At 40.7% G+C, this 72,089-nt stretch overlaps 2 protein-coding genes across 2 annotated transcripts; both read right to left on the bottom strand.

Moving 5' to 3' along the window:
- Positions 1-2,648: 2,648 nt before the first annotated feature.
- Positions 2,649-8,956, bottom strand: LOC139583774 (neuritin-like). The gene is made up of 3 exons (XM_071415222.1): positions 8,766-8,956; positions 5,613-5,757; positions 2,649-4,018 (listed from the first exon to the last, which is right to left on the bottom strand). Exons 1-3 carry the CDS (start codon positions 8,818-8,820, stop codon positions 3,790-3,792), a joined length of 429 nt encoding a protein of 142 aa, XP_071271323.1. The 5' UTR covers positions 8,821-8,956; the 3' UTR covers positions 2,649-3,789.
- An 11,792-nt stretch (positions 8,957-20,748) lies between these two features.
- On the bottom strand, positions 20,749-52,636 carry LOC139583775 (coagulation factor XIII A chain-like). Its single transcript, XM_071415223.1, has 14 exons — positions 52,462-52,636; positions 49,256-49,438; positions 45,903-46,151; positions 38,530-38,642; positions 38,269-38,376; positions 37,326-37,497; positions 30,559-30,706; positions 30,121-30,230; positions 25,033-25,121; positions 24,688-24,847; positions 23,695-23,973; positions 23,094-23,254; positions 22,484-22,620; positions 20,749-22,349 (listed from the first exon to the last, which is right to left on the bottom strand). The coding sequence occupies exons 1-14, from the start codon at positions 52,613-52,615 to the stop codon at positions 22,208-22,210; spliced, it is 2,205 nt and encodes a 734-aa protein (XP_071271324.1). The 5' UTR covers positions 52,616-52,636; the 3' UTR covers positions 20,749-22,207.
- Positions 52,637-72,089: the final 19,453 nt, after the last annotated feature.

Consider the following 72,089-nt stretch of genomic DNA (forward strand, 5'->3'; position numbering starts at 1 on the left):
GTATATTGAAAAACTGTCTAAATGTTGTATTTTGTGAGGATTCTACTGTTTTGGAAAAGAGTATTGGGATCCCTTTCTGGGCAAAGACCCAGCTTAGCAGAGATTCTCATGCAGTTGTTGATGTTAGGGATAAGTGTCTACTGTGTGAGGACTCTTTCATTCTCTATCAGGCCTTATTGACGTATCTACTGCAGGAGACTGATGGCGTTGTGAGCTCAGGTTGAGCTGTAGTCTGTTCTGCACTAAACTTGGCAAGCAAGGCTAGGAACTGTCTAGCTAATGTGGAAGCTCTCCGTGGTCCTGACTGACTGGCTTAGACCTATATGGTGCTGAATGAACTGCATGGGAGTTAGGAGTTGTCCATGGTCCTGAAAGACTTGTGGCACTAAAGGAAAGCAGGGTTTTGACCACATTCTCTCCAATGTTCAATAGTTTGGCAGCCACAACCTGCCACACATCTACCAAATAGAAACAAAGGTCAGATATTCTTCAGAGAAACACTCTTGAACAGTACACTCTAGAGGAATCGTTTACTGAGTACATCAATATAACTCATAGCAATCAAGCAAGATCCTAGGCCAATTTGACCTCAATACCATACCTTGATACAGTAAGAGGGCTCTCTTTGTAAGAGGAGTCCTTGAAAGGTGAAAAACCAACTTGAAATATGAAATCGTTTGCTGAAGTGTCCAAAAGGGCAATTTGTCCTCTTGCTCTTCAAAATGCCTAACTCTGCATTCTATTCTGATACTGTTACTTTGGAAAACATAAATAGCTTATTTTGTATCTTTTTTTGGCATGCCTTGACATTTTTCCCTTGTTAATCTTTCATGTCTTTTTGGCAGGTTTTCTTTTTGAGCTTGTGTGTGGAACGCAGCAGCTATCTTCAGTTTCTTTTGCAGGAAATCCCAGGGTTCAAATAGGAATAGCTGGTTACTTAGTATCCTGATTTCACATGGCTCACAACCTGATATGAAATAGCTAAAGAGACAACAGTATCATTAAACACTTGAATAGAAACATGTTTAGAGAAGTATGTGCTTTGATAAAATCATATCGGCCTATAGGCTAATTCTGTTATGTACATATCATATGCCATGTACTGTAAGATAGGCTAATCACAGTTGGACATTATTTTTGTATAGTTTTTTACATTTTGATCAGTCTACTGTAGTTTGAATTTATATAGTATGTATGTATAGTCACACTTTCTGTCACGCTGTTAAAAACTTTAATAACGAAAACGTGTCAGAGTGATATTAGCCTACTTCAATTATTCTATGCAAAAACAATGCCATCTTTCTTTTAAACCAAATAAGGTATCATGCTTCGTTTGAAGAAAGATATGAGGCTATGATTATTGTAGCATTCAAATTGTGATTGTTCGCATTTATAATTTATCTAAGGTTTTCGTTATTATAGTAATATTACTATCACAGGAAATGGCAAAACGTAGGGCTCGTTATAGGTCACAGTATAGGCTATAACAGGTGGCGCCTTAATTAACCCCTTCGAGATTATGCTTTGAATAGAACTAGCTGGAACCTCCGGAGTAGCATACATTTTTAATGAGGAGTTCAAGAGGATATCTCACGGAGGCGATAAAAGCTGGTCAAATATTTCTGTTAAAGCTTGAATTTTTATAATTATGCTAATCTCCTGTAGAAAAAATGGAAATAGGCTAAACGCATTTTCTGTTATTTCGAGGGGGGGGGGGGGGGGGATATATGACGTAATAGGCGTGTAGTTATAGGCCCTACCGATAAAAAATATATAATCTACAAAAACTGCATGCAAATTCATAATTTTGCTAAAATAAAATAAATGAAAATTAGAGGCAGGTTTGTAGGTTTCTTTCTCTTCTTGGAAGGAGAGACAGTCATTCATACAGCTTTCATCCATATTAATGCATGCTTTTGAAATCAAATGTGTATTCCATTGGGGAAAGGAAATACCAATGAGCTTCTGATTGACGAAATGTGTGAGCAATATTAGTAAAAAAAAATATATATATATTTCATATTGCTTTACCACATTTTAACATAGACCTAAATATAAAAATAATCACGTGCTGAAGCCCACAACGTTCATTCCTTAGGGACATATTTTTTATTGATCGTTAAGGTTCATGCAACGCAAACGCCTGTCGCCTGCCACTCCTAATCTCGATTTCAATTAATCTTTTGCACATTAGGATACTTTATTGGACATATTTAAATAAGTTTTTAAATAAGTTTTCTTCTAAATACTGTAGCCTGTTTCAATGTTTCTATTTTTCCTAGACAGTTTCTGTTTTTCATAGCCACATTAGCCAGTCGCTTTGAGATTTTACGTTTTTGCCCAGAAAGACAAACAGCAATATGGCCTTCTGCTTTCTCTCCCTAAATCAATGAAGTGACTCAGTGTGTGTGTTCGAGTGAATAGTAAATGATTGACTGCTTCATCTCGTTTGCTTCAAAGCCATGAATGAACCCAACATCCAAATATCTTGTTGCCAAAAACACCTGTCAACATCATTGAGCTAGGTCAAAATCAGCTATGCTGTTTTACACAGTACCAATGTACACATTTTGGCAGCATAATGTAGGCTACACATTTTGGAACAAAACTACAAATAGTAACATGTTAAAATCTGAACCACACACTTATTTTCAAACATGAACTGTTTTATTTAATATTCTTCGTACTTTTAGCAATCAGATTTTTTATATAATAATCTATCTATTTTTTTAAATGTTTGGGATAAAGTATTAGTATATATCTTTTCAAAATTCCTTTGATATACATAGTCTCTTATTTACTTACATGATTTGAAATAGTCAGGTATTATATGCAACATCCCCAAAAACAAACAAACATAATACACATATTTTGAAGGCAGTAAAAAGTGGTCTATGCAACATCAAATAAAGCTAGCTTAATTTCCTTTCGTCCAGCTATTGATTTCGCGTTCTGTGTTCTCGTGCTACTGTAGCCTACTTTGGGGAAGTATGGTTTCTTTTACACTATACCCCACGGGTAACTTATATTTGTTCGTAAATTGATGAGTAAAGCGCCAACATAATGGCAACAGTCATATCACTCTCCAGCCACTGTTTTCGTTCTCTACATTGACCAACTTTGTCATCGTATTGGCATACGCTACTTTTCACGTAATAACCAAACTACCATTGAATGCTTGTAGTCGTTCCGGAGTACTCTTTTTTTCATTCGTATTACTATGCTATTTTACATGTATTTTTTTCTAGGGTGATAGTTAGGCTATTAGCATCGTGTGAAAGTAGAAACATCATATCCTCAAACAACCCTTTCCATTTATACTTGGCTCGACATGATACATTTCGCAAAGTAAAGTAAATAACATATCTAAATGGTGAATATTGGAGACCGATCTGGAGATTTCGTTGGGCTAAGCGCGCCTCGCATTAGCCTACAGAGTATGAGCAGCTTGCAATCACCTGAAATAACAGATGTCAAAACCTAGGCTACTAATATTAATAATTCATCGTCGACTTTAATAGTAACCGGGCGAGGATCCATCTAAATGTCATCATAATTTAAACTCAATACCTGCTAAATATGTAATGTAATTGACCCCAGGTCAGACAAATATGGTGCACCAGTCCCGGAAGACGACCCGCCAATGTCTCTAGCAAAATCAGGTCGCCTTCCCCGGATGAAGTATAATCCATTTGGGTGTAAATGAATTCAAACGTCTCTTTTGTTTTGTATTTTTGTGTCAATAGCTAGCATTTTTTTTCCTTTTATCTTCTTCTTTGTTTGTTTTTGCTAAAATGCAAGCCAAGTCACTAAGGCGGAAAGTGCCGTTAGAAGTATGATGAGACCTAAAGCGACTGTGGATTTGGAGGCCCCGTTCCCCCCGCCACAGAGTTCAAACAAGCTCCCTCGGAACTCTAAGTTTCTGGACTCCTTTTTGAGCTTCTCCCATAGGTCTGTGGCTCCCTCTTGGCAATCCACCAGCGCAGTGGTCGCACATGAGTGGAAGTCATCCCAATATCTGAAAATCAATTGCAAAATAAACAAGACAGGCGTTAGAATATTATTTTACTGTTATAATACTGTTCTCTCTCTTCATCAATTGTCCATGCTGTATTCAAATAGAGTAAAGAGTTTTCTTTTAACACTGTTTTAATAACAATAGAACGCCAAAAATGATTCCAGTAATAAATGCATAGGCCTAAAGTCGATAGTCTAGTATTAACACCTCCCTAGTAGGCCAAACAAAATCTACATTGGTTGTAATCCACAAGCTCTGAAAAAGATTCCCTGAAGTCACGTGATTTTATCCAACCCCTACACACACACACACACACACACACACACACACACACACACACACACACACACACACACACACACACACACACACACACACACACACACACACACACACACACACACACACACACACACACAACCTATTCCGTCTTCAGGGCCGGCCTTAGCCCTTGGGGGCTTTAACCTGACAATTGCTTATGACATTTGCTTGTGTCCCCCACCTCATGGGCAAAACCTTTTAAAGGCCCACCTCTTGAAGGTAGAGCAAAACATTTAAGTTTTAAAGATCATTTTTGCCAATTTTGCCTTTGGGTGGAGAGACATTTTTGCAGTTTTAAAGCTAATTTCCTTCAGTTCTACACAATTTGCCAAAACTTATGCCATGTTAAAGGGATATTTCGAGATTTTGAAAATGAAGCCCTTTGTCTACTTCCCCAGAGTCAGATGAACTCGTGGATACCATGTTTGTTTCTGCATTCAGTATGAAGGAAGTTAGAGATAGTAGTTAGCATTGACATGCAAAACTAACTGCTAACTACTAGCATGCTAGCAGTTACCATAGACTACTCATTGTGCTAATGCTAGTTAGCAATAGCAACTTCCTTCAAAGAGCATGCAGAGACATAAAAATGATATCCATGAGTTCATCTGACTCTGGGAATGTAGATAAAGGGCTTCAGGTGCCTGGCCACATGGCTGGTACATATTCGGCCATGATTATTCCAAGTTTAGATAGCTGGCTAGACTAATTTACCAAACAAAAAATTGTTAGCTGAAATGGCTAATTGAGTGACTGTCAGTGACTGACATAACAAGAGAAAAACTGCTGATGCACAATTTTGTTGTTGCGGAATAGCACTTTGTATATTCTACTATTCTGAGTGTATTCTACTCTTTTTTGGGGGGGCCCTAACGGCCCGGGGGCCCTCAACGACCACTTATGTCACTTACGCCTGGAGCCGGCGAACTAGCTAGCCAAAGACAGATCATCAGCACCCATGCTTGTCGATCCCCCATTCTCACACCCCTAACGTCCAATCACATGTAGAGTTTTTGGGCTATAATTTCCACATTGGTTGTTCATTTCAAAGAAGCCACTACTCCATTTTTCCCCCATATTGAGCCTGCACGTGGCTCCCCCCTGAACCCGACTCTGTATCTAATCCAATGGAGCTGTCGAGTTAAACTGGGCCCTCATGCCATTTTGCACCAACCGGTTTGGAATACGGGGTGGGGTATGCCTGCTTGATCCTTTTTGGAGTTGATGAAATGCTGCATGTTTTTTTTCCTTTCCTTTTTTAAATTCAACTTACGTGCAGATGGTCTGTAGATTTTCCTTCTCATCCAGCTCCTGTGGATAGTTAGCCATATTCTCCCCCAGTCTCAGCAAGCAATTGGAGAACCCTTTGAATACTGTATCACATTTCCCCGTTGCTCTCACCGCATGTAGCAGATAAACTGGAATTGGGGGGGAAATAATTTATTCACTTTTGTACAGGGCTGTCAGAGTTATTAATCAGGTAAAGCAAGTTCACTTTTTGTCATTTTAGTGCACTCTTTTTTTATCATGATTAATTGCAATGTCTGAAAAGATCAACATTTTATAATCCATACAGCTAAAAAACAATGCAAGGTCAAAACAAGTTAACAAGGTTAAAGAAAGTATGCTTTATCAATTGACCAGATTTTGCTTACTGTTACATTGGACAAAATCAAAACCTCAATATTCTTGTAATGCTTTTTAAATGACAAAAATCTTAAATTAGGCCTACAGCTAAATTTGAGCAAAGGACATAGAGGAAAGCCAACCAATAAAAGCCCTCTTCATTATCGACGCATTGTGACACCAAATAGTCAGGAGGACTTAAAGAGTCAGGTGTTAGCCAGACTATGTTTCATATACTAATAGTTCAAAATTAGCAATATAACTTATTATCAAGAAATATCGGAATGTTTTCCCATAACATAATGTTCGTTTCCTTGCACTTGAACATACACTAATATTTGGAGAATACATCGGGAGATCCCAGCCCATAGCATTGAACGCCGCGAAAACAGCAACAAAGGAGGATGAGGTAATGCACCGCCGAGCTACAGTGAGAAAAGGGGGGGGGGGGATACTCTATGCTATCATAGTAATATCTGTGTCTGTGTTTATTCAACCAGATTATGGGTTGTTCTACGTCTTTTATAATTCGTTTAATAGAGAAAATGACAATGTTGTTGCCAAACGTGCACACCTTCAATCCAACCCGTTTACCCCCTCGAACTACATGTTTCGTTTGCCAATGGTGGGACGCACCGAGCATCTCTGGTTCGTTACGCGGGAGAATCGCTCGATTGACCATTTGTTACAATGGTGTCCCAGGTCGATTGGTTGCAGAATAATGCACAACCTCTGTTATAGGCCTTTAGGTTTAGGTCATATGTTGACAATATAGGCATCACGTTTTCGTTAAATAGCGTTGTAAAACACGTGAGGCTACTCTTATTGCCATCATGCCCTTTAGTAAATCGGGCTGTAACCTACAAGCAATCCAATGTCACCAAATACGTTATGCGGATTTTGTAATAGACTGTCGAGGTCAGATTAATGCGTAAATTCGAAAGGCAATAATTAATGTCGCTGCAACTCGAGGAGCAACCTTACACATTTTGCAGGGTTTATTTATAAAGTGGCAACGAGCGCGATTATATGATCATTAGCATTGTAAAATTACACATAACCCCCATATAGCCTAGCAGTTCGCCGCGCGCCGCTCACCCTTGGCACAAACTCTGTCTCTATATTCGACTTCGAAATGCAATAATCATTATGGTCAGAAATTATATGATGCAAGATGGCACGTTTACAGCAATGTACTACATGCCACCTTCGAATTACAGAATGTTAACATTCGATCCGATACAGTCTATAATGCAGAACTGCATCTATCAAGACAACCTAGTTTCAATCGTTTTAGTAGCCTGAGTATAATATTCTCTTGTAAATGGGGTGATTATTTTGACAAGTGCAAAAACAGGTTTGAAATGGATATGCCCTCTGATAAAAATTTTAGGGACCCTTTATTTTAATGTGTGAAATGAGGACAGTGTCTTAGAGAATCCATCACACGTGTTTCTCGCACTCAGCATAGACTCAGCATAGACTCAGGTCTTAGCTCTGTAGCTAGCTACAGTAGCCTTCATGCTACTATTAGTCACTCCTTCACACCCACACTATAGATTTAGCTAAAGCAAACACGACACATCAACGTAGAATAACCCTCTAAATGCGACCGTTGCGGACGACCCTGCAGTCACAGACAAAACACCAGGTAATATCCAAGTGATAAAAACGACTATTCATAGCTTACCAGTTCCCGTTTTCCAGGTTAATGCTAGGTGTTAGCCGATACCACATCTCAAATAGGCTACACGATGCAACAAATGGATATGGCAAGCCTACATTCTTAGATATATTCGAAATTATAGCCTCAAAATGGAATAGGCCAAATAGCCCATATACATATAATAAACACGTAATATCTATACAGTTGGCTACATTTGTTGATTTTTTAAATTTTTTAAATGATGTTATCGTCGTAGACTAAATTTAGTTTAATAGTCATATTCGTTAATGAAAAATGATCTCACATTTTTCGAAATCCTACTATACATTAGACAGTTCGATATAGCCTACTCAATGCATTTCGTTTGAAAAAAGAAACGACGCACCTGCTAGACTCTCATATCTTAAACGAGCGTCATTGCCTTTCGATGTATTTTTGTAAAATGTTTCATTCACAAAGCATGTCAAGTCAAATCATTTCTGTTTTTCCAAAAATGGCTCGGCTGCTATGGCATGAATTATTTATAATTAATTCCCTTGCCACTACAGGATTCTAAGGAGCAGCGTCTTCCACTGACAGCGTTATGCAATGCAAACGAAACACTGGCCTACTTGTGCGAACCACAGGCGGCTGGTGGCACCTTAATTCGGGAGGTCGGGCTCTTAGTAATGGCTGGAATGTTATCAATGGAATGGTATCAAGCACATCAAACGCATGTGTTTGATACCATTCCATTCACTCCATTCCAGCGATTATTATTTGCCGTCCTCCCCTCACCAGGCTCCTGTGGTGCGAACGTCCCCATACACGTTTCCAATCGAATGTACATATGCATTCGCATAGAATAATACAAAATAAATAAAAATTGGTTTCAAATTGTTTCATTATAACTATTAAAACGTGGAATGTGACAGCATTTGGTTTGTTGTGGCTATGTTTGCATGCATCCCATTGCAACCCGAAAATAAACTGATTTCATGCATTCCTTGAAATAAAAAATCTAGATTTTTTTCCCTGAAATTATCGAATAGTTTACATTCCAAATAGTTTGGCTATAATTCTTACAATTCGCTATTCATCAACTCAAATATAAAAACAAGACAATAACGAATCGACCGTGACAGAGTCACTCACCTAACTGAACAGCAAGAAACAGTGAGATATATTTGCCGGACCAAGTTAATCCCATTCTACGTGTGGTAAAACCATTGGCATAAGCAGATCTTAAAAACTCTGATTGAAAAACGATGTTGAGGTCTGAGCATCTCACATAGCCATCAACTTCCAGCAGCACTCGGGGAGCTTTTTCTCCCGTTGCCTGTTACACAGTGTGGCGAAGAGGAGTGAAATGGTTTACCCCTTGTAAAGCGAGGGCGTCTCTCTCGCTCTCTCTCTATCTCTCTGCTTCACGCCCACATCGCATGCTTGATGTAAAAGTCACTATTGGACTCCCGCTTTCTACGTTTTTTTCATTTGCTAGGCAAGGGTAGTCTTTTCCCCTTTTCCCACCGTACAGTCATTAAAAGAGCTGTGGTGATATCCGCATCTATGTCACGGGCACACGTGCGCGCCAAGGACCACATTGCTGGTGTCTAGAGAGCGTGGAGCGTCCAGAGAGAAAAAAATAACGAACGTTTGTGGTGTATTATTTATTATAATACTTTATGTTCATAATCATTTTACCAAAGACGAAAAGACTCCGCTTCTGACAAAAAAACCCTGTTGTTTAGCTATTATAAAATTGTCCACAGGCCAATATGCTATAGATTCTACATGGGCCAAATCGCGTTTAGCTTTTAGCCTATAATCTAGCTAACTAAGTGAAACTCCATATTTAACTTATTTCTCACAACAGTTTAGGGGACAAGACAAGCAGAGGAGGTAGGACAACCCTCATATGTGAGATATTGTAGCCCAGATGTAGCTCATTGCACGCCATGGGAATGCAATTCTTTATTCATTCAACAACGCTTTCCTGTCTGGTCTCTGGAAACGAATGCTGTTATAACATACTTTCAATCCAAGTCCGGGACCTCATTTTCCCAGAGCCTTCGTTACGTTAAGATCATCATTAGAACCATTTTACGACGTATCTTTAGTAGCCAGGCTGTTTTCCAAAAAACATCGTTACAAAAGTAGCATTTGAAAACGCTCGTCATTTACCGAGAGCCTCAGACCACTCAGAACAGCTAAGTGAGTCTTTAGATGCTTTTTGCCCTTCCACGTCACTTTATATACAGAAGATCTCCGCTAAACACAGAATCAAGGGGTGTATCTGTCTCTATGTGACCTCTGATAACTTCAGAACGAAGTTGACTACACCACAAATCCTTCAATGTTTAATCTACACTGACAGTGTGAACACTGTTCCAGTGTAAAGCCTTATTTGCATATTTCTCAGATAATCTTGCTTTTTGAGTGAATTGTACAGTTTACCAGCCGTGACTGTATTTGTTATACGTTTGTTCCATTCATCCCGTGGCCTTCCCAAATTGTAATATTTTGAGGACATAGTTCTTCTACCTTAATACTTTGGCCTGAAAGTCATGTTTTTTTAGGCTTGCAAGTCACATTATGATGGCTTGCAAAGTGATGTGTAATTCCTATAAGAATCTAGCCAAAGTGGGGATATCCAACATTTAGAATGACTGCCGGGTTAAGAAGGTTAAGGTATGAGACTACCTAATAACACTCGTTATTAACACCCACACTGGGGTTATTTTACACTAATGAGTGTAAATTTAACACTTACAGTTAATTATAACACCTGAACCAACACTAGAAATGTTAGTGAAAAATCAACACTAGGTAACACTAGCCAGTTTGCTGTGTACACTTACAAAGTTGCCAATGCAAAGAATTAAACGATACTTCAAATGAAAACCGAGATGACTGCAAGTGGTAAATACATTCTAGACTATGTAGAGCTAATTATTTCAATCACATTGAAATACATTTTACATTCATTCAATTTAATTATATTTAGCTAATACTAGGGTCTGTAATTTGTGTCTCAATATATTTCAACATGAATTATTCGTAACATGTGTGCAATGATGTGCGAATTCTTTATTAAGTGCATTTTTATAGGGTAGCCTAACTTTTTAAAATGTAACCTTTATTTAACTAGGCAAGTCAGTTAAGAACAAATTCTTATTTACAATGACGGCCAACCTGGGAACAGTGGGTTAACTGCCTTGTTCAGGGGCAGAACGACAGATTTTGACCTTGTCAGCTCGGAAATTCGATCCAGCAACCTTTCGGTTACTGGCCCAACGCTCTAACCTAAGCATTTAGAATAAGCCGCCTCAATATTTGCAGACATAGGTGGTATTGTCAGTGTTGTGGAATAATTATAATGCTATGGTAAGATTTGAATGGAGAAAGCTGATCCGAGAGCAGCGCTGCTTTTCTTTCGATCTTATCATTATTGACACATGGTCTAACGACGCACTTAGCGAACGTTTTCTATGTGCTGGTTTGACAACACTAATAACTGGGAAAACGAGGCCCAGACACATTCTCATATTTGACCAATTTGTTTAATCATACGATATTCTGAAAATGTCTAATGGAGTAATTGCATGCCTGCCTTTGAAGGCACACAAACGAGATAGCCTAATCGGCGCCAAGACTAAAACAATAATATTCACATTAGTGACAAGGAAAAGGGAACCTCCCCCCTTTCCTCCACATTAAAACGGATGTGAATGAGTTACCCACTCACCCAGTAAATTCAGATTCAGTGCCAGTCGCAAGGTGTTTTATGTGAAGCTGTGTGTGTGTGTGTGTGTGTGTGTGTGTGTGTATGCGTGGGCGCACTGTTTGTAGGTGCGTACGTGTGTCTAGGTAGGTAGCTAGTAATTTCAGATTCACTTGAAGGTGTCATGGAAAGCTGTGCGTGTGTGTGTTTCTGCGTGTGTATGTATGCGTGTGTGTGTGAGGAAGTCATACAAATTGTTTGCATAATGAAAAAAATAGGGAGGATAAAATAATTCTCTCCCTCGCTGACGTCAGCAGAATTTATAGCGAGCCAATGAGTTTCACTTTTTTAGTGCCAGACCCGGGGGCACTCACCAGAATACTAAAACGTTTCCGTCAGGCAAATTGCTAAAGGAGAATCCTCACACAGTGAGAACGGCGGACTGCAAGCCCCCTCTGCCTCGGCGGGTTACTAGCCCCCCAACAGTTAATTTAGAACAGAGACCGCGCTGCAATAAGCCTTTAGTGAAGGGCTAGAAACGGTAATATTGGCTGGAGCACAGAAGACTACCCCCTCTCTCCCTCACTCCTCCCCGTTCTGATAGGTTGACTATGTTAAGAACCTTGACATTTTTGATGAGATATGGTTCTTGAACTTGTCCTTAAGAAGCTTTTCTCTCCCCGTTGATCAATTAACCAGCATAGTTGTTAAACAGCCTTGCATAAGTTTATAGCCTAACTTCCAATGGATCCTTCATTGTGCAAAATATCATAAGCAAATGGACGCATAGGAATATCAGTGTAGTCTGATGAGCTATAAGGGTCTTCAGAGTCTTTTGTCGCAACTGTCTGATAACGACCCATGTTCTAGTATGATCATCTTGATCATCAACTACAGTAGTAGCCTAGTAGACGTCATCATCGGGTGTGTTCCCTTTTTCCATTGATAAACTGATATTTAGTCGCCCTCTGGTGGTGGATGCTTGTTTCTACAGTTAGAATGGTCATAATCTCACACACACAAATTAAGCTAATAGTGGAGATTTCAGAACCATGGACACCTGAGCTGAATTTCGAAGTTCCAACATTCAGCAGCATATGGCAGTGGATAGTGATAATAAGGCGTATCCCCTCCCCACTGCGCAGAACAGCTGGCAGGCATATTCATGGTCATTTTCAACCGCTACCTGTCCCAGTCTGTAATCCCCACATGTTTTAAAATGACCACAATCATCCCTTTTCTCAAGAACTTTAAGGCTTCATGCCACAATGATTACCGCCCTGTAGCACTCACTTCTGTAATCATGAAGTGCTTTGAGAGGCTGGTTATGGCACACATTAACTCCACCATCCCAGCCACCCTAGATGCACTCCAGTTTGCACCCCGCCCCAACAGATCCATAGATGACGCAATCTCAATTGCTCTCCACACTACCCTCACCCACCTAGATAAGAGGAATACCTATGTGAGAATGATGTTCATTGACTACAACTCAGCGTTCAACACCATTATCCCTTCCAAGCTCATCACCAAGTTCAGGACACTGGGTCTGAACACCACCCTCTCCAACTGGATTCTGGACTTTCTGACGGGCTGACCCCAGGGGGTGAGGGTAGGCAACATCACCTCCACCACGCTTACCCTTAACACAGGGCCCCCACAGGGATGTGTGCTTAGTCCCCTCCTGAATTCCCTGTTCACCCTTTGACTGTGTAGCCACGCACGACTCCATTATCAGGTTTACCAACAATGACGAGACAGCCTACAGGAAGGAAATGAGGGCCCTGGTGGAGTGGTGCCAGGAAAATAACCTCTCCCTTCACGTCAATAAAACGAAGGAGCTGATCGTGGACTTTAGAATGCAAGGTCAGTACAGGTGCATCAAAGCTGGGGCCGAGAGACTGAAAAACAGCTTCTATCTCAAGGACATCAGACTGTTAAATAGCCATCACTGGCCGACTACCACCAGGCTACTCAAGCCTACACCTTAGAGGCTGCTACCCTATATGCATAGACATGGAATCACTGGCCACTTTAATAATGGAATACTAGTCACTTTAATAATGTTTACATACTGCTTAACTCATCTCATATGTATATACTGGATTCTATTCTACTGTATTTTTTTGAAAATTGCACCCTTATGTAGACCTGGCCCCACCCACATCCGTTCTACACATCGAAGGGGATTGGAGGCAAAGGAAAAACAAATAAGTGCTACCAAATATAACAATATGCATTTCATAAATATTACAAAAGTGTATAAATAAGACGTATTGAACACGTCTGTAAAACCACAATGAGGACATAGCAAATTTTCACTAGTCATTGGGTACATCGTACGGAAAACGTCAGAGTAATCTACAATAGGCACATATTTCATGTTCAAATTCACAACATAACATACATAGGCATTTCATTATTAAGTCCTTTAGGAAATAATGTCTGGAGGGTGAAAATCCCAAAACATTCTCTTTTACTCAGAGTACTATTAATATCCCCTCCCCTGTCTGATATCTTAACTTTCTCTATGCCACAAAATCTAAAGGTGGAAATGTCATGCTTCAGGTCATTGAAATGTGCAGCGACTGGATAATCCCTGTCGTTACTCCTGATTGAACTTTTATGTTCACTAATTCTCTGTTTGAGAGAGCGGGTGGTTTTACCGACATAACAGATTCCACATGGACATTTTATAATGTAAATAACATGGGTGGTGGAACACGTAATGATGTCATTTATTTGGAACCGTTTTCCTGTGTGTGGGTGGCAGAAATATTCACTCTTCATCATATTGTTGCACTGTGCGCATCCTCTGCATTTATAGCTACCATTTGGTAGAGGGCGTAACTAGTAAAATCTCTAAAAAGACAAGGGTAAAATGTATTGGCATCCCTGTTTTTAGCAGCCTTCCCCTGCGAGGATAACGACACAGCCTTTTTCTGAAATGTTTTATGAGATTGGAGAACACATTGGGAGGGATCTTGACCATTCCTCCATACAGAATCTTTCCTGATCCGTGATATCCTTCATCTGCGCTTATGGACTGCCCTCTTCAATTCAAACCACAGGTTTTCAATGGGGTTCAAGTCTGGAGACAGATGGCCATTGCAAAATGTAGATTTTTGTGGTCAATTAACCCTTTGATTAGTGCTTGGGGTTATTGTCTTGCTGAAAGATCCACTTGCAGCCAAATGTCAGCCTCCTGCCAGAGGCAAACAGGTTTTTGCCTAAAATGTCCTGGTACTTGTGTCACAGTCGTGTGTATAGGTGGCAGGGAAGTCAGGCGCAGGAGAATCAAAACTTGGTGGAATGGAGTAGTTTAATAACTTAAAACGCATAACTCCAAAACCATGAAATATAATGAAACAAAGTGGGTACGAGGACCCGTCGCGCACCAAATACAAAACACAAATACTGAACATAAAACAATCTCTGACAAAGACATGAGGGGAAACCGAGGCTTAAATACACAACAGGTAATGAATGGAATTGAAACCAGGTGTGTAGGAAGACAAGCCAAAAGCAATGGAAAATGAAAAAGGGATCAATGATGGCTAGAAGACCGGTGACGTCGACCGCCGAGCACCGCCCGAACAAGGAGAGGCTTCGACTTCGGCAGAAGTCGTGACAACTTGTTTCATGAGGAATCCTCAGAGAGGAAGGAGGACACACGCAGGGAGCATATTTGTTGATGCGTAGTGAGCTAATTGCGGATTTAGCATATACATTGGCTTCACTCAGGTCACACAGGTAGGAAAGAAGAAGCACACGCATGTAGGAAGAAGGACGCATGCGCAGGGAGGAAGGAAGAATATATTGGAGACCTCCTTCCCTGTGTTGATGTATAATAAGCTACGTGCGGCCTTAGCAGCTGCATTGGCGTCTCTCAGGTTAGGCAGGAGGACGGCCGCGCAGAGATGACCTGGCCTCCACTATCCCCTGACCTCAACCAAATTGAGATGGTTTGGGATGTGTCAGACCGCAGAGTGAAGGAAAAGCAGCCAACAGGTGCTCAGCATATGTGGGAACTCCTTCAAGACTGTTGGAAAAGCATTCTAGGTGAAACTGGTTGAGAGAATGCCAAGAGTGTGCAAAGCTGTTATCAAGGCAAAGGGTGGCTATTTGAAGAATCTCAAATATGAATTATATAGAAAATAGTAAACATTTAAGAAAAACCCTTGAATGAGGTAGATGTTCTAAAACTTTTGACCGGTAGTGTAGATAAATACAATGACAGGTTAAAATCAGGCAAAGAGCCAAAAGGATAAAACAAGCATTAAAAGATAAAATAGCTAATAACACAAACTCTAGCAAACATGGTCTCCTTTATCCTCGCTTCCAATTGCGGTCATTGCTCTCCGGGATCCTTGGGACATCCCTATCCTATCTCTCGAAAACTCTAGGCGACCTTCTACCTTCTTACCTCCTTACAGTTTTCTGCAATTATCTTGGCCCACGACCTTCTCATGTGAACTACAATCCCGATGCTGTGTTTTAACATTTAAGAAGGTCAAAGTTTCTCTTGCGATATGTCTTTCGAAACAAATGGCTCGTATCTTTCATCAGCGAGAAAGAATACTTCCAATAAAAAAGTACACTTACTGTAGCAGTGTAGCACAGATCCATACAGCTATGGGTGCCTCCTTCCGAAGAAACTACACTTCCGCTACATTTCCCGAGTTACGCTTATGCACAGGTGTTCGGAACATGCTAGATAGCTAATTAGCACAGGTGGTCACCTCTGACTTCCGTAAAGAAGCGCTGTTATATGGAGATCGGCCGTGTGGGAACGCTAACCCTATCAAGGTGTGTATCAATTGAACCTTTTGTTTTTTGAAAATCATTTCTCACCGATATGAAAGAGGAGGTCCTTATGCTTGCATACCGCAAGTGACATGTGTTAATGTTCAGATTGAGCATCGGGGCTCTTAACAAAACTCCCGCGTACAAAAGACACCTTTGTCCAATGACCTTTCGAAAAAACACATGATCGTTATGGGTCAACAAAGCTTCGGGAAGCATTGAGCATTTCCAGCCAATTGTGTCGAAAATAGGTTCATTACTCAAGGCGTTGATCAACACAGTGTACACTGGTGGCAAGTGCTGGTCAAAAGCATTTAGAACAGCCAAATTCTTATATATTATGTCGCTGTAGTGCATGCGCAGGGCAGCCTTTTGTCTTCCACCGAAACCAATACCAAACCAATCAGGTAGTTGGTCGACAAGACAAAGCTTCGGACATCATTGGTCACGTGCTTCTGATAAAGCAAAACAAGCATGGGCCTCCCGAGTGGCACAGCGGTCTAAGGCACTGCATCGTAGTGCTAGAGGTGTCTCTACAGATCCGGGTTCAATCCCGGGCTGTGTCGCATGACCCATGAGGCGGTGCACAATTGGCCCAGCGTTGTCCGGGTTAGGGGAGGGTTTGGCCGGCTGGGATGTCCTTATCCCATCGCATTCTAGCGACTCCTTCAGTCGCCAGCTGTACGATGTTTCCTCTGACACATTGTTGCGGCTGGCTTCCAGGATAAGCGAGCAGTGTGTCAAGAAGCAATGCGGCTTGATGGGGTCGTGTTTCGGAGGCCGCATGGCTCTCGACTTTCGCCTCTCCCGAGTCCGTACAGGAGTTGCAGCGATGGGAAAATGACGAATCACCAATAGGATATCACGAAATTTGGGAGAAAAACAATACAAGCATCGGTCCCGGGGGAGGTTGCTAAGGGGAGGATGGATCATAATGTCTGGAACGGAGTCAATGGAATGGCTTCAAACACATGGAAACCTTGTGTTTGATGTATTTAATACCATTCAACTCATTTCACTCCAGCCATTACGAGTCTGTCCTCCCCAATTAAGACAATAATAACCCTAATACAGTGGCCTGAAATTCATAGTTTACAGTCCACATTAGACCTGCAAGTCACATTATGCTGGTTTGCATAGTGATGTGTAATTTCTACTGGAATCCGACCAGAGTGGGGATATGTCCTTGAGTGGAATTTTTATTCAACCGCAACATGCATTCAGAATGACTGCCAGGGTTGGGAAGACTAGGATATGAGACTACCATAAACATCTAAACTGAAACAACTACATAATTTACGGGTGCAGTAAGTCCAAGTAATGGATTGGAATAGTTTAATAAAAGGTATTTAGTTCATATTTTTGTAGCAAAAGATTAATTAATCAATCAATGTACAATAAGAAAAAACATATATTGAAACAAGCAATACAAAAATCCACCTGCAGTAGAGCATGCTTGTAAATATGATAATTATGGTTATGGTTTTGGTTCAACTTTGGTTATTAACCCCTAGAGTCGATTGACCCCCATCAAAATTGGTCAGTTTAACCTAGAGAAGCATTGGATGCGTCTCAATCCATCGCATTTGTCGATGTCTCACTTCTGCATATGCACTGAAAGGTGGCAGAGCTAGAGTGGTGTTTGTCAGACCATGAGACATCCCAAAAGTTGGTCTTCTTACGAAAAGGTCTGTAGCGTCCGAACCGTTTGAGACTCTCACGAACACGATGGTGGTCTCTGTTTTGCTCTATGACCACCACAAGTGTCATGGGACTCGTCTGAAGGTAACCGGTACCGGTTTAAAAAATGAATGGAAGCATCGAGGTAATTTTGTGCCTACCCCAAAACAGTGGTTCAATATGTGTATTATATATTATATTATATCTCCTAGATATCGGAGAGACACTTCAAAACCTTATTCCTTATGATTTATTTTGAGACTTTCTTTTTTTGCCATTCATGAATGTTATTCAGTGCATTTTTATGGGCTATAGTAGTAAAGGCCAACTTCAATATTTGATAAAAAAATGGGATACCTAAAGGGGTCCTAAAATTCAAGGTTGCTGGATCGAATCCCCGAGCTGACAAGGTAATAATCTGTTGTTCTGCCCCTGAGCAAGGCAGTTAACCCACTGTTCCCCGGGCGCCGAAGACGTGGATGTCGATTTAATGCAGCCCCCCGCACCTCTCTGATTCAGAGGGGTTGGGTAAATGCGGAAGACACATTTCAGTTGAAGGCATTCAGTTGTACAACTGACTAGTTTTCCCCTTTCCAACTCTTCACTACTTATATACAGTGCCTTCGGAAAGTATTCAGACCCCTTGACTTTTCCCACATTTTATTACGTTACAGCCTTATTCTAAAAATGATTAAAGATATTTTCTCCTCATCAATCTACACACAATACCCCACAATGACAAAGTCTAAACAGGTTTTTATACATTTTGGGAAATGTATAAAAAAAAACATACAGGAATACCTTATTTACATAAGTATTCAGACCTTTTGCTATGAGAATCGAAATTGAGCTCAGGTGCATCCTGTTTCCATTGGTAATCCGTGAGATGCTACTACAACTTGATTGGAGTCCACCTGTGGTAAATTAATTTTATTGGACATGACTTGGAATGGCACACACCTATATGCTGTATGGTCCCACAGTTGACAGTGCATGTCAGAGCAAAAACCAAGCCATGAGGTTGAAGAAATTTTCCATACAGCTCCGAGACAGAATTGTGTGGAAGCACAGATCTGGGAAAGGGCACAAAAACATTTCTGGAGCATTGAAGTTCCCCAAGAACACAGTGGCCTCCATCATTCTTAAATTGAAGAAGTTTGGACCCACCAAGACTTTTCCTAGAGCTGGCTGCCCGGCCAAACTGAGCAATCGGGGGAGAAGGGCCTTGGACAGGGCCCAGGAACCCGATAGTCACTCTGACAGAGCTCCAGAATTCATCTGTGGAGATGGGAGAACCTTCCAGAAGGACAACTATCTTGGCAGCACCACCAATCAGGCCTTTATGGTAGAGTGGCCAGACGGGAGCTACTCCTCAGTAAAAGGCACATGACAGCGTGCTTGGAGTTTGCTAAAAGGCGCCTAAAGACTCTCAGACCATGAGAAACAAGATTATCTGGTCTGATGAAACCAAGATGGAACTCCGGCCTGAATTCCAAGCGCCACTTCTGGAGGAAACCTGGCACCATACCTACGGTGAAGCATGCTGTTGGCAGCATCATGATGTGAAGATGTGGCAGGGACTGGGAGACTAGTCAGGATCAAGGCAAAGATGAACGGAGTGAAGTATAGAGTGATCCTTGATGAAAACCTGCTCTAGAGTGCTCAGGACCTCAGACTGGGGTTAAGCTTCAACTTCCTACAGGACAACGACCCTAACCACAAAGCCAAGACAACACAGGAGTTTCTGAATATCCTTGAGTGGTTCAGCCAGAGCCTGGACTTGAATCCAATCGAACATCTCTGGCGAGAGCTGAAAATAGCCGTGCAGCAACATTCCCCATCCAACCTGACAGAGCTTGAGAGGATCTGCAGAGAAGAATGGGAGAAACTCCCCAAATACAGGTGTGCCAAGATTGTAGGGTCATACCCAAGAAGACTCAAGGCTGTAGTCACTGCCAGAGGTGCTTCAACAAAGTACTGAGTAAAGGGTCTGAATACTTATGCAAGTGTGATATTACAGTTTTATTTTTTAAATATAAATTAGCAGCATTTTCTAAAAACCTGTTTTTACTTTGTCATTATGGGCTATTGTGTGTAGATTGATGAGATAAAAAAATCAATTTGATAATGTTTAGAAAAAGGCTGTGACGTAAAACAAAATGTTTAAAAAGTGAAGGGGTCTGAATACTTTCAGAATGCACTGTATTTATATTTTGTGTATAATGTGTTAAATTGGTGTTGTGGTTTGCAGAGCACATTTGAAACAGAGATTTAGGTCTCAATATGTCTTCCCTGGTAAAATAAAGGTATCTCCTGGAACCATAGATATAAAACCCGTTCCTGGAACATCAGAGACTGATGAACACTGTCTAATAGGATCTCATCCCAGCCTGCTATAATGTTACTGATTTAAGACTGAAGTAAAAGTTAGCTATTACTGCACTTATTTGAATGAATAGTTATATTTTTTTGCGCTTCCTCAAATTCATTTACAGTGGTTAATATGGAACTTGTGTCTAGTTGACGGTCTGAATGTTTTTTAGCACTATGTGCAAGCCCATTTTTTATTTTGGTCATAAAAAGGTTGGAGTGTTTGTAAGGTGTTTTAGAATTTTTTTATGAAATGGGACCAGTGAACATAACAAGGATATTGGCAGTTAAGGGTGGCCTGTTTACTTTATCCCACTCCATCTGGAAATGTTTTAAAATACTAAATGATTCCAAAAAATGTAATGGTGTGACAACAGCATTGATTTTGAAAATTATTTTATTGTTAATCAAAAGCAGTGCACAGCTGAAATGTTATAAACAGTTAATGGCAGTGAATTAAAATGTTTAGTTTGATACAAAGCCAAAATTTACGGTTTTCCAATATTACTGGTTATACAAAAACCTATCAAACAAAATAACTGAGGAATGGTGCCCAGATACGGCTTTACATTGTGATTTTTTATTTATTTTTACATTATACAATTAAACGACTTATCGAAGGTTAATAGTTGGGTGAAGTGCAATGTTTTGGCAACCACAATCCCAGTCCAAAGAAAAATGTTTCACGTTGTTTCCCAAATACACATAGCTTCTGTAAATGCAGTACCTTTTCTGCTTGATTAAAATCTACTGCAGATAGCACTGGACCGTTGACTAGATTGAAGGTCATGATTGTATGAGAAATTTACAGTCAGCAAAGGTTTGTAATATCGAAAATAACAGAAACCGAATCTGAGTCGGCTGATTCGAAACCAAATGAAATCCCTGAGATATAAATGTAATCTAATTAGAATGCATAAAAAACTCTATCCATCATATTCATATAGATCATAACTTTTTGAACGTTTTTCATCCATGAGAGTCTTTGGTAACACTAGTGAAGGGTTGACTTTTATGAAAACACTACGTCAACAACTGCAAGTTTACACAGGATGTTTAGAGTCGACATGCAGTTTAAGTGATGATAATGTGATTTTGCATGTATTTTTGTGCAAGGGAATCAAATGATATGTGGGTTTTAAAGTAAATGGTACACTATTCAGCTAAAATAGTGTACAAAATATTTAATCAATGACAACATGATTACATTTGACATGATCACTTAGTAGTGACTTTTCAATATGACTATCTGCACTTCTATTTTAGTTAATCCGATTATTCTCTCACCATATATTTCATACAGTTATTTCAGAATAAGTATAGTTTTCTGAATAGTTGTCTACTGTTTGTGGTGGATATTATTCTGTTTAATGTTACTCCTGAATCACTATGATAACTATAATGTTTTTTTATAATAGTGTATTTTTAACAAAGCTGATATTTACTTTACTTAAACCCAAAGTGGAGGAATACAGGTTCAATCGGTAATTGACACCGACTTGATGGTGTAGCAGGAAGGTCGGGATGCCGTGAACCAAGAGTTTGTGAGTTCAGAACCCAGCTGAGGACATGTTGAATAATAATTACTGTATAAATATACATACACAATGTAATCATGTGTGTCAAAAATGTGCGTTGAAAACACTGTATGTTAAAACCACTGTTTGTGTGTATCCTAACGACTCAATTTTGTTTGCAGGGCATCATCTGTGAAATCTCATTTGAAAAATATTCACGTGAAAGGTTATGTGATCACATGTAAAATCCACATGTAAACTTCAGTGTTCCAAAAAAACATGGTTTCACATGATTTCCCAGGTGGAAATTTCACCTGTGAATCATGTGTTTTTTCCGTAAGGGGTATGTTATTTGCTCGCCCTCACCCTCTCATAGGCTAGATGGAATTGCTTATCCAGCAATCAAATCCTTTAAAATCTACACAAGAGCCTCTATTCATCCGTGGTTCTCCGGTCGATGGCAGGCGTTTAGCAGGTGGGAAGGGCTTCCTGGGCAATGATCAGGCCTGGATGCTGATGGCCCAATTGCCTTGCACATTCCCAAGGACCGAGCAGTCCAGGACAGCATAGATCATTGTATTCCCAGACCTCGTAGGGACAATGGACTCCATCCAGGTGATGGAGGCGCCGGTAGCGATCTCACTACAAACACACACACACACACACACACAAAAATTGGCATACTAAACAGACTACATCTGTTTTTGTGAATGTGAGACTAATGTAAGTGTGAACATCATCATGATGTGAGTACTTGGAGTTGTAAATCCTCTTACCTGTACAACCTTTCCCGGTATGAGATGAAATTTTGCCCTTGCATGGCCATCCTCACGTCATGCAGGCTGAATGGGAACGGGTTGGTGAACTCCACCTTGACATATACCTCCTGGTTCACCTTCGCTGGTCCACTGATCTGTTCAATAGAGATAGTCCATTCACAACAATCTATGGTGATATAAGAAAATATAATAATCTAGAGATTATCAACTCCCCTGCGTTGGGAGCATGGATGTTTTCGGAATGGCTGCTTGATCAAAGGAGAGGAGAGATGCAGCACTCCAGCAGCACAAATAAGGCTTTAATTGGGTACACTACTACACTCTTGGGGAAAAATGAAATATGTTTCACATATACTTTTATGGAAAACTTTAATGGATAGTTCCCTCAAATTACAAAATGACAGTTTTCCTTACCATGTCAGCAGTCTATGGACAACGTAAGAGAGCAATCCATGATTTGGTTTTGTATACCTGGTCACTGTCACCAAATTACTGCTGACAGGGTAAAGAAACCAAGATGTTATTTTTTTATTTGGGTGAACTATCCCTTTAAAGGACTAAGGAAAAACATCCTAATAAAGAGGACTATTGAAAGTTCCAGACCCACCGCAAAGGCCAGCTCAGGGCCTTTCAGGTTCACTATCTGTATGGCCGTCATGTCCTGGTTGTTCTCCATGCTCTTGGCCGTCACCACAAAGCGGAGGTTGGATTGGCAACCCAGCTGGGGCATGTAGTTCTGGGCCAGCACGACCACCTGTACCCTCGACGCTGTTGGTTTTAGGGAGACAGAGTTTTGACAACGAAACAAATTCAATCAACAACAGGATTGTATGTTTGGCAGAACATAACTTTAATAATTATTACCTGATAATTAATATTGGGATTATTTGGGATTCACTGTTGCTTACCATTTGGTACCAGGTTGTTACCTGTAAAGTCTTTTGAGGTAAGTACTAGAGAGTATCCCATTGTTACCTCACAATCTCTTACAATACAATACATACACACATACCCGCTGAAACAAGACGGTGCCATGAAGCTGTAAAAGGACTGCAAAGCATTTTCTATAAGCAGTTGAGGATTTTATTTCAGAGGAGGGGTCTGAAAGCTTTACAGGACTATCATACAAAGTTGTGATACATGTAGACAAGCCCAAAAAGACCTACAGTACAGTACGTATGTAAAGGGTCACCCTGGTTTCTACTCACTCTCCATGGGGTGCAGAGTGACGTCAAAGGTTTCCTGCATGAACTGAGCCCTTTGGATGTTGGTGTAGTAGATGGTGGAGCCGACCAGGAAGCCATGGATGGTGCGTGTGTCTTCACTCAGGTTCCTGAAGACCACAGCCATCTGGAAGTTCTGGCCAATCTTCACACGCTCCTGCGGGATCTCCAGCGTCATCTGCACGCCCTGCTCGTCGTCATATTGCATATGCGTCTTGTAGGTTCTCTCTGCATTCTTCATGGTCTCCTTATCTTTACTACTGCCTGTGCATGTGTGGGGAGTTGGAGGGGAATAGAGTTAACATGGGACTGGTGGCCTCTGGTGGTCTAGTAATCTAAACCGCTCTCTTCGGAACACATATATCGCTACAGCAAGGGTTTGAATCCGGCCCACTGCTATTTTAGCAATTCTCTTCTTTCTTTTCTCTCTCTCTATCAAATACAACAGATTAAAAAATACGAGAGGAGTGGGATTGCCCCACTCCTTAAAAAAACAAACATGGGACTGATATGAAACTCATTGGCAATTTTATTTCACCTATAGGAATATACTGTATATACTGTACAGCCCAGGACCTCCACATCTGGCTTCTTCTGAGGCCAGCTACCCTGACAGCAGATGAAACTGAGGAGTATTTCTATCTGTAATAAAGCTCTTTAGTGGGGAAAACTCATTCTGATTGGCTGGGCCTGGCTCCCCATGGCTGCGCTCTTGCCCAGTCATTTGAAATACATAGATTAAGGCCTAATACATTTATTTAAATTGACTGATTTCCTTATATGAAATGTAACTCAGTAAAGTCGTGGAAATTGTTGCATTTTGCGTTTATATTTTTGCAAATTAATTTGAAAAGCAGTAATAGCAAAGTCATTCTTGTTGCATTAGTTTCATGTGACATTTTGCAAACTGCCAATAACAAACTTTAAACGTGCAGTTGCACCCTTGCCAGCCTACTCCATTGTCCAGGTGCCACATACCTTCTGGGTATTTGTACGTCTCTGTAATGTCCATTGGCTCATTGTTTCCACCAATGGACTTTGTCAGGAGTTTCTGTCCGACATAAGTTGTGTCTACGCTTAGTAACTCAGTTTTCCCAGTTTGTGTATTTAGCTTGTGTTTGTAAACGTCGCTATTCACCTGAGGTTAAAAGAAAGAGATAAATGTGAATATTACGATTGATTTTAATTAAATAAAATGTATTGCAAGTTATAAAACCTAACTGTGTTATGCTTCATAATGGCATAGAGTGACGATGAAGGCATTATGGCTGAACATTCAACAAAGTGTTACTGGTCAAACATAAAGAAGACGTATTGTTTTACCTCAGCAAACACAAAGGGGCCATCAAATTGAAAGCCGAGCATTCCTTCCTTGATGGCTTTGACAGAGCAAGGTCCACAGCGGTAATATCCTGCAAAAACAATATCAACAACCCATGACCCTGTATGTTTGACTTTACAAGGGATAGTTCACGTTTCAAAAATGTTTGCTTATTTTCGACTTCCCCAGTGTGCTGTTATTTCATCCAAACTGTTTTGATGTTTTGTTAGCTGGTTATTTAGTATTGTCTAGAATATAATGGCTAGCATTTTTGGAGAATACAGCAATGCAATTGGAAACGGATTGTATTAATTATCAGGGCATTGGGACATTTTCAAGATGCAATCAATTCTTTTCAGAGACATTTTATTAATTTTAAGAATTGCCTGTACAATATTGGCACCCTTGCACTTTTTATAAATAAATCACAATTTCTTCAAAAATTAGTTTAAAACTTCTTGTCAATAGGGGGGCGCTATTTTCACTTTGGAAAAAATTGTGCCCAAATGAAACGGCCTCGTACTCTTTTCTAGATCATACAATATGCATATTATTATTACTATTGGATAGAAAACACTCAGAAGTTTCTAAAACTGTTTGAATTATGTCTGTGAGTAAAACAGAACTCATTTTGCAGCAAACTTCCATGCAGGAAGTGAAAAATCTGAAAACGAGGCTCTGTTTCAGGGGCTGCCTATTCAATTGCCTTATATTTATCGATATGCATGCACTTCATACGCCTTCCACTAGATGTCAACAGGCAGTGGAAGGTGGAATGGGGTGTCTAGCTTGATTTGAGGTCGAATGAGAGCTTTTGGAGTGGCAGTTCAGGAATTTTCTTTGTCTACCAAGGCGCGCGAAGTACCTCGACATTGTCTTCTGATAAGCGTTCAGTCTACATGCCGAATATCTCCGGCTCTGATTTTATTTGATACATGTGATAATAACATCGTAAAGTAGGTTTTTTCAACCGAGTTTTATCAGATTATTCAACGTTTATTGGGACTTTTGGAGTTTTCCGTTCTTTGCGTCGAGAGAAGATGGGAACGTTATCAACCTTGGCTAGCATTGTGGCGCGAATTCGACAGAAGAAAAGGACATTCTAAAACCAAACAACGATTTATTCTGGACCAAGGACTCCTTGTACAACATTCTGATGGAAGCTCAGCAAAAGTAAGAACAATTTATGATGTTATTTCGTATTTCTCTGGAAAATGTTGATTCCTATTCTCCGCCGTTTTGGTGAGCGCTGTCTCGTAATAATGCAAGCTGTATGTTATGGTAAAGTTATTTAAAAAAATCTAACACAGCGGTTGCATTAAGAACCAGTGTATCTTTCATTTGCCATACAACAAGTATTTTTATGTAAAGTTTATGATGAGTTCTTTGGTCAGATTAGGTGAGTGTCCAAAATAGCTCCGGACATTTTGGGGAAATGTTGCTACATATTCACAATGTATAACCACGGTTTGCAGCTCTAAATATGCACATTTTCGAACAAAACATAAGTGTATTGTATAACCTGATGTTATAAGACTGTCCTCTGATGAAGTTGTTCAAGGTTAGTGATTAATTTTATATATTTTGCTGGTTTTTGCGAAAGCTATCCTTGCGGTGAAGAAATGCGTTTGTGTGTTTGGCTATTGTGGTAAGCTAATATAATTCTATATTGTGTTTTCGCTGTAAAACACTTTAAAAATCGGAAATATTGGCTGGATTCACAAGATGTTTATCTTTCATTTGCTGTACACCATGTATTTTTCATAAATGTTTTATGATGAGTATTTAAGTATTTCACGTTGCTCTCTGTAATTATTCTGTCTGCTTCGGTGCTATTTGTGATGGTAGCTGCAATGTAAAACAAGGATTTATACCTCAAATATGCACATTTTTCGAACAAAACATAAATGTATTGTATAACATGTTATAAGACTGTCATCTGATGAAGTTGTTTCTTGGTTAGTGACTAATTATATCTCTATTTGGTCGGTTTTGTGATAGCTACCTATGCGGTAGAAACATGGTGAAAATATGCGGTTGAGTCTTTGGCTATTGTGGTTAGTTAATATAAATACATATTGTGTTTTCGCTGTAAAACATTTTAAAAATCGGAAATGATGGCTGGATTAACAAGATGTTTATCTTTCATTTGCTGTATTGGACTTGTGATTTCATGAAAATTATATTATATGATATCCCTGTCCCGTTAGGCTAGGCTAGGCTATGCTAGTCAGCTTTTTTGATGAGGATGCTCCCGGATCCGGGATGGGTATTAAGTAAAGTTAAATTGAAAAAACTATTTGGTGAAATGACATGGACAAAATGAATATCACCCAAGAGCTAATACCTGGTTGCAGAGGGTTTGGCCAGATAACTGCCAACAAATGCTTCCTGTGGACATCAATTAGCTTGCTGCACCTTTTATTGGATCCCTAAAACTGCTGCAAACTGCTCCAATTCTACAATATTTTAGGGATGCCTTCCACCAACTGCTGTTTTCAGTTCTCGCCATAGATTTTTGATGGGATTCAGATCTGGACTCAACACTGGCCACCTCCAAATAGTCCAGCTTTTCTTCTTGAACCATTCATGGGTGCTTTCTGATGTGTGTTTTGGGTCATTGTCCTGCTGGATAACCCAAAACCTTTGACAGAGACTCCTTTTTTGGACACTGATGACTCACAAATGTCTCTAGCAAACAGAGGTGATGCTGTAATTCCATATTTATCTGCAATCTGTAGGGCTGATAATTTTAGTTATAATTTTGCATAGTAATGCATCTTAATCCCTTTTTTCCATCAGTCACAATTCCTGCAGCCCACAGACAAGTTTTTCCATTTCATGACTCATCTTTCACTGAGTCTGAAGCAGAGGGATCTGGCCCACAGATTCAACATCCACCAGCGGACTGTGAGCTGCATCGTGACAACATTGGGCAACTTTCTTAACACATTTCTTTGTTTCAGCCCTATATGGAGGCTCTGTCAGTGAGAAGGAGATCCTGAAGCAGTCTGACATCGTTTCTCTGCTGAAACCAGCGATGGTCACAATGGTGGACAAAGGTTTCCATGTGGACGACAGGGCGTAAGGGCGACAGGGCGTAAGGTCTACAGACCAGCTTTCCTCTGAAAGAGAGCACAGGCGCCAGCAGCAGAAGTCAGGGAGACGCAATACATCTCGGCTGATGGTCCCTGTGTAGCAGCTGATTTGCAGAGAGAAGGAGCACAAGCTGTTTGACACTGTCATCCCTCTCACCATCACTGGAAGCATCAACCACCTCTACACCTTTGCCTGCCTTGTCGTCAACTACCAGAATGGGCCCCTGGTCAAAGCATGGGCAAAGGACTAGCGATGCTGTCAATTTCAATACTATTAGACTGGTAACTGGTTTCCCGGTTTTTGTTTCTGCTTCAGTTTTTTTTCAAGTCTATAGCCTGTGTCAACAGCTACATTCAGACACTTTCTTGAATATAAATGCCATTATGTAGGCCTGCACTCTACTATTTTGTCCGGTGTTCTCAATAACAAACCAACATGTTTCCCCAAAACATTTGATATCACTATCATTTCAACTACATTGTTGGATTCAGAGGGATAAAACAGTTATCCACTGTTTCTGTGCAATCTTTCAAAATCTAAAGCCGTATACTTCATAACTTTAGGAAATAATAACATCTGTTGAAATAATCACAGATATGGTGAAGACGTACAAAATGTGTTTCATCTTTTAAGATTAAAAATCATTAGAGACAAACAAGAACTGGGACTATTACATAATGCTCATTTGGGAGCTAACATGGCTGCCATAGAATATTTGAGTGTTATGTGAAGGCATCATAATGCAGAAACCTCAATGTCCCAACTCTCTAAACACATGGCTCTGGATATAGTGTGTTTTGGTATGAAACAAGTGTGTTGGAGATCTTGTTTTGCAACAAAACACATTCTTAAGTAAATGTTTTAAAAGTATGAGAACAGAAAGGGCCCAAGACCATTAATTTCAGATGAAAAAATATACAGTGGGGTCCATAATTATTGGCAGCCTTAATAAAGATAAGCAAAAAATACTGAATAAAATAAATTAATCTAATGCAAATACTGAGCTACTATATAAAAAAAAAATATATATATATATATTATACTAATACAATTGCTCAGAGAAAGAGAAAAAACGAGCTCTATTTTCATGTCATCTGACCAAACAGTAGCACCACCTAGAGTTTAATAAATGGCATTGGCACATGGTTGGAAACAGCGCTGTGGTCAGATGACATGAAAATGAAGCTCTTTGGCCACGCACACCAGTGGTGGGCTTGGTGTTGAAAAACAGAAGCATATGCATAAAAGTACCTCATACCTACGGTAAAATGAGGTGGTGGATTTTAATGTTTTGGGGACTATTTTGCTTCCACTGGTCCTGGGGCCTTAAAGGTTAATGTCATCATGGACTTTACCAAGTACCAGGATATTTTATCCTAAAACCTGGTTGCTTCTGCCATGAGGCTGACACTTGGCTGCAAGTGGATCTTCCAGCAAGACAATAATCCCAAGCACTAATCAAAATCCACAAACAGATGGTTAATTGAGAACAAAATCAACCTGTGGTTTGATTTGAAGAGGGCAGACGAAAGATATCAAGGATCTGGAGAGATTCTTTATCGCGGAATGGTGGTCTAAGATCACTCCCAATGTGTTTGTTCTCCAATCTCATAAAACATTGAAGAAAAAGGCTCAGTGGCGTTATCCTCGCAATGGGAGGGTGCTGGAATATTGAAAACAGGGATGCCAATCATTTTGACCCCTATCTTTTTTAGATTGTTTTGTATTACTTGTTAAACAAAATCTCTTCTGCTGAGCAATTGTATTAGTATAAAATAATGTAATGTTTTTGCATATAATATAGCTCAGTATTTGTATTTATTTCGCCCAGCGGTTATCAAGGATGCAAATTATCATGGAACACAATGTATCTTAAATGGCTGTGTTTTCATTAATTTGATTATGCAATTTTGAATCCCATTCTAAGCATACAAAATGTGTAAACTGAAGTGAAAATTAGGTCTCTCCCATTATCCTAATTTCTCTCTTACCATCACTGGTTTCCTGGGGGGTGGAATCCACCACCTGCCAGCCACCTAAGTTCTGGTGTGCAGGGAGGTCAAGTCTGGACAAGTAAGCCTCGTTCCAGCAGTGGTAGTTCCTGTGGAGACAATGCACACCTTTCACAAACACTATCTGGCATCCTGCACTCACCAGGAACACTATCTGGCATCCTGCACCACTCAGGTACACTATCTGGCATCCTTCACCACTCAGATACACTGTCTGGGATCCTGCACAAACATTTTCTTCTTGGAGCACGAACCAATGATTTAAAGATAACAGGGACATCTAGTCCATTTCACCCCCAACCATGCTATGACTAAACTGTTTTTACAGTACATACAGTGAAAGATAGAATTATAGAAAACTACGTTCTGGGATTTCATTTTCATTCAGTACAAATGGAGAAGCAGATATATAACTACCAGATTGAGTCTCTGGTAAGGCGCTCGTTCAGTTCAAGTACATTTCCCACTGAGTTGAAGACGAGATCTGTGATTATGTTCCCTGTGTTGTCGTGGGCGGAGCTGAAGTTGGTGATCACCCTGGCAGGGATGCCCAGACACCGCAGGACTGGGGCAGGGGAGGGAACACCATTAAAGAGGCTAGGCAACACTTCAAAATAAGCATATATTAATTAACATGCAATTGTTAACATTAATAAATGTTTAACTAACTAGGATGATTTTTTTTTGATGAGCATGGCCTTATTTCTATTACAGCATACTGGATGACTCTCATTCATATTCTGTTCACCCAGCTCAATGTAACAGCGGTAGGTTTAGGCTACTACATGATACAAACATGTTCCCTGTACCCATCATGAGGTTCCTACAACCTAGTCTATGAATGAAAGTTTGCAATGTAGGTGCACAGGTCGGGAGAATTTTGAGTAATCAAGGTGACAGACTGTGACACATTCAATACCGCCTTGCACACTCAGCATCTAGCTGATCTAGGGTGTAATATGTTTTTCCCCATTTTGTTCCGTTTCCTTCAGTTTAAGAAATGTTTTAACAGAATCGCCGGAATGAATACACCTCTTATCACACGCAAACAGTTCACTTTCATAGCAGCCACATAAAAACAGCATGATCACTTTACTTGTTGTTTACAGTTGATGTCGGAAGTTTACATACACTTAGGTGGGAGTCATTAAAACTCGTTTTCAACCACTCCACAAATGTCTTGTTAACAAACTATAGTTTTGGCAAGTCGGTTAGGACATCTACTTTGTGCACGACACAAGTCATTTTTCCAACAATCTGTTTACAGACAGATTATTTCACTTATAATTCACTGTATCACAATTCCAGTGGGTCAGAAGTGTACATACACTAAGTTGGTTGTGCCTTTCAACAGCTTGGAAAATTCCTGAAAATGATGTCATGGCTTTAGAAGCTTCTGATAGGCTAATTGACATCATTTGAGTCAATTGGAGGTGTACCTGTGGATGTATTTCAAGGCCTACCTTCAAACTCAGTGCCTCTTTGCTTGACATCATGGGAAAATCAAAAGAAATCAGCCAAGACCTCAGAAAAACAATTGTAGACCTCCACAAGTCTGGTTCATCCTTGGGAGCAATTTCCAAATGCCTGATTTCCAAACGTACCACGTTCATCTGTACAAACAATAGTACGCAGGTATAAACACCATGGGACCACGCAGCTGTCATACCGCTCAGGAAGGAGACGCGTTCTGTCACCTAGAGATGAACGTACTTTGGTGCGAAAAGTGCAAATAAATCCCAGAACAACAGCAAAGGACCCTGTGAAGATGCTGGAGGAAACAGGTACAAAAGTGTCTATATCCACAGTAAAACGAGTCCTATATCGACATAACCTGAAAGGCCGTTTAGCAAGGAAGAAGCCACTGCTCCAAAACCGCCATAAAAGCCAGACTACGGTTTGCAACTGCACATGGGGACAAAGATCGTACTTTTTGGAGAAATGTTCTCTGATCTGATGAAACAAAAATAGTACTGTTTGGCCATAATGACCATATTTATGTTTGGAGGAAAAAGGGGGAGGCTTGCAAGCCGATGAACATCATCCCAACCTTGAAGCACAGGGGTGGCAGCATCATGTTGTGGGGCTGCTTTGCTGCAGGAGGGACTGGTGCACTTCACAAAATAGATGGCATCATGAGGGAGGAAAATTATGTGGATATATTGAAGCAACATATCAAGACATCAGTCAGGAAGTTAAAGCTTGGTCACAAATGGGTCTTCCAAATGGACAATGACCCCAAGCATACTTCCAAAGTTGTGGCAAAATGGCTTAAGAACAACAAAGTCAAGGTATTGGATTGGCCATCACAAAGCCCTGACCTCAATCCTATAGAAAATATGAGGGCAGAACTGAAAAAGCGTGTGCGAGCAAGGAGGCCTACAAACCTGACTCAGTTACACCAGCTCTGTCAAGAGGAATGGGCCAAAATTCACCCAACTTATTGTGGGAAGCATGTGGAAGGCTACCCAAAACATTTGACCCAAGTTAAATAATTTAAAGGCAATGCTACCAAATACTAATCAAGTGTCTGTAAACTTCTGACCCACCTGAAATGTGATGGAAAGAAATAAAAGCTGATATTAAATCATTCTCTCTATTATTCTGACATTTCACATTCTTAAAATAAAGTGGTGATCCTAACTGACCTAAGACAATGAATATTTACTAGGATTAAATTTCAGGAATTGTGAAAAACGGTGTTTAAATGTATTTGGCAAAGGTGTATGTAAACTTCCGACTTCAACTGTATATAATTCCTTCTCGTAACTATCTACACGCTCTCCTCCTCTCACCTTTTCCCTTCCATTGTGGACACCAGTGCACAACACAACAGCTGTCTGAACAGGCGAAAAAACCTTTCCAAGCCAAACCATATCACGACCGCTAACCGCTATACACAGCCTACATACTGTAGTTGTCATGTCATAATAGTCAACTGGACCTAATAGAACTAACGCATTAGTAAACCCGCTACAATCATGCAGTACAGTGTACAGTCAGAAAGCAGTTTAGCAGTTACACCAGTGGGCTCCGGTGGCAATAAATTAATTAAACCAAAAGAGTTCCATTGATGAAGTGTGTACAACCCTCTCAAAACTAAGCATGCCTTTGATGCAACTTTTTTCAAATCATCATTAGAGGTGCATCATGCAGCCTTACAATGTATTACAAATCAAAACATATAGCCGAACATTTGTATCACAACTAAAGTTGCATGAATAACTAAATTAAGCAACTAGAAGTATCTGTTTCTTTGTTAAGCGCTCAACAAAGAGGAGCAGCATGTGCGCATCCCTCAAATCTTGGAGAAAATAGCCTTTCTGTTTTATTCATCTATGTGCCTTTAGAGGCCATGCAATTCAATTACTCATCTTTAAAACAAAAGCAATTTAGGTCAAAATAATGAAATAGAGGGACAGATAAATAGCAATAAAAAGTTTCCCATAGAGGCACAGAATATGTTCGAGGAAAAACAAAAAGAAATGGAGGAACTTATTCAAGAAAGATCAAGTGTAATATATTATAAAAAGTAAAGCAAACTGGATGGAATATGAGGGAAAAATGCACCAAATCATTTCTTATCTTCAACATAGAAATGCTACCAAAAATAATTTACTGAAACTTGTTACAAATAACAGTCACCCATGATTCACTAAAGAATATTTTGAAAGAGGAGGCAAAGTACTTTAATCATACATTTTCGTTTCAGTCTCCTCCATCTCCACTAACCAACATTTTTTTTCTATTAATAATGTAAAATTAACAGCTGTACAGAAAGACTCATGAGAAGGCCAAATTACAGAGGAGGAACTTCTTGATGCAATTAAAACCTTTATAAAACCTTTACCTTCTTTTGATGTACCGTACTCAGAGGACCGTTTATTAGCATGTTTTAAAAACTCCTATTAAACTGGTAGATTATCAGATACTCAACAAGAAGGTCTGATTACATTATTACTGAGGCAGAACCCAAGTGGTAAATATATAAAGATCCAGTCCATAAAAAAATTGGAGGCCCCTTACACTTCAGTTTTGTGATGAAAAATACTAGCAAAATGCGTAGCGCACAGAATATTTTTTTTATTGTTGAATATTATTCATCCTAATCAGACAGATTTTTTACATGAATGATACATTGGACATACCAAACCTGCATACTGGACCCTATTCCAACTAAACTACTGAAAGAGCTGCTTCCTGTGCTTGGCCCTCCTATGTTGAACATAATAAACGGCTCTCTATCCAGAGGATGTGTACCAAACTCACTAAAAGTGGCAGTAATAAAGCCTCTCTTGAAAAAGCCAAACCTTGACCCAGAAAATATAAAAAACTATCGGCCTATATCGAATCTTCCATTCCTCTCAAAAATTTTAGAAAAAGCTGTTGCACAGCAACTCACTGCCTTCCTGAAGACAAACAATGTATGTGCACCTGCAAGATCCCGGACATTTCTGGGGGGAATGGCCTTAGCCTTCACCCTCCAATCCAATAGGTCCCAGATGTGCTCAATAGGATTGAGATCCGTGCTCTTCGCTGGCCATGGCAGAACACTGACATTCCTGTCTTGCAGGAAATCACACACAGAACGGGCAGTATGGCTGGTGGCATTGTCATGCTGGAGGGTCATGTCAGGATTAGCCTGCAGGAAGGGTACCACATGAGGGAGGAGGATGTCTTCCCTGTAACGCACAGTGTTGAGATTGCCTGCAATGACAACAAGCTCAGTCCGATGATGCTGTGACACACCGCCCCAGACCATGACGGACCCTCCACCTCCAAATAAATCCCGCTCCAGAGTACAGGTCTCGGTGTAATGCTCATTCCTTCGACGATAAACGCGAATCCGACCATCACCCCTGGTGAGACAAAACCGTGACTCGTCAGTGAAGAGCACTTTTTGCCAGTCCTGTCTGGTCCAGCGACGGTGGGTTTGTGCCCATAGGCGACGTGTTGCCGGTGATGTCTTGTGAGGACCTGCCTTACAACAGGCCTACAAGCCCTCAGTCCAGCCTCTCTCAGCCTTTTGCGGACAGTCTGAGCACTGATGGAGGGACTGTGTGTTCCTGGTGTAACTCGGGCAGTTGTTGTTGCCATTCTGTACCTGTCCCGCAGGTGTGATGTTTGGATGTACCGATCATGTGCAGGTGTTGTTACACATGGTCTGCCACTGCGAGGATGATCAGTTGTCCGTCCTGTCTCTCTGTAGCGCTGTCTTAGGCATCTCACAGTACGGACATTGCAATTTATTGCCCCAACCACATCTGCAGTAGTCTTGCCTCCTTGCAGCATGCCTAAGGCACGTTCATGCAGATGAGCAGGGACCCTGGGCATCTTTCCTTTGGTGTTTTTCAGAGTCAGTAGAAAGGCCTCTTTAGTGTCCTAAGTTTTCATAACTGTGACCTTAATTGCCTACCGTCTGTACGCTGTTAGTGGCTTAATGACAGTTCCACAGGTGCATGTTCATTAATTGTCTATGGTTCAATAAACAAACATGGGAAACGGTGTTTAAACCTTTTACAATGAAGACCTGTGAAGTTATTTCAATTATTATTTGAATTATCTTTGAAAAAGGGACGCTTCTTTTATTGCTGAGTTTATAATGAATAAGAATTCAGAGGGCAGAAATGATTCAATATTAAAGCTTTAGACCTCTCACTAAAGGCTTCAGTCATACAAAATTTACAGTATACTTAAAAAATTACTGGTTCTCTGGCAGATTAGTAAGAATGTCTCTCCCCGTGTTCAAGAATGGCATTTTCCCCTTTATTCAGATTACAAACTCTCACTTTCAGTTATTTGAAAATGAAATAATCTCCAAAATATCGCTATTTTTAAAACAAGTCATAGAATGTTGGTTGCAATTTCAGTTTAATCCACCAGAAAAGAAAGTACAAATATTATGGTTAAACTCAAATATGCAAATTGGTTTTTAAAAGAATTGAAAAATGGTTTAGAAACGGTATAATCTTTGTAAATAATATCCTAAATAGGACTGGTGGAGTTATGTCACACATGCAGCGAACAAAAATATATGGAAATGCCTGCTCTTCTAAAAAATAAACGAATTGCAGCATTGCCGCAAAAATGGATGAGGCAATTGGAAGGGGGGGAAAGTAAGGAACTTGTCTGTCGGCCCTCCTTTAAAGACCTGAATTGGTTCAAGAAAATTGTGATAAATAAAAAAGTATATCAATTTCATTTGGAGCTGTGCCATATAGATCGCAAAATAGTTGAAAAGAGATTTTTGATGTACCGATTCCATGGCACATGGTTTATGAACTGATACACAAAACGATGCTGGATTCTAAACTTTGAGTTTTTCAATTTAAATTACTATACAAAATTCTTGCAACCAATAGAATGTTATACTGTATATATGGGGGATACAACCATCCCAGATCTGCAGATTTTGCTGCAAAGAGACAGAATAATTAGGCAATTTGTTTTGGTACTCTTCATGTTAACCTTGTTTTTGGCCGCAGGTTCAGGAATGGCTGAAGAATTATTGCAAACTCTGTAAATATAACTGCTGGGTGATTTAAAAAGCCATAGTCAATCCATCAATAATAGAATAATACTCTTAGCAAAAATGTTTCTCTTTAATTTACAATCTGTAGAAACTACGAGAATAGAAAGGTTCAGAACTTTTGTGAAACATCACAGCACAGTTGAAAAATATTTGGCAAATAGAAATCAAAACTGGACGGTCTTCAGAAATAGATGGGATGGTTTGAGGGTTTCTGAAGGATGGGATTAAAAACAAACAAAAAATAACTATTTTAAAATATACTGTTATCTGTAAAATGTACATAGTATGTACAAGCTGGAAGTAGAAGTCTAAGTGTTGTTGTCCATTAGTTTACTCCAATTAGGGGAGGGGTGGTAGGGTTACGGGAAAATAATAAAGGAAAATATTATTTAAAAGACATATATTGGAGATTGGAAACAATGCAGACAATCCATCCATCTGCAATATTAAAGCTGAAAAATGTCAATGAAAAAGGCAACCTTTCTCAGATGAAAACTGCAGTTTATAACTGGATGGGCCTGTTTTTTATTGACCATCAATCCCTCAGTGCAAATCACAGGTGATGTGGAAGACACATGACCTATGTTGTGAGGTGGGCATAAAGCGGTTGACTGAATTTGAAAATGAAAAGGGAATTTGATCAGGCACTCACAGGTGTTGAATGTCCCGGCATAGACCCAGCACTGTGCGTAGCTGACGGGCCCTTTGTTGGCGTATTGGAGCAGGATCTGGTCACTGCCAATCCAGAAGGTTGGTGCAGTGCCACGGGAGTAGTCATCACTCCAGTTGCCCACCAAGACCCCGCGGTCATCCTGGGAGTTCATCTGGTTCCACAAAGAATGGAAAAATATATAAACAAAAAAACGCAAAGAGATTAGTGCACCAGGCATAAGGATAGGTTAGTTTGAAATTAAATGTTCAGAGTAAGTTAATAAAAGCATGCAAAAGGAAAGTGTTTAATTAATTAATTGTTTCCCTTTATTCATATCACAATCAACTTTTACCAGTTGAATGTAGACACAAATATACACTCTTTTGACACTTTTTCCTGAAATATTATATAAAAATAATCTAGTGAGGCAATATCTCATTCAAGATGTACTGTATATGTGTAAGGACCGACGCTGGAGATTAGAAGCAGGTACGGGGAGTTGAACATTTAATAAGGAACAGAAATCAAACAGGACAGAGACAGCGTCAGAACCCGGTATGCAAAGGCCAACAAACATTAATCCTGACGCGGGGAACAGACAGATATAGGGGAGATAATGACACAGGTGATTGAGTCCAGGTGAGTCCAATAATCACTGATGCGCGTGACAGGGGGAGGCAGGTGTGCGTAATGATGGTGGCAGGAGTGTGTAATGCTGGGGAGCCTGGCGCCTTCGAGCGCCAGGGAGGGGGAGCGGAAGCAGGCGTGACAATATGTATAGTATCTACTGCAAATCACATTCTGTGGATGTAGACGGAAGTTCAGGTTAAACGCTTGGTATGTCTTGTGGTTGTGAAAAGCACTCGGCTCTTCTTAGTGCTTATACTAGGGCTCATTTTGGAATTTGTGTAGTGTGCTTAAGTTATCTGCAAATATCACTCACCATTGCAGAGCCTATCCTGCAGACTTTGACAGCATCGCCTCTGTTTACTAGCGGCATGTGTGAGTCATCCAAGATTTTGATACAGACATCAAGAATCCCTTCCGCAAACTACAAGAGAGAATTACAGCCTCCAGCCTCAAAAAATGAGCAATAATAACACAACTGTACATGTGTGTGTAAAGTATAGAGGATATTAAGGTATTTGATCTGTGTGTGTGTGTGTGTGTGCATGTGGCATGTGTGTGTAGCCTTTTACTGTACCTGACCATAATACCATTGCCTTCCCACACCTGATTCCTCCTGGTACATGCAGCCATTTTCATTCATCACATACTCCTGCCTCTCTTCCTCATTGGGCATGTACACTTCATCATCTAAAGAAATCAGAAATAAATTGCAGCCTCATTACCAGAATCTGGTCATCTGTTACTTTAGATGTGACTTGTAAGAATTGTAAGGATGAGAATTGGATGTTCTTCATTGATTACTAATGCCTGACCTGTATCTATAAATTCATTTGTGTCACGTGAACTAATTGAGACGGTGGTCGCATGTCCTGGAAGGAGGTCACGTCCTATTGAGCGCCGTCTGGTGTCCAAGTCTTTGCGTTCACACAGCTGATGTTCCACTATCTGAACGCTCCTAACGGCGCATTACATTGGTGGCAGCTGTGTTTTTGAGCGTTTTTAACGTCTGTGGAACCTGTTTTCTGTTATCGCTGGACTTAAGTGACATGACCGCGCTAGGTAGCATGCATGCTAGCCAGGCCTGCTCCAGCCCTGTGGAGCTTTAACAAAAAGAAAAGGAAAAAAAGTAACTCCATGTTTTTCTTTTGGGAATCAAAACATGCTTTTCATGCAGGCTACAGTATCTCATCACTGTCAGATTTTTTTGGTATCATGAGTCAACGAATTAAACATTTAATTGTTTCCCAAATGTTTTGTTCCTAAACAAGTTTAGTGTATTTTGTCAATTTATGAAACAACAACATTTCTTAGTGGGAGGGGGACAAATGTTAGGATGAGAATTGATGTTCATCATTCAATACTTGTGTCCAAGTCTTAGCTTTCATATAGCTGATGTTCCACTCAACGAATCCTCCAAACGGCGTGTTAAAGCATGTTAAAAATGACACATGCATTGGGGCAGCGAATTCCCTGGGATGTTACTGAGCGGTCCCATAGCGGTCTGACACCTATTTAGTCAGTGTTCATTTTAATAATGTCCCTTAGAGAAAAACCAACATGAATTACACTTGATAACATGTGTTTCTCATGTGAATGCATGTGATCTTAGGTGAAGTTAATGTGATAACTTGTGGCCAAATGTAAAAGCAACATGTGGTCACAACTTGCAGACTTGTTTACGTGTTGCTGTGCGTTTTGTTGCCAACCTTACATTGCTACCTGACAACTTTACGGTTTTTACTTTTTAATTACCGTTTTTATTTACATTTTTTCCCTCGCTCAAATTTTTTTCATTCAACTTTTTCACTCCGGAAGCTTTATCTGGACATGGTTCGTCAGGACTTCCAACAGCCGAAGCTAAGTAGTAACATTAACATGATGCCTTCTATTTGTAGTCGCTGTGCTCATAATATACAGGAGAACGATCGCCTTACGGCGAAGATAGCTGTGCTGCAAGCCCAGCTTCAGACGCAATCGTTAGGCAATTTCCGTGTAGGAAAGGATGAAGTACAGTAAGTACAGATAGTAACGTTAGTATAAATCCCCTCGCACGGTCCCCGCAGCCGGACAACTTTCTCAATGCTTCTGGAGGGAAATGCTGTAGGAATGCTCAACAGATGTTGCTCATTCAGCCGACAGAAACTTTCAACCGGTTCTCCCCATTAAGCAGCGAGTAGGAGTCAGAGGCCAAGCCTTCTCTGGTCTCTACTCCTCCCGTTACGGGGTCTGAGACGCCGAAGGCTCCCACCATTAGCTCTGACAAATTGAAAACCCTAGTCATTGGCGACTCCATTACCCGCAGTATTAGAATTAAAACGAATCATCCAGCGATCATATACTGTTTACCAGGGGGCAGGGCTACCGACGTTAAGGCTAATCTGAAGATGGTGCTGGCTAAAGCTAAAACTGGCGAGTTTAGAGATATTGTTATCCACGTCGGCACCAACGATGTCAGGATGAAACAGTCAGAGGTTACCAAGCGTAACATAGCTTCAGCCTGTAAATCAGCTTGAAAGATGTGTCGGCATCGAGTAATTGTCTCTGGCCCCCTCCCAGATAGGGGGAGTGATGAGCTCTACAGCAGAGTCTCACAACTCAATCGCTGGTTGAAAACTGTTTTCTGCCCCTCCCAAAAGATAGAATTTGTAGATAATTGGCCCTCTTCCTGGGACTCACCCACAAACAGGACCAAGCCTGGCCTGTTGAGGAGTGACGGACTCCATCCTAGCTGGAGGGGTGCTCTCATCTTATCTACCAACATAGACAGGGCTCTAACTCCTCTATCTCCACAATGAAATAGGGTGCAGGCTGCCACTAGCACAGTCAGTGTAGTCAGCTCAGCTATCCCCATTGAGACTGTGTCTGTGCCTCGACCTAGGTTGGGCAAAACTAAACATGGCGGTGTTCGTCTTAGCAATCTCTCTAGAATAAAGACCTCCTCCATTCCTGCCATTATTGAAAGAGATCGTGATACCTCTACATCTCAAAATAGGGCTACTTAAAGTTAGATCCCTCACTTCAAAGGCAGTTATAGTCAATGAACTAATCACTGATCATAATCTTGATGTGATTGGCCTGACTGAAACATGGCTTAAGCCTGATGAATTTACTGTGTTAAATGAGGCCTCACCTCCTGGTTACACTAGTGACCATATCCCCCATGCATCCCGCAAAGGCGGAGGTGTTGCTTACATTTACGATATCAAATTTCAATTTACAAAAAAAAAAACAGACGTTTTCGTCTTTTGAGCTTCTAGTCATGAAATCTATTCAATCACTTTTTATAGCTACTGTTTACAGGCCTCCTGGGCCATATACAGTGTTTCTCATTGAGTTCCCTGAATTCCTATCGGACCTTGTAGTCATAGCAGATAATATTCTTTTTTTGGTGATTTTAATATTCACATGGAAAAGTCCACAGACCCACTCCAAAAGGCTTTCGGAGCCATCATCGACTCAGTGGGTTTTGTCCAACATGTCTCTGGACCTACTCACTGTCACAGTCATACTCTGGACCTAGTTTTGTCCCATGGAATAAATGTTGTGGATCTTAATGTTTTTCCTCATAATCCTGGACTATCAGACCACCATTTTATTATGTCTGCAATCGCAACAAATAATCTGCTCAGACCCCAACCAAGGAGCATCAAAAGTCATGCTATAAATTCTCAGACAACTCAAAGATTCCTTGATGCCCTTCCAGACTCCCTCTGCCTACCCAAGGACGTCAGAGGACAAAAATCAGTTAACCACCTAACTGAGTAACTCAATTTAACCTTGCGCAATACCGTAGATGCAGTTGCACCCCTAAAAACAAAAAACATTTGTCATAAGAAACTAGCTCCCTGGTATACAGAAAATACCCAAGCTCTGAAGCAAGCTTCCAGAAAATTGGAACGGAAATGGCGCCACACCAAACTGGAAGTCTTCCGACTAGCTTGGAAAGACAGTACCATGCAGTATCGAAGAGCCCTCACTGCTGCTCGATAATCCTATTTTTCCAACTTAATTGAGGAAAATAAGAACAATCTGAAATGTATTTTTGATACTGTCGCAAAGCTAACTAAAAAGCAGCATTCCCCAAGAGATGATGGCTTTCACTTCAGCAGTAATAAATTCATGAACTTCTTTGAGGAAAATATCATGATCATTAGAAAGCAAATTACGGACTCCTCTTTAAATCTGCGTATTCCTCCAAAGCTCAGTTGTCCTGAGTCTGCACAATTCTGCCAGGACCTAGGATCAAGAGAGACACTCAAGTGTTTTAGTACTAAATCTCTTGACACAATGATGAAAATAATCACGGCCTCTAAACCTTCAAGCTGCATACTGGACCTTATTCCAACTAAACTACTGAAAGAGCTGCTGCCTGTGCTTGGCCCTCCTATGTTGAACATAATCAACGGCTCTCTATCCACCGAATGTGTACCAAACTCACTAAAAGTGGCAGTAATTAAGCCTCTCTTGAAAAAGCCAAACCTTGACCCAGAAAATATAAAAAACTATCGGCCTATATCGAATCTTCCATTCCTCTCAAATTCTTTTGAAAAAGCTGTTGCGCAGCAACTCACTGCCTTCCTGAAGACAAACAATGTATACGAAATGCTTGAGTCTGGTTTTAGACCCCATCATAGCACTGAGACTGCATTTGTGAAGGTGGTAAATGACCTTTTAATGGCGTCAGACCAAGGCTCTTTATCTGTTCTCGTGCTCCTAGACCTTAGTGCTGCTTTTGATACCATCGATCACCACATTCTTTTGGAGAGATTGGAAACCCAAATTGGTCTACACGGACAAGTTCCTCTTGTGGTTTAGATCTTATCTGTCGGAAAGATATCAGTTTGTCTCTGTGAATGGTTTGTCCTCTGACAAATCAACTGTAAATGTCGGTGTTCCTCAAGGTTCCGTTTTAGGACCACTATTGTTTTCACTATATATTTTACCTCTTGGGGATGTCATTCGAAAACATAATGTTAACTTTCACTGCTATGCGGTTGACACACAGCTGTACATTTCAATGAAACATGGTGAAGCCCCAAAATTGCCCTCGCTAGAAGCCTGTGTTTCAGACATAAGGAAGTGGATGGCTGAAAACTTTCTACTTTTAAATTCAGACAAAACAGAGATGCTTGTTCTAGGTCCCAAGAAACAAAAAGATCTTCTGTTGAATCTGACAATTAATCTTGATGGTTGTACAGTCGTCTCAAATAAAACTGTGAAGGACCTCGGCGTTACTCTGGACCCTGATCTCTCTTTTGACGAACATATCAAGACTGTTTCAAGGACAGATTTTTTTCCATCTACGTAACATTGCAAAAATCAGAAACTTTGTCCAGAAATGATGCAGAAAAATTAATCCATGCTTTTGTTACTTCTAGGTTAGACTACTGCAATGCTCTACTTTCCGGCTACCCGGAAAAAGCACTAAATAAACTTCAGTTAGTGCTAAATACGGCTGCTAGAGTCCTGGCTAGAACCAAAAAAAATTATCATATTACTCCAGTGCTAGCCTCCCTACACTGGCTTCCTGTTAAGGCAAGGGCTGATTTCAAGGTTTTACTGCTAACTTACAAAGCATTACATGGGCTTGCTCCTACCTATCTTTACGATTTGGTAATGCCGTACATACCTACACGTACGCTACGGTCACAAGACGCAGGCCTCCTAATTGTCACTAGAATTTCAAAGCAAACAGCTGGAGGCAGGGCTTTCTCCTATAGAGCTCCATTTTTATGGAATTGTCTGCCTACCCATGTGAGAGACGCAGACTCGGTCTCAACCTTTGAGTCTTTACTGAAGACTCATCTCTTCAGTAGGTCATATGATTGAGTGTAGTCTGGCCCAGGAGTGTGAAGGTGAACGGAAAGGCTCTGGAGCAACGAACCGCCCTTGCTGTCTCTGCCTGGCCGGTTCCGATCTCTCCACTGGGATTCTCTGCCTCTAACCCTATTACAGGGGCTGAGTCACTGGCTTACTGGTGCTCTTTCATGTCGTCCCTAGGAGTGGTGCGTCACTTGAGTGGGTTGAGTCACTGACGTGATCTTCCTGTCTGGGTTGGCACCCCCCCTTGGGTTGTGCCGTGGCGGAGATCTTTGTCGGCTATACTCTGCCTTGTCTCAGGATGGTAAGTTGGTGGTTGAACATATCCCTCTAGTGGTGTGGGGGCTGTGCTTTGGCAAAGTGAGTGGGGTTATATCCTGCCTCTTTGGCCCTGTCCGGGGGTATCATCAGATGGGGCCACAGTGTCTCCTGACCCTTCCTGTCTCAGCCTCCAGTATTTATGCTGGAGTAGTTTATGTGTCGGGGGGCTAGGGTCAGTCTGTTATATCTGGAGTACTTCTCCTGTCTTATCCGGTGTCCTGTGTGAATTTAAGTATGCTCTCTCTAATTCTCTCTTTCTTTCTCTCTCTCGGGGGACCTGAGCCCTAGGACCATGCCTCAGGACTACCTGGCATGATGACTCTTTGCTGTCCCCAGTCCACCTGGCCGTGCTGCTGCTCCAGTTTCAACTGTTCTGCCTGCGGCTATGGAACCATGACCTGTTCACCGGATGTGCTACCTGTCCCAGACCTGCTGTTTTCAATTCTCTAGAGACAGCAGGAGCGGTAGAGATACTCTCAATGATCGGTTATGAAAAGCCAACTGACATTTACTCCTGAGGTGCTGACTTGTTGCACCCTCAACAACTACTGTGATTAATATTATTTGACCATGCTGGTCATTTATGAACATTTGAACATCTTGGCCATGTTCTGTTATAATCTCCACCCGGCACAGCCCCTCATTGCCTTCGTTCCCTTATTTATTTTAAACGTGTGAAATCACAAACTGAAAATGAAAACACTGCACCACCTTGAGTTCACGTTAACGTGGTGCAGTGTTTTCATTTTCAGTTTCACATATGGTGTCTCTTTTTTTTACATATGGTGTCTCTTTTTTTTTACTCAACATGTGACATTTTTTTATTTTCCTCACGTGAAAAATGTGATTTCACACGTAAAAAAAAAAATAGGGGGACGAAACGATATGGGGGTTTCAAAGTAAGTGGTACGATGTTCAGATAAAATAAATAATTTTTACACTAATCAAGGATAATATGATTCCATTTGACATGATCACTTAGTACTGACTTTTCAATATGACCCCACCTGGGATTTCAACTCACAACCAATGGATTTGGGGTACGCTGATCAATCTGCTGCGCTGCAAAGTCTGTACTATATCGTTCCTCTACACTTTCAATACCTATAATACATCTCTGCACATGAGTTCCATCTGAATATTCTCTGATCATTGATGATGTGAGTTGCTTTTCTGTATAGTTGTCTTATGTTGGTGGGGCATATTATTATTGTAAATATGTTTTTTCTTGAGTGTATTTTTAACAAAACTGAGATTTAATTTACCTAAATCCAAATTGTTGGAATACAGGTTAAATCAGCCATTGACACAGACGTGGTGGCGTAGCAGGAATATTGGAATACCTTCAACTAAGAGGTTGCGAGTTCATATCCCAGGTGAGGACATGTTGAATAATAATTACTGTATAAACATACACAATGTAATCATGTGAAAGTGTCAATTATTTACATTGTATGTTAAAAACACAGTTTGTGTATTTATCCTAACGTCACATTTTTGTTTGGAGAGGCATCACCTGTGAAATCTCATGTAAAATATTAACGTGAAAATTTGAATCCACATGTGAAAGGTTATGGGATCACGTAAAAATCCACATGTGAAATTTCATGTGAAATATCATCACTTTATGTGTTCCAAAATAACAATTTCACATGATTTAACATTGAATGTCACATGTGAATTCATATAATTTTCCACGTGTGAAATCATTAGTTTTTCCCCATAAGGGGTGTATAATGCAAATGTTTTATCTTATCTTAAGCGGTCCTCAGAGGACAAACAAAAATCCACAAAGATTCCACTCACTGGACGCCCAGGCGTTGAACAGGAGGTAGAAGTCTGTTCCAGAGTCCTTTTGTGTCCTTGAAACTCCATTGTAACTGATGACCGCCACAGTTGTGTAGTACTTTCCGATGATGGCGTTCGCAGAAGGGGTGATGCCCACCACGCACTCATCCCCTTGTTGCTGTAGCATGCGGCCGGTCCAATTCCCAGTTTGTGAGCCGTTAAAGGAGATGATGATCTTTGTGCCATTCAACACGTTGGTATTGATACCTGAGGGAGAAGGTGACATGACAGGGGAAACGTCAACACATGTAGACACTCATGTTTCCACTGTACTCTTAGTATTTAATATGACGTTATGTGGTAACAATCGATACTTTCTGGTACATTCTTCAAAGAATTAACCTCAGTTGGTAACAAATGGTACCAAGTAGTTATTGTTTTAATGAGCCGTAAAGAAACAAAGCAAGTAAATCATAAGTTATTACTGTGTAATTATTGTGTTACCATGACATTTATTTAATAAATACCTGGTAATTTTCTGTACTGTAAAATAAAGTGCTAACAAAAAAACTGTTGAGTTAACAACACATCAACCAACACAAGTCGAGGTCTGCTCAATATCACAACATTACAGAAGATACTGTTCGTGGTAGTCTGTGCAGAGCGACTGCAATAAAGGTGACCTGGAATGCAACAAACCATCAGTAGTCAAAAAAGTACTCAATTGTCATACTTGGGTAAAAGTAAATGCTTTACATCAAATTCCTTACATTAAACAAACTAGAAGGTAGGATTTTCTTGTTTTTTTTTATTTATGGACAACCAGGGGCACACCTCCTGTCACGCCCTGACCGTAGAGAGCTTTTTATGTCTCTATTTTGGTTTGGTCAGGGTGTGATTTGGGTGGGCATTCTATGTTTTTTTCCCTATGTTTTGAGAATAAAAAATTATTTTATACTCCTCCTCTGAGGATGAAGAGTAACAAGGATCGGAGGACCAAAGCGCAGCGTGGTAAGTGTTCATGATGAATATTTGAATATATGATGAATATATATAAAAACCGAAACAGTTCCGTGTGGAACATACAGACACGGAAGACAACCACCCACAAAACACAACAGAAAACAGGCTACCTAAATATGGTTCCCAATCAGAGACAATGACTAACACCTGCCTCTGATTGAGAACCAAATCAGGCTAAAACGAAAAACCCAACATAGAAACACAAAACATAGATAACCCACCCAACTCACACCCTGACCATACTTAAACAAAGAAAATACAAAAGAACTAAGGTCAGAACGTGACTGGCCGGGTATGGTTCTCAATCAGGGACAGCTGACTATCGTTGTCTCTGATTGGGAACCATACTTAGGTAGCTTTTCCCTACCAATGCTTTGTGGGTAGTTGTTTTCTGTTTTGTGTCTGCACCAGACAGAACTGTTTTGTGTTGTTCCATTTTGTTATTTTGTCTCAATGTTCAGTTTAAATAAATAATCATGAACACTTACCACGCTGCGCTTTGGTCCGATCCTTCTTCAGACGACGAACGTTACACCTCCAACTCTCACGCATCATTTACAAATACAGTATTTGTTTTTAGTCAGTCCTTCAGAGGCAGTAGGGATGACAACAAGTTACATTGATAGGTGTGTGAAATTGACTGTATTTCTGTCCTGCCTGAGCATTCGAAATGTAACAAGTAATTTTGGCTGCCAGGGAAAATATATGGAGTAAAAAGTACTTATTTTCTTTAGGAATGTAGTGGAGTAAAAGTAAAAAGTTGTCAAAAATATAAATAGTAAAGAACAGCTACTCACAAAAAAGTACTTAAGTAGTACTTCAAAGTATTTTATACTTAGTTACTTTACACAACTGCAACCAATAACTGCAGATGGATTACTAGGGACTAGGGTACGCTGCTGTAGCTGCACATATTTCAATTCACATACTGTATCTTCCTAACACTTTCATAATTTCAACAAGGATGATGCATGTCCATTTGCACCATTTGTCACGACTTCTCCCGAAGTCGGTTCCTCTCCTTGTTCGGGCGGTGTTCGGCGGTCGACGTTACCGGTCTTCTAGCCATCGCCGATCCATTTTTCATGTTCCATTTGTTTTGTCTGATTGTCACACTCACCTGGTTTCAATTCCCTAATTACATATTGTATATGTTCCCTCTGTTTCCCCCATGTCCTTGTCGGGAATTGTTCATTGGCTAGAAGACCGGTGACGTCGACCGCCGAGCACCGCCCGAACAAGGAGAGGAACCGACTTCGGCAGAAGTCGTGACACCATTATTTTAGAAGTGCCTCACAATTACCACGCAACCACTCTCTCAAATCCAATAAATGTAGGCTAAAGGATATTTTGTGTAATATTGTGCTTTTTTATGCCCTATTCTCAAAACCTTTTGAACACAGTAAACTAAGAATTTCACAGCAGATGTAAGAGGACAACACCACATTCGGGGAGATAAAAATATATTGAGCATGAAAGCCTTTTCATGGCATAAGTCGTTTGAAGATAAAAAATGGTGTCATACTTCTTAAGCAGTCGTTTTGCTGTCGTTCCTATTTTATTTGTACTTAGTTGACATATTGCAGTTTTGTAGCTGACACAAAAGGACCTAGGGCTTGATACAATCCGTATCGCAGAAGTTCCGTGGTATAATACGATTTAAATTTAAAGGCAATGTTCCTGCGTTTGTGTAGACTGCATTCACAGTAAACGCTGCCATCTCAATTGGAAATTACCATTACATTTCAATCACGCTATACCGCTGAACTTCCGCAATATGGATTGAATCAAGCGGCAAATCTTTTTATCAATTCCCCTGTGAGTATGATGGAAGCATTCAGTATAATGTGTGAAAGAGACCCTGGACACGTCCCTATTCTACACCCTTCTTCCGAAGTGTGCACTTGCACACTCTGTCATGGATTCAACAATAGTGGAAACTCCCTAAATCCATGACTGGAAGTGTGCAAGTGCACACTTGAGGAGAAGTTTGGAGAATCGGGAGGCACCCCAAGGTTACTATCAACAGATGTTACAGATGTTTAGATGGGAATATGTCAATAATCTGTTTTTCTTTCAACTTGGCACTTTTATTAATTAGAGTTTCTGATTGGCTACAGAGGCTAAACACAGATGACAGAGAGAAGACTAGGAGAGGAAGAATTTTACTATTGAGATGCAACTTCACCTCTAACACACCAACACCTCCCATTAAAACTATTACCAATTGTTGAATACTGTAATTCATACATCACCGTCATTGAAGTCAAGCAATGCATGTCATTTCATTTTTAACCAGCAGAAAGGAATGTACACTACATTGGTGGAAATGTGAACAAACGTCTTACCAATGTAAAACTCAACCTGGAATTTGTCACTGGGATTTACGGGCTGGTTGAACTGGAGGGTCATCTGAAACTCTTGGGCTCTGCGGACGATGAGAATGTTGTTTTTGCCTTCGTACAAGTGACAGTGGTGGTCTCTCTTGTTCTCATTTTGCATCATGTCCACTCTCACACATTCCAGGGTGGCTGCAAATAAGGAGATCACAAGCTAAATAATGATGTTTAAATAACAAGGTAACAAACCTAAAATATTTGGGGTAAAAAAAACGTTTTGGGTAAAAAGGGTGCTTTTCAGGATGTCAGGTCTGAGTGTGAAGTCAAAATGGGAACAAGGATTTCTGCTGACCACCTCGGCCGAACATAACTCAAACCTGTGGGCCTATACAGCAAATTCTCCAGTGATACAAAAATAAGAAATGAACACTGAGTGTTCAATCAAAACTGAAACAGTTGAGTCTGTGGACCTATAGACACCAGAACAGTGTTAAATAAATACACTGCTTAGTGTAAAGCCTTATTCAAACATTTCCCAAAGTGCCTTGCTTTTCAAGTAAATTGTAGATGTACCACCCATGACTGTATTTGTTAGTGACAGAGACATGATTGTTGCATTCATCCAATTTATGTCCTACATTTAGAAGAAAGGGTTCCAAAAGAGTTATTTGTGGAGGGACAGGGTTTACCAAGACCCTTTAACATCCTAAGGACAGTTTTTGGAAGGAAGGGTTCTTTGATTGTTCTTTGGAAGGCCAGAAGGATTCTACATAAAACCATATATGATATTAACCAGCATGCTTTTTTGCAGGAATATTTTCAAAATTGTTTGTTTTACTATAATGTGTTTTTGCATACACATTCATTGGTTGATACATTTTATGCTACACAAAAATAAATTACATACAGTTCTCTAAACTAATCCAATCTGTTAGTAATTGGATGTATTTCACCCGTTACTGAGATGGTTGTTCCAGTTTAGGTGATTGAGGAAGACGGTTTTAGGAAGAATCTTTGCGTGATAAAATGGTTATTGGTAGAACCCTTCATTGAGGGTTCAAGGTAGAACCATCTACGAGGGGTTCCTACGGGGGTTCTTTGAAGAACCCTACATAGAGGGTTCTAGATAGAACCCTTTACAACATATTCAGTTCAGCACCAAAAAGGATCACCCTTTGGGGACAAATCGAAGAACCCTGTATGGTTCTACTTTGCACCTTTTTTTGTAAGTGAGATCCAAAGTGAATTTGTAATTGTTTCATTTATTATGTAACACAATACCATATGTTCTTCATAAGGCCTTATTTTGAGGGCTTAGTTTTACCATAATACAGCTATTGATGTTACATTTGATACCGAAGCTCAGAGGCATGTGTCAAAATCGCTAAGCAGTTTGCTTCGAAGCAGTATGCCAGTGCCTCTGTCACTTTATCAGAAGCATGTGATCAATTATGTCCAAAGCTTTGATTTGTCGAACAACCACCTGATTGGTTTGGTATTAGTTTCAGTAGAAGACAAAAGGACTACCTTGCGCAAACGCTATGGCAGCGTTTTCCCAAACTCGGTCCCCAGGACCCCAAGGGGTGCACGTTTTGGTTTTTGCCTCAGCACCACACATGATTCAAATAATCAAAGCATGATGATGATGATACATTCATTGTTTGAATCAGCTGTGTAGTGCTAAGGCAAAAAACTAAACGTGCACTCCTTGGGCTCCCTAGCACTGAGTTTGGGAAGTCATCAATAATTTTTTGTGATGGGGAAACAAAGCTTCTTGAAGCATTGAGGCTTTCCAGGCAATTGTGTCGAAAATACGTTCATTACTAGATGCTTTCATCAACACGGTGTAGGCTAGTGGCACCGTAGCACCTGCTCACTGTAGCCATGTCAGGTAGTTGTTCGACAAAACAAAGTTCCAGACGTCATTGATCACATTTTTAAAAATGATACAGGCATCGGCAAACTGCTTCTAAGGTAACTGTTTTGCAATTTCGACGCATGCTCCAGAGCGCCAGTATCAAACATAACATCACTAGTTTACAGGCCAAATCAGACATGAAAATCACATTATGCTAATTTACAAGGTTATGTGTAATTCCTATTGGAATTCAGACAGTGCGTGATTAACCAACTCTTCAAATTTGTATCATCTGCAACTAGTATTCAGAATGACTTGAAGAATTGTCAAGATACATTTACAAGACTAACTAAACCAACTAAATTGGAACAACCATTTCAGTAATGGGTGCAATAAATCCAAGTAACATATTGTATTACTTTAGAAAATGTTTGTAATTTATATTTCAGTAGCATAAGATTAATGAATTAATCAATCAATCATGCATAAACATAGATACTGAAACAAACAATTAAAAAAGTCTACCTGCAATAGAGCATGCTGGGAAATATTATAATGACGTGCATGGTTATGAGTTTCAGGCCCCTGTATTAGGACAAAACTAGGCCCTCAAAATAAAGCCTTTTGAAATACATAATCGTATAATCTTATATATATATATATATATATTAATCGTAAAATATTTGCTTAGGATCTCACTTGGTGGATGAATGCAACAACCATCTATCTGCCTCCTGAGTGGTGCTGCATATCAGTGCTAGAGGTATCACTACAGACCTTGGTTTGATTCCAGGCTGAATCACAACTGGCCATGATTGGGAGTCCCATAGGGCGGCGCACAATTGTCCCAGCGTCGTCCAGGTTAGGGTTGGGTGGGGATAGGGTGTCATTGTAAATAAGAATTTGTTCTTAACTGACTTGCCTAGTTAAATAAAGGTTAAATAAAACAAATAAAAAATGCAGTCATGGATGGTAACTCTACAGTTTACTCGGAAGGCAAGGCACTCTGGGAAATATTTGAATAAGACTATACACTAAGCAGTTTCTTAATTTAACACTTTTCGGTGTCTATATGGGTCCACAGACTCTGGTATCAGTGTTGATTTAACACTCTTAGTGTTAATTACTCTATTTTTAACACTGAAGAATTTGCTGTGTTATGTGTGTTGATCTCATTTATGATAGACGGCCAAGGACTGGGGTAAGAAATGGTGATGCACATTTTTTGGTGAATGATGAATTACTTACTGATTTTAGAGAATGAACTAGTTCTCTCTCTTTTTCTCTCTCGTACACTCGCACACACGCACGCACACACAAACACATACTTCCAACACTTATTCTATTTATCTTGTACCGTCACTGGAGGGGCCATGGGGAATTGCCACATCCTCCCCAAAGTTATCAAATTTTGGAAGACTGTGGTCATCTTGCTCAGCGTTGGAGCTACAGATGGGGCTTTCCAGGCGCCCAAGGAAGTTGGTCCCGAAACAACGTGCAGAGGAAGACATGTTGTAAAGCAGGGGTCAACAGTTTTCGCTGTTCTGTAGATCAAAAAAAGATTTTAAAAAGTCGTCAAGGAGATATGTACTGTATTTACAAGCAGAAAATGCTTGTATCTATAATTGCACAACATATTGCAACCGGGGCCGCACCCAGGACCTGGAAAATGTTTTCGAAATTAACAAATCGGAACTCAGTCGAGTTCTCAACTACAAATCAAATCTAATTTTATTCATCCCCTGCTTCGTAAACGACAGGTGTAGACTAACAGTGAAGTGCTTACTCACAGGAATTTTACTGTTGAGAGTTAGAATAGCAGAATTCACAAGGTGCAATTTCAAAACTTGGTAGTGCATCAATTAACCCATGTCAGTCAAAATGTTTTAGATTGGTATATTAGTCTACTGCTAGGTAAATTTGTAGTAATCCTGGCCAAATTACCGACCGGGCTGTGCCCAGAGTACCTGACCTCTAGGGGGGCCCCATTGATTTTGTTAGTCACTCTCACATTTAGATATCATATTAACATGGCATAAGTCATGGAAAAAACGATATACATATACACAAGAATTCGTCAAAATGCATTGAAATATTTCAGGATGGACAATAATCTGGAACCACTGGTACAGCCACATCACTATTCATGAGCTAACATGATACATCTGATTTGATGTTATCAACAGCTCGGTTTCCATCCAATTGGCGACAGATTTCCATAGGAATATTCTAAAATCCGCATAAGAACCATATGCGCAATTTCCCACATGGTGTATTTCCATCAAATTGACTTGTTGCAGATAAAAGACTTAGCATGCTGATGTAGTGTACATAAAATATCTTGAGGGGTTGAATTCCCATGTATCACATTTTCAACTCAACTGTTGGTTTTGTCATGAAAAATGACCACTCTGGTCTTGTCACGTGTGTTCTAGTCAACAGCTAGTAGATGCAGTGCGGGTAAAGCCTACATGATGAGATTATTATGGACACAACAGCAAGATCATCCTTTATTTCATCTGTAGCCTAATAAACTGCAAGCTTTCACAAGTTGTAGTAGGAGGACAGTCACAACAAAAATTTTGAGATATTTCAACCAAATTATTTTGTGGTAAATTGATCAAATTGTTGACTTTTTTTTCTTTTTTTTTAAAGTTCTATATATATTCCAATGAAGTTAGATCTATAATTTAGAGAGAACATTTTAGATAATTTTTGATTAAAGTAGTGATGTGTTGGATGAGCGTGTTGTGGGCATCTCACAAAAATGGCAACATTTTTCAAGACTATTTAGTCCTCTGGTGAGTACTATCATCAAAACAAATGAATCCTACTTTTTTAACAGACTAAGGGCGATTTATCTATTTGACAATCGTTCCATACAACTCAAATAATGTTTTTCCTCATTTACCATGGTACATTTACTGTGGTAATTTATCCCACATGTCGTTTCCAAGTTAAGTAATCCGTTAATTAAAGTGTATCTTTAAAAAGTATAGTCATTTCTTATTAAGACGGGGGAAATATGCCTGCACTTTAAACACTTGAAATGTGTAACTAAATCAAGTAATAGTGATGAGTTATATAATCTATCATTTTTATCAAATGAAAATGTAGGCTAATAAAGTTATTTCAAATGGAACACATGTATTATTTTGCCATTTAAAATGAAACGTTTGAATAAAGTATAGTCCTACTACTCCTATATTCTTATAATAAATATTTGACGTTCATCAGCCTTACGGTTTTCGATGCTCCTGATAGGTTGATATTTCATTGGAGGCGGGAATAGAGAGCATAGACAAGGAAAGTTGCAGCTGTCTGGTATCAGCGTAAAATCAACTTAATCCCTGGTTTATTCGAGTGGGTTTTTCGTTGCAATTAAGTTTATTTTAGCATGCAGGTGCACGTAATCTCCTGTTAATGTAGTATTGGTTTAAGAAAACCAGCATTAAACACAGTGCTCCATGTGAAGTTCCGTGTCTTCGTTCCAATCCAGCCTTTATGACTGCAGTGTTACTGATTATAATGTTATTATTGCCAGCCAGAGCAGTATAGGCTCACTATTCAGGAAATAAATAAATGTGCCTTAACTGTTTGCTATATTTATTAAACATTGTTAGATCGTTAAAAAAGGCTTACACGTTTATAAACTCATTATAAATCCTTTATACATCCTTTGTAACATAAAACTTTATGTAAAGTGTTACTCTTCTGAAAGAAGATAGACTGTTAAGGAAACAATGATGGAGAGCTTGAACACAGCATGTCAATATCGTGAATGGCAAATATTGATATATCCAGCCATGCATCTTTGGTCGCAAATTAGATTTACAAGCAATTTTCAGGCACAAAATAGGGCCAGTTTCCTAGACAGCGTTTAAGCATAGTCCTTGACAAAAAGCATGCTTAGTGGGGAATTTCCTTTGACATATATTTTTTTGTCCAGAACTAGGATTCATTGTGGGAAACCGACCCACAAAGTATTGAGAAGAGAATTCCTACTCACCTTCAAAAGCTCAGGTAGAGATGCAGTTGGAGGAAGAGTCACGCCAACAGATGTCAAGTGAATGTCGCCCATGTGTTTATATAGACCATCGAGTTCCCCTTCCAAAACCTGCCCCTGTCAGTGCCCACTCTCATCCTGTGTCATTTAGGGGAAGTCCAAGATAAACGTTGCTGACAGGAGATTTCTGAGATGAGGTTGTTCTGACCTTAATGAAAACTGTTTTGAATTCATAATTCTGTCTTTCATAAGATTTTTTTCACTTCAAATATTTATGTTTTATCAATAGTATGGAGGTCACAAAGGATATGAATTGAACTGAATAAACCTTATTAGGTTACACTTTATTTGGAATGTCCCATCTACAGATACTCAAACTACCAAATGGAACTGAGTTACAACAGCTGGCTCCAGTTATGGCTAGCTTTAGTGTTAGAGATGGCAGGGTTAAGGTTAGGGTTAGTGGAAAGTTAGTTGAAATATTGACAATTAGTTGAACACCTACTAAACATCTGCAAACCATGTATTTGGGACTATTGAAATAAACCAATTATTAAGCTCTAAGGGGGAAATCTGGATTCATCACCATCATACAGGACCAAAACAACAACAACCTAGGCCTTCTTAAGTGAAAATGCCCGAGAATCCAATGTTTGGAGGATATATTGGCACGGGTGTTGTTAGAGACGAAGTCAAGTTATGAGGAGACTATTTAAACCTAAGGCATTTAAAATGGAACTAACATTTCAGTAACTGGTGCAAGAAATTCAACTAACAGATTGGATTAGTTTATAAATATTAATTGTATCTATCTTTGTGTAGCATAAGATTAATCAATGAATCAACGTAAATGCACAAACATAGATATTGAAACAAAGCAATAGAGCATGCTGGGAAATGTCATAATGAAGGGTGTGATATTGGTTCAAAGTGATCTGTATGAGTTCTTTTTTTAAATGATAACATATTTGCTTACGACCTCACTTGGTGAAGTTTATAGGACCAGAAATTGATAAATGCAACAACCATGTCTCTGTACTAACAAAAACAGGCATAGATGGTAACTCTACAATTTGCTCGAAAGGCAAAGCACTCTGGGAAATATTTGAACAAGGCTTTACACTAAGCGGTATATTAATTAAACACTGTTCTGTTGTCTATATGGGTCGACAGATTCAACACTTTCAGTGTTGATTTAACGCTCTGTGTTAATTTCTCATTTTTTAATACTGGAGAATATGCTGTGTAGGTTTTGGGTTACTAGTAGACAGAGTAAATTGAATTCTAATCTTTCATATTGATCATTTTGAACGATTTAAAGAAAAATCTGCACTTGGGGCCAGAGCTAGGGGAGAGGGGGTCCCTTACAGGAAAAACACATAATTTTACATGTGGAAAATCTCAGCTTTATATAATACACTCAAAAAAAACTATTATATGTATCATAGTGATTCAGGAGTAACATTAAAACAGAATAATATCCCACACAAACAGTAGACAACTACTCAGAAAACCTTGAAATTGCTGAAATAAGTAAATTAAATCAATGTTGAGAGAATAGTCAAATCAACTGATAACTAAAATAGAAGTGCAGATGGCACTCTTTTGCTAAACGCAAACATGTATTACAGGTAATGAGAACAGAGGACTTCTGTGAATGGGACAGACTTTGTGGCACAGCAGAAAGATCAGCATACCCCTAATGCTGTGTGTTCAAACCGCAGTTGTGGTCAAATGGAAATGTCACTACTAAGTGATCAAATGAAATCATATTGTCATTGATTAAAGATTTTTACACTATTTTATCTGAACAGTTGCAAAATCTATTTTTGGACTAATGAATGAATAAAACAGTTTCTGCTGTAAATACATTAGGCTATCATAATGATTAGCTTAAAGACATGCCTACACCTTATCTAGCAAATGAAAATAAGTTGTGTGTAGACTAGAACCACAGATATTGTAGAACAAGGAGCATAAACATATTATGTACAACTTCAGCTGTCCCAGAACTGGAATGGCATTCTATTGTATCTATATGATCTATTCTAAGGATTTGTCTGTCTAACCACACACTGACATGTACAGCTCTCTGGGTGAGGTTCTGTCTGTCTAACCACACACTGACATGTACAGCTCTCTGGGTGAGGTTCTGTCTGTCTAACCACACACTTACATGTACAGCTCTCTGGGTGAGGTTCTGTCTGTCTAACCACACACTGACATGTACAGCTCTCTGGGTGAGGTTCTGTCTGTCTAACCACACACTGACACGTACAGCTCTCTGGGTGAGGTTGTCTGTCTAACCACACACTGACATGTACAGCTCTCTGGGTGAGGTTCTGTCTGTCTAACCACACACTGACATGTACAGCTCTCTGGGTGAGGTTCTGTCTGTCTAACCACACACTGACATGTACAGCTCCCTGGGTGAGGTTGTCTGTCTAACCACACACTGACATGTACAGCTCTCTGGGTGAGGTTGTCTGTCTAACCACACACTGACGTGTACAGCTCTCTGGATGAGGTTATGTCTGTCTAACCACACACTGACATGTACAGCTCTCTGGGTGAGGTTATGTCTGTCTAACCACACACTGACATGTACAGCTCTCTGGGTGAGGTTCTGTCTGTCTAACCACACACTGACATGTACAGCTCTCTGGGTGAGGTTCTGTCTGTCTAACCACACACTGACATGTACAGCTCTCTGGGTGAGGTTCTGTCTGTCTAACCACACACTGACATGTACAGCTCTCTGGGTGAGGTTGTCTGTCTAACCACACACTGACATGTACAGCTCTCTGGGTGAGGTTGTCTGTCTAACCACACACTGACATGTACAGCTCTCTGGGTGAGGTTCTGTCTGTCTAACCACACACTTACATGTACAGCTCTCTGGGTGAGGTTCTGTCTGTCTAACCACACACTGACATGTACAGCTCTCTGGGTGAGGTTCTGTCTGTCTAACCACACACTGACATGTACAGCTCTCTGGGTGAGGTTATGTCTGTCTAACCACACACTGACATGCACAGCTCTCTGGGTGAGGTTCTGGCTGTCTAACCACACACCAAACTGACATGCACAGCTCTCTGGGTGAGGTTCTGGCTGTCTAACCACACACTGACATGTACAGCTCTCTGGGTGAGGTTATGTCTGTCTAACCACACACTGACATGCACAGCTCTCTGGGTGAGGTTCTGGCTGTCTAACCACACACTGACATGTACAGCTCTCTGGGTGAGGTTCTGGCTGTCTAACCACACACTGACATGTACAGCTCTCACGGTGAGGTTCTGTCTGTCTAACCACACACTGACACGTACAACTCTCTGGGTGAGGTTCTGTCTGTCTAACCACACACTGACATGCACAGCTCTCTGGGTGAGGTTCTGGCTGTCTAACCACACACTGACATGTACAGCTCTCTGGGTGAGATTCCAGTTGTCTAACCACACACTGACATGTACAGCTCTCTGGGTGAGATTCCAGTTGTCTAACCACACACTGACATGTACAGCTCTCTGGGTGAGATTCCAGTTGTCTAACCACACACTGACATGTACAGCTCTCTGGGTGAGGTTCTGTCTGTCTAACCACACACTGACATGCACAGCTCTCTGGGTGAGGTTCTGTCTGTCGAACCACACACTGACATGCACAGCTCTCTGGGTGAGGTTGTGTCTGTCTAACCACACACTGACATGTACAACTCTCTGGGTGAGGTTCTGTCTGTCTAACCACACACTGACATGCACAGCTCTCTGGGTGAGGTTATGTCTGTCTAACCACACACTGACATGTACAACTCTCTGGGTGAGGTTCTGTCTGTCTAACCACACACTGACATGTACAGCTCTCTGGGTGAGGTTCTGTCTGTCTAACCACACACTGACATGTACAGCTCTCTGGGTGAGGTTCTGTCTGTCTAACCACACACTGACATGTACAGCTCTCTGGGTGAGGTTCTGTCTGTCTAACCACACACTGACATGCACAGCTCTCTGGGTGAGGTTATGTCTGTCTAACCACACACTGACATGTACAACTCTCTGGGTGAGGTTCTGTCTGTCTAACCACACACTGACATGCACAGCTCTCTGGGTGAGGTTCTGTCTGTCTAACCACACACTGACATGCACAGCTCTCTGGGTGAGGTTCTGTCTGTCGAACCACACACTGACATGCACAGCTCTCTGGGTGAGGTTCTGTCTGTCTAACCACACACTGACATGCACAGCTCTCTGGGTGAGGTTCTGTCTGTCGAACCACACACTGACATGCACAGCTCTCTGGGTGAGGTTATGTCTGTCTAACCACACACTGACATGTACAACTCTCTGGGTGAGGTTCTGTCTGTCTAACCACACACTGACATGTACAGCTCTCTGGGTGAGGTTGTCTGTCTAACCACACACTGACATGCACAGCTCTCTGGGTGAGGTTATGTCTGTATAACCACACACTGACATGTACAACTCTCTGGGTGAGGTTCTGTCTGTCTAACCACACACTGACATGTACAGCTCTCTGGGTGAGGTTCTGTCTGTCTAACCACACACTGACATGTACAGCTCTCTGGGTGAGGTTGTCTGTCTAACCACACACTGACATGTACAGCTCTCTGGGTGAGGTTCTGTCTGTCTAACCACACACTTACATGTACAGCTCTCTGGGTGAGGTTCTGTCTGTCTAACCACACACTGACATGTACAGCTCTCTGGGTGAGGTTCTGTCTGTCTAACCACACACTGACATGTACAGCTCTCTGGGTGAGGTTATGTCTGTCTAACCACACACTGACATGCACAGCTCTCTGGGTGAGGTTCTGGCTGTCTAACCACACACCAAACTGACATGCACAGCTCTCTGGGTGAGGTTCTGGCTGTCTAACCACACACTGACATGTACAGCTCTCTGGGTGAGGTTATGTCTGTCTAACCACACACTGACATGCACAGCTCTCTGGGTGAGGTTCTGGCTGTCTAACCACACACCAAACTGACATGCACAGCTCTCTGGGTGAGGTTCTGGCTGTCTAACCACACACTGACATGTACAGCTCTCTGGGTGAGGTTCTGGCTGTCTAACCACACACTGACATGTACAGCTCTCACGGTGAGGTTCTGTCTGTCTAACCACACACTGACACGTACAACTCTCTGGGTGAGGTTCTGTCTGTCTAACCACACACTGACATGCACAGCTCTCTGGGTGAGGTTATGTCTGTCTAACCACACACTGACATGTACAACTCTCTGGGTGAGGTTCTGTCTGTCTAACCACACACTGACATGCACAGCTCTCTGGGTGAGGTTCTGTCTGTCTAACCACACACTGACATGCACAGCTCTCTGGGTGAGGTTCTGTCTGTCGAACCACACACTGACATGCACAGCTCTCTGGGTGAGGTTCTGTCTGTCTAACCACACACTGACATGCACAGCTCTCTGGGTGAGGTTCTGTCTGTCTAACCACACACTGACATGCACAGCTCTCTGGGTGAGGTTATGTCTGTCTAACCACACACTGACATGTACAGCTCTCTGGGTGAGGTTATGTCTGTCTAACCACACACTGACATGCACAGCTCTCTGGGTGAGGTTCTGGCTGTCTAACCACACACCAAACTGACATGCACAGCTCTCTGGGTGAGGTTCTGGCTGTCTAACCACACACTGACATGTACAGCTCTCACGGTGAGGTTCTGTCTGTCTAACCACACACTGACACGTACAACTCTCTGGGTGAGGTTCTGTCTGTCTAACCACACACTGACATGCACAGCTCTCTGGGTGAGGTTCTGGCTGTCTAACCACACACTGACATGTACAGCTCTCTGGGTGAGATTCCAGTTGTCTAACCACACACTGACATGTACAGCTCTCTGGGTGAGATTCCAGTTGTCTAACCACACACTGACATGTACAGCTCTCTGGGTGAGATTCCAGTTGTCTAACCACACACTGACATGTACAGCTCTCTGGGTGAGGTTCTGTCTGTCTAACCACACACTGACATGTACAGCTCTCTGGGTGAGGTTGTCTGTCTAACCACACACTGACATGTACAGCTCTCTGGGTGAGGTTCTGTCTGTCTAACCACACACTGACATGCACAGCTCTCTGGGTGAGGTTCTGTCTGTCGAACCACACACTGACATGCACAGCTCTCTGGGTGAGGTTGTGTCTGTCTAACCACACACTGACATGTACAACTCTCTGGGTGAGGTTCTGTCTGTCTAACCACACACTGACATGCACAGCTCTCTGGGTGAGGTTATGTCTGTCTAACCACACACTGACATGTACAACTCTCTGGGTGAGGTTCTGTCTGTCTAACCACACACTGACATGTACAGCTCTCTGGGTGAGGTTCTGTCTGTCTAACCACACACTGACATGTACAGCTCTCTGGGTGAGGTTCTGTCTGTCTAACCACACACTGACATGTACAGCTCTCTGGGTGAGGTTCTGTCTGTCTAACCACACACTGACATGCACAGCTCTCTGGGTGAGGTTATGTCTGTCTAACCACACACTGACATGTACAACTCTCTGGGTGAGGTTCTGTCTGTCTAACCACACACTGACATGCACAGCTCTCTGGGTGAGGTTCTGTCTGTCTAACCACACACTGACATGCACAGCTCTCTGGGTGAGGTTCTGTCTGTCGAACCACACACTGACATGCACAGCTCTCTGGGTGAGGTTCTGTCTGTCTAACCACACACTGACATGCACAGCTCTCTGGGTGAGGTTCTGTCTGTCGAACCACACACTGACATGCACAGCTCTCTGGGTGAGGTTATGTCTGTCTAACCACACACTGACATGTACAACTCTCTGTGTGAGGTTCTGTCTGTCTAACCACACACTGACATGTACAGCTCTCTGGGTGAGGTTGTCTGTCTAACCACACACTGACATGCACAGCTCTCTGGGTGAGGTTATGTCTGTATAACCACACACTGACATGTACAACTCTCTGGGTGAGGTTCTGTCTGTCTAACCACACACTGACATGCACAGCTCTCTGGGTGAGGTTATGTCTGTCTAACCAATGCCACTTGTCTCTCGTCTTTCATCTTCTATAGTCATTCAGAGCAGATACAGGTACTGGACCTATAAACATTTTTTTCTGATTGTACATGTTCGTCATCATCCCCTCGTGTGGTGTCCCATACAAGACAGTTCCCTGACATATTTGAAGAATACCCAGGGCCTCTCCCGTACCATTCAATTCAATAAGAACTCAAGACGATGAAAAGTAATAGATGTGTCTCGTTTAATTTTAATACCGAGTGTAAGGTCTCTTCCAGTTCAGTCATCTGTATCAACTTGTCTTTTAAACAGGGGATTCCATGACAAACCATCTCTCCTGTCCTCCATCTGTAGAAACACAAGGTGGTGTTGATACACACAGCACTGATAACAGTATCAATGGTTGTTAGGTATTATCCAGGACAGACAAATGATAGTATTTTGACCTATAACCAGATAAAATGTGACCAACCTGAAGTGGGACTGGTGCCTAGCCACATACTGCCTCAGCCTTCTGCTCCTGATATGGTAGGAGGGGTTCCCACGGCACTGCTGAACAGTTTAAATGCATTAACACCACAGAGCAGCTGGGGGCGGACCACACCTTGATGTCTCTGGGCAATTGGACATCATTGACAATGTAAATAATCCGTACCCAACTCATCCATACCTGTCGTGACGCACTCAATTCCAAATTTCGCTTTGGACGAGACTGACGTTATGACCAAAATTATCCTATTTACTATCTGTAGTCCGTTTTGACACCAGAATAATTGTTTCTGACTCATATCGATGCCACATATGCTATTTATTTCCAGAAAAGTTGCTTCTAGGAGGCAGTTCCCCTTTAACACCACCTTTTCACATGTGAGGAGAATACATGTTTTCACCTCACATGTGAATTGTAGATTCACAAGTGGAAATGGCAGTTTCACATGTGGAAAACTAATTAGAGTTTAACCTAACTCTCACATGTGAAATAGTATTTTCATGTGACTGTTCACATGTGAAAATCGAATTTGAACTTTCACGTGATAAAAGTTCAAATTTTGTCATGTGTAGTTTTATGTTATCACATGTTGAAATGTTGCATCCCCATGTTGTCACATTTATTTCACATGAGATCATGTGCTTTTACATGTTGTCACCTTAACTTCATATAAAATCACGTGTTTTTTACATAAGGTGTAACTTCAGCCAAAGGGTTAGTTTAGCCACCCCTTGTTTCTAGGAAATATTTAGGGAGAGATCATTTCATGGCTAATATAGTCAAAATGTTTGCCTTGGGGTAAGTTGACCCAATGGCCACCATACCCCATACAAATTATGATTAAATTGTATCAGTTTTATGCATAATATGCATAGTATTTTTGCAATGTGTCATGCATAAGAACTCAAGCATTTTTCTTCTTACAGAGTAGACGTCATCATGCCCGTGTACACAAATTTAAAACAAGCAGGGATTCTTGAGAGAGTAGCCAAGGAAGTGAGAGAAGGGAAGAAGTCAATTTGAGCAGCAGCAAGGGTAGAATTCTTTTAACATGTACCTGTGTGATTGAGAGGCTATGAGAGGGTAGCAGAGGCACACAAGGTCTTCTCTGATGACATAGCGTCTGAGCTTGCTAAACATATCAAGAATCTCGCGGACCAGTTTCATGGGTTTAGTAGCTTCAAATGCTGAGAACTTGCCTATGAATTGGAACATAGAAATAACATCCCTGTCCCAGACAACTTTTCATAAAATTGATCGGTAAGTGATATTGAACAGAGATATCTATATCTAAATGTAGGCATGCATTTAAGATATACAGTATAACACACCCCCATTCCATTAATTAAACGTTGACCTACCTGCACCATCACCCACTGTCACAGAACACAATCAACCACTTACGACAAGGCGACTCAACTTCTCTGTCCCTATGATCGACTTACCCCATACCCGGGGTAAGTTGTAACAAGAGACCACTTATTTTGGACAAGCTATGTTTAAAAATATATGTTTCCTTGAATTATGATTATTTTCAGGGATATGCAACATCCTGAAATACATGTAGATATATTTGTCAGAAAGCACACTATATTTACCTTGACGTAGTGATGCTGAATAAAAAAAGGGCTCAACATACCCATGTTGAAGAACTTCCAATAAGAGAATAATTTTAAATAAATAATTTTCTTTTGTTTCTACCCGACTCTAGTCATTTCTACTTGGGAAGTTCTACAGCTGTACCGTCGAGAGCATCCTGACTGGTTGAATTACCGCTTGGTATGGCAACTGCTCGGAATCCGACTGCAAGGCACTTCAGTGGGTAGTGCATATGGCCCTGTACATCACTGGGGCTGAGCTTCCTGCCATCCAGGACCTTTATACCAGGCGGTGTCAGAGGAAGGCCCTAAAAATTGTCAAAGACTCCAGCCACCCAAGTCATAGACTGTCCTGTCTGCTACCGCACGGCAAGCAGTAACAGAGCGCCAAGTCTGGGCCCAAAAGTATCCAGCTTCTACACCCAAGCCATAAGACTGCTGAACAGTTGGCTACTTGGACTATTTGCATTGACCCCCTTATTTATTCATGCATACAGAAATTGCACTGACTCTCTTGCACAGGCTCGATGTAAACTCACTGGACTCTAACCACACACTCACATATACTACTGTACACTGACACTCCAACACACACGGACACACAAAACACACACATGCATATTGACGCCACACACACACACACACACACACACACACACACACACACACACACACACACACACACACACACACACACACACACACACACACACACACACACACACACACACACACACACACACACACACACACACACACACACACACACACACACACACACACATACACACACACACACACACACACACACACACTCTTCACATACGCTGCTGCTACTCTCTGTTTATTGTCTATGCATAGTCCCTTTACCCCTACCTACATGTACATATTACTTCAAGCACATTGACTCGGTACCGGTACCAATTGTATTATAGCGAGTATTATTATTTTATTGTGTTACTATTTTTCCATTCGTTTCTTACTCTGCATTGTTGGTTCAGGGCTCATAAAACATTTCACGGTAAAGTCTACACCTGTTGTATTCCGCGCATGTGACAAATAACATTTGATTTGATTTAAAGTTGTGCCAAGTGACCCCTTATTTTGGAAAAGTTATGTTTTGAAAAAAAAGTTATTCTTCTTGGGAAGTATACAGGGAAGAAAGTTAACAGGGTACTCTGCAGTGGCTTATTACTTCAAAGTAGGCCAACTGTACTGAAAACTTTAATGGATCAACTTAATACACAAGAACACGAGAGCAACCATTCATAATACACTTGCCATTATTATATCTTGAGGCATACTGAAATCATTTAGAGCAGCAGACACTGATTTGTTTGACCTCTTCTTCTCTAAATGTCAGATATTAAAACATGACAGTGCACTTTCTGCGGCTAGTTGAATTTCCTCATTTGAACACTTCCTATAATCCAGATTGAGCACAAAGCATCCTAGCTGGGTCACTCAGACCCTTTCTCAGTAGGTCACTGGCTGCTGACAGGGCTTTGACATGACTCTCACAAACTACTGCACTCAGCATGACCTTCGTTGAGATTCCTCAAACATCTCCTGTTGATGACTATCTGCAAGCAATGGCCATCATGGCTCATTTTCCCAATAAAAATATTAATAATCTATTATTACAAAAAATATGTTTAAGTTAAATATTAGCTTTTGATTGAAGTTGAAAATAGACGGAAAATGTTCAATCTTATTTGACCTATGCACTAACAAGGCTTTTCAGCATATGCATCTTGACACCTGCTAGATTACTGTGAATGTATTGATCTACTGTACTTCAACAACAGATGTACTCACATTGAATGGGTTGATTAGGATTCAAACCTTCTCTCAAACAGCCTTATACATACTCTTAGAATAGGTTTACTCCATTAATGTACTTGGTCATGTAAAAGTGTTTTTTCATGTAAAACATCATCCCATTCCACTCATCCCATTCCACTTCTTTCTAGTCCAGGACTAGGTGTAATATGTGTCTGGGAAACTGCTCCTTTACCCGACATCAATCAATCAATCACATTTATTTATAAAGCCCTTTTTACATCAGCCGATGTCACAAGGTGGTGTACAGAATCCCAGCCTAAAACCCTACACAGCAAGCAATGCAGATGTAGAAGCACAGTGGCTAGGAAAAACTCCCTAGAAAGGCCAGAACCTAGGAAGAAACCTAGAGAGGAACCAGGCTCTGAGGGGTGGCCAGTCCTCTTCTGGCTGTGCCGTGTGGAGATTATAACAGAACATGGCCAAGATGTTCAAACGTTCATAGATGACCAGCAGGGTCAGATAATAATAATCACAGTGGTTGTAGAGGGTGACCGAGACTAATACATGTGAACTAGACTAATACATAGACCTACTCCCTAGATGGGTAATGGACAAGGTAGTTGACAGATTTTGGAACATATTTTGAAGCTTTAGATGGCGTATGATCTTGCATAGGTAAAATTACATTTCGAAATTCCAATCTTTTTTGGCTTTAGAAACAAGGTAATATTTCACTTAAAACATATATTTTATTTTATTAATTTCCTTGGAAGGTGTGATAATAGCACAAGTCCTGCCACATTATATAAGCATTATATAAGATGAAGGTACATTTATAGTGTAGCAACCATGACATTTAGCAAGTACTGACTCCCACAAGAAACACTGCTTTCTTGGAGCCGGTTCAAGCTCGCAGGTGTCTGGAACATTGGTGATTTCATCTGTGTGTGTATATGAAATGGATAGCTAGTTAGCAGTGCGCTAACGGTGATGTCATCTGTGTGTGTATATGAAATGGATAGCTAGTTAGCAGTGTGCTAACGGTGATGTCATCCGCTCTGAGACCTAATGTTGTTGTTTCTCTTGCTCTGAAAGACCTGTGGTTTTTGTGGCACGACTGGTAACACTACTTTGTGGAGTGTGGACTACTTTGTGTTCAGAGAGTCACTGGTTCAAGCCCAGGTTGAGCCAAGGAAAGACATGGAAGCATCACTGTTATCCTCAGACAGTTCACACTCCCTGCAAGGACACCAATGTAATTGTGATACAATGTACTGATACTTGTTAAGAGTGCTATATGTGCAGTATGTTCTTCACACATATTGGAGTGAGAATCTGACAACCTTCACAGAGATAATAGCACACACACTTTTTGACTGTGACACAATGTACAGATAATTGATTGATAGGAGTACACATCAACATTAAGCTGCTAAAAAACAAAAAATATGTTTAAAGTGGGAATAAGCATTGGTCTGAAGCCAAAAAAGAAAGGAAATTCACATGAGCACCACAATGCCTATTCCACCCATGCTCTACCAAGGTTTACCAGCACACAGCTTTGACCTACTAGAGTAGCTACACTCTTAGAAAAAAAGGTGCTATCTAGAACCTAACAGGGTTATTCTGCTGTTCCCATAGGAGAACACTTTGAAGAACCCTTTTGGTTCCAGGTAGAACCCTTTGGGTTCAAGTAGAGGGTTCTAATAATGAAACCCAAAAGGGTTGTACCTGGAACCAAAAAAGGCTATACCTGGAACCAAAAAGGGTTCTCCGATGGGGACAGCTGAAGACCCCTTTTGGAACCATTTTTTCTAAGAGTGTATGTTTGTATTGTACTGTAGGCAGCTTGCTTATGATTCAAACCTTTTCAAACAGCCTAATTCACCCTCTTAGAGGATGTGCTTCCACAATAATGTGATTTGTACCGCACACCACATTGGATTTTTCACACACCAGAGTAAGACACTACACTACATTTTCATGTTTTTTTTTATGGAAGCAAGCTTTGCTTTTATACTTACAAGACCATTAGGCTTGATTGAGTGGTTTGTCTTGTAGTAATGTGGCGCGTGCTTGTATTTCCTTAAACCTTTATTTTAGCAATAAATGTCAATGAAAAAAACAGCAACATAATAACATCCTTTTTTGGTCAGTACTGTAGGTGCCCAACAGGTGGTGGTGTGTTGGACACAGTAGCTCAGATAGATAGAGCCTGTCTGCATTCCTGATTTCAGTAACTGTTAGCCTCCCTGTGTAATATTGACGTAAGCTCAGAACCACTTGTGTTTCAAACATGGTGCTATTTTATCAATTGCTGTGCCATAAAGATTGCAAAATAGTTAGATTAGATTTTTTATGTACTGATTCCATCGAACATGGTTTATGAGCTGATACACAATACGATGCCAGATTCAGAACTTAGAATTTTCCACTTTAAACTATTATACAAAATTCTTCCAACCAATGTTATATTTACATATAACAACACATACGCACACACACTGTCACGACTTCCGCCGAAGTCGGTCCCTCTCCTTGTTCGGGCGGTGTTCGGCGGTCGACGTCACCGCCTTCTAGCCATCGCCGATCCACTTTTCATTTTCCATTTGTTTTGTCTTTGTCTTACACACCTGGTTTCAATCCCCCAATTACTTGTTCATTATTTAACCCTCTGTTCCCCCATGTTTGTTTGTGAGTGATTGTTTATTGTATTGAGGTCCGTATTTGTGGCCTTGGTTTTATTTGACGTGTATTGTTATTATTGTTGAGTAAATTGCTTACATTACTCATATCTGCTGTCCTGCGCCTGACTCATCTACACCAGCTACACACAGACGCTTCACACACACACACACACACACACACACACACACACACACACACACACACACACACACACACACACACACACACACACACACACACACACACACACACACACACACACACACACACACACACACACACACACACACACACACACACACACACATAAAAAGTTTGGACACACCTACTCATTCAAGGGTTTATCTGTATTTTTACTATTTTCTACATGGTAGAATACTTGTGAAGACATCAAAACTATGAAATAACACATATGGAATCCTTCTGGTCAAATAGCCTTTATACAGCCTGGAGGTGTGTTTTGGGTCATTGTCCTGTTGAAAATAAATGATAGTCCCACTAAGAGCAAACCAGATGGGATGGCGTATCGCTGCAGAATGCTGTGGTAGCCATGCTGGTTAAGTGTCACCAGCAAACCACCATCACACCTCCTCCATGCTTCACGGTGGGAACCACACAGGTGGAGATCATCCGTTCACCTACTCTGCGTCTCACAAAGACCCGGCGGATAGAACCAAAAATCTTACATTTAGACTCATCGGAGCAAAGGACAGATTTCCACCGGTCTAATGTCCATTGCTCGTGTTTCTTGGCCCAAGCAAGTCTCTTCTTATTATTGGTGTCCTTTAGTAGTGGTTTCTGTGCAGCAATTCGACTCTGTTTGTTATTTATGTAACCTCGTCCCCAGACTGGAATGTCTGCTAAGACTATTATTTGTGCCTCGGTCTACTGCGTAGGCATAGGCCTTCTGTGCAATATCTAGAAAATGTGTTAATCAGCCCATTTAACATTATATGGTTTAATATCTTTCCTCTTATACTGTAGTATTGTAATGTATTGTAGGCCTATTGTATGTGACATATCTGCTTTGTTGTTTGAGAATGTGTGTGTCATGTCCAAAAGAAAGATCACACACTCTCCATATCCATTACAGGTCGCATTGTGTGCAATTTAGAACAAAATGTTGCAGTAGAAATGTAATCTCATTATTAATTTGATTCCTGACTACCTACAGTCAAATACAGTCAGGTCCATAATTATTGGTTACCTTGATCAAGATGATAAAAAAAGACAGTATCAAATATATAATACAAATACTGAGTTATATTGTGTGCTCCCCAAAACGGGTAAATTATTTTATACTAATGCAATTGCTCGGAGACAGATGTTTTGTTTAACAAGTCAATAAAAAATATCTCTAAAAAGGTAAGGGTAAAAATGATCAAAATTACCATTACTCCATACAGAATCTTTCCAGATCCGTGATATCCTTCATCTGTGCTTATGGACTGCCCTCTTAAATTCAAATCACAGGTTTGTGGTTCAAGTCTGTGGTCAATTAACCCTTTGATTAGCGCTTGGGGTTATTGTCTTACTGGAAGATCCACTTGCAGCCTAGTGTCAGCCTCCTGCCAGAGGCAACCAGGTTTTGGGTTAAAATGTCCTGGTACTTGTTTCATGAGGAATCCTCAGAGAGGAAGGAGGACACACGCAGGGAGCATATTTGTTGATGCGTAGTGAGCTAATTGCGGATTTAGCATATACATTGGCTTCACTCAGGTCACACAGGTAGGAAAGAAGAAGCACACGCATGTAGGAAGAAGGACGCATGCGCAGGGAGGAAGGAAGAATATATTGGAGACCTCCTTCCCTGTGTTGATGTATAATAAGCTACTTGCGGCCTTAGCAGCTGCATTGGCGTCTCTCAGGTTAGGCAGGAGGACGGCCGCGCAGGGAGAAAGGAGGAGTGATTTAATTCATTAATAGGTGAAAAGATGTACAAAACGTACATGAAGAGGAAGGAAGAAGCCAAGGAGGAAGAAAGAGCATCTTGAAGACTTATTATCCTGTGTTGATATGTACAGTAGTGAGCTACTTGTGCCCTTAGAGGCTGCGTTGGCTTCACACAGGTAAGAAGGAGGAGGCTTGCGAAGGTAGGAAAGAGGACACATGCGTACACTCTTAGAAAAAAGGTTCCGAAAGGGTTCTTTGCAGAGGGGTAGGGTTCTACCAAGAACCATTTTGATCATAAGAACCCTTTTTGGAAGATGGGTTCTTTCGAGGGCAAATGGTTCTACTTAAAATCTTTAACATCATAAGAACTGTTTTTGGAAGAAAGGGTTATTTTGTAATATTTGTGTTTTTGTATGTACATTGATTGGTTAATACATTTTATGCTACACTAAGATAAATAACATACCGTTTTCTAAACTAATCCAATCTGGTGGATTTACTGCACCTGTTGCTGAGATGGTTGTTCCAGTTTAGATTCAGGTAGTCTCAGTATTCAATCTTCCCTACCCTGGCAATTATTCTGATTGTAGGTTGCGGGTGATTAACAATTCCACTTGTTGGATACCCTAACTCTGACTAGATTCTAATAGGAATTGCACATCACTTTGCAAGCCAGCATAATGTAATTTACAAGCCCTGTAAACCAGGAGATTCCCAACACCACTGTGTTAGGGTATAACTAGGCCCTCCAAGAAAGGCATTATGATATATGTATTATATTGTCATAAATAATCACATTTTAAAGGCTAATAAGGCTGGTGGAACCATTCATAGAGGGTTCTAGGAAGAACCATTCGCTCCCTCAACAGCATTTACTCTAATACATTGTCATTTTAGTTGTGTTACTGTTCTGCCTTTGTTCCTGTAGCTGTGCTGTCATAGCGTATGTGCTAGGTATGATGTGTAATATGTACTTGATTTCTATCCCTGCTGCCATTAATAACTCCATCTTTCTTTTTTCTGCTTCATCCCCACTACATGAGGGATCCTGATCCCCTCTATCTAGCATCAGGCTGTCTGAAGTCAACCCCTACCTGCTCGGATTGGTGTCCCCTGACACCTGCCCTTAGTCCTACTTCTGTACCTTTCCCACCCAGGGCCCGGTTTCCTGATAGCAATACATTACAAGTGTTTTAAAGATGCATCGTTCATACAACGGCCGAATACGTAACATGAATTTACCAAAACATCACGGGGAGAGAATGTTCAATCGGGGGCCAATTCAGACTTCAGAAATCTCTGCCTTTTATACACATTTTGATTTAAGAACTTACCAGTATTTGGTGTTCAGAATTACCGTATGTAGGCACATAGCGTACTCTTTGGGTGTGGCTCCCTTGTGTGCACTGAATACATTTTTTTCATCCACCGAACCTTCCTACTTGTTGACCAACATATTTTCTCATGGAGTTTTCATTC

The sequence above is a fragment of the Salvelinus alpinus genome, chromosome 8 (genome assembly GCF_045679555.1).
Source record: "Salvelinus alpinus chromosome 8, SLU_Salpinus.1, whole genome shotgun sequence".
NCBI lineage: Eukaryota > Metazoa > Chordata > Actinopteri > Salmoniformes > Salmonidae > Salvelinus > Salvelinus alpinus.

Coding starts and splice junctions, on each gene's coding strand:
- LOC139583774 (XM_071415222.1), bottom strand. CDS start 8,820: ATGGGATTAACTTGGTCCGGCAAATATATCTCACTGTTTCTTGCTGTT. Junction 5,758..8,765: donor GTTTCTTGCTGTTCAGTTAG/GTGAGTGACTCT, acceptor CCCCAATTCCAG/TTTATCTGCTACATGCGGTG. Junction 4,019..5,612: donor AATCTACAGACCATCTGCAC/GTAAGTTGAATT, acceptor ATTGATTTTCAG/ATATTGGGATGACTTCCACT.
- LOC139583775 (XM_071415223.1), bottom strand. CDS start 52,615: ATGTCTTCCTCTGCACGTTGTTTCGGGACCAACTTCCTTGGGCGCCTG. Junction 49,439..52,461: donor CCATGGCCCCTCCAGTGACG/GTACAAGATAAA, acceptor CCTTATTTGCAG/CCACCCTGGAATGTGTGAGA. Junction 23,974..24,687: donor GACGTACAAATACCCAGAAG/GTATGTGGCACC, acceptor ACACATGCACAG/GCAGTAGTAAAGATAAGGAG.